Raw genomic sequence first — 72,089 nt, forward strand, 5'->3', positions numbered from 1 at the left:
TCAGGGACCAGCACAGTGGATATGATGTTCACTGTGATCAGGGTGCTGCACAGTGGATATGATGTTCACTGTGATCAGGGTGCAGCACAGTGGATATGATGTTCACTGTAATGAGGGTGTAGCACAGTGGATATGATATACATTGTGATCAGGGCGCAGCACAGTGGATATGAAGTTCACTGTGACCAAGGTGCAGCACATTGGATATCATATTCCCTGTGATCAGGTTGCAGCACAGTGGATATGATGTTCACTGTGACAAGGTCACAGCACAGGATATGATGTTCACTGTAACCAGGGTGCAGCACAGTGGATATGATGTTCACTGTGATCAGGGTGCAGCACAGTGGATATGATATTCACTGTGATCAGGGTGCAGCACAGTGGATATGATGTTCACTGTGATCAGGTCACAGCACAGTGGATATGGTTTTCACTGTAACCAGGGTGCAGCACAGTAGATATGATGTTCACTGTGATCAGGGTGCAGCATAGTGGATATGATGTTCACTGTGATCAGGGGGCGTCATAGTGGATATGATATTCACTGTGATCAGGGGGCAGCACAGTGGATATGATGTTCACTGTGACCAGGTCACAGCACAGTGGATATGATGTTCACTGTGACCAGGTTGCAGCACACTGGATATGATGTTCACTGTATTCAGGGTGCAGCACAGTGGATATGATGCTCACTGTGACCAGGTTGCAGCACAGTGGATATGATGTTCACTGTGATCTGGAGGCAGCACATTGGATATGTTGTTCACTGTGATCAAGGGGCAGCATTTTGGATATGATGTTCACTGTGATCAGGGTGCAGCACAGGGGAAATGTTGTTCACCGTGATCAGGTCACAGCACAGTGGATATGATGTTGATTTTGATCAGGGTGCAGCACAGTGGATATGATGCTCACTGTGATCAGGGGGCAGCACAGTGAATAGGATGTTCTCTGTGATCATGGTGCAGTTCAGTGGATATGATGTACATTGTGATCAGCGTGCAGCACAGTGGATATGATGTTCACTGTGACCAGGTCACAGCACAGGATATGATGTTCACTGTAACCAGGGTGCAGCACAATGGATATGATGTTCACTTTGATCAGGGTGCAGCACAGTGGATATGATGTTCACTGTTTTCAGGGCGCTGAACATTGGAAATGATGTGCACTGTGATCAGGGGGCAGCACAGTGGATATGATGTTCACTATGATTAGGGGGGAGCACAGTGAATATGATTTTCAGTCTGACCAAGGAGCAGCACAGTGGATATGACGTTCAGTGTGATCAGGGTGCAGCACAGAAGATAGGTTATTCTCTGTGAACCGGGTGCAGCACAGTGGATATGATGATCACTGAAATCTGGGTGCAACACAGTGGATATGATGTTCACTGTGACCAGGTAACAGCACAGGATATGATGTTCACTGTAACCAGGGTGCAGCACAATGGATATGATGTTCACTTTGATCAGGGTGCAGCACAGTGGATATGATGTTCACTGTTTTCAGGGCGCTGAACATTGGAAATGATGTTCATTGTGATCAGGTCACAGCACAATGAATATGATGTTCAATGTGAACAGATCACAGCAGAGTTGATATGATGTTCACTTTGATCAGGGAGCAGCAGAGTTGATATGATGCTCACTGTGACCAGGCCACAGCACAGTGCTTATGATGTTCACTGTGATCAGGGTGCAGCACAGGAGATATGATGTTCACTGTAATCAGGGTGCAGCACAGGAGATATGATGTTCAGTGTTATCAGGGCGTAGCACAGTGGATATGATGTTTACTGTGATCAGGGGGCATCAAAGTGGATATGATGTTCAGTATGATCAGGTCACAGCACAGTGGATATGATGTTCACTGTGATCAGGGTGCAGCACAGTGGATATGATGTTCACTGTGACCAGAGACTAGCACAGTGGATATGATGCTCACTGTGATCAGGGGGCAGCTCAGTGGATATGATGTTCACTGTGATCAGGATGCAGCACAGTGGATATGATGTTCACTGTGATCAGGGGGCGTCATAGTGGATATGATATTCACTGTGATCAGGGGGCAGCACAGTGGATATGATGTTCACTGTGACCAGGTCACAGCACAGTGGATATGATGTTCACTGTGACCAGGTTGCAGCACACTGGATATGATGTTCACTGTAATCAGGGTGCAGCACAGTGGATATGATGCTCACTGTGACCAGGTTGCAGCACAGTGGATATGATGTTCACTGTGATCTGGAGGCAGCACATTGGATATGTTGTTCACTGTGATCAAGGGGCAGCATAGTGGATATGATGTTCACTGTGATCAGGGTGCAGCACAGTGGATATGATGCTCACTGTGATCAGGGGGCAGCACAGTGAATAGGATGTTCTCTGTGATCATGGTGCAGTTCAGTGGATATGATGTACATTGTGATCAGCGTGCAGCACAGTGGATATGATGTTCACTGTGACCAGGTCACAGCACAGGATATGATGTTCACTTTGATCAGGGTGCAGCACAGTGGATATGATGTTCACTGTTTTCAGGGGGCAGCACAGTGGATATGATGTTCACTGTGATCAGGGTGCAGCACAGTGGATATGATGTTCACATTCATCAGTGGGCAGCACAGTGGATATGATGTTCATTGTGATCATGGGACAGCACAGTGGACATGATGTTCACTGTGATCAGGTTGCAGCACTTTGGATATGATGTTCATTGTGATCAGGGGGCAGCACAGTGGATATGATGTTCACTGTGACCAAGGTGCAGCAGAGTGGATATGACATTCACTGACATCAGAGTGCAGCACAGTGGATATGATGTTCACTGTCACCAGGGCGCAGCACAGTGCATATGATGTACATTGTGATCACGGGGCAGCACAGTGGATATGATGTTCTCTGTGATCAGGGTTCAGCACAGTGGATATGATGTTCAATGTGATCAGGGGGCAGCACAGTGGATATGATGTTCATTGTGATCATGGGGCAGCACAATGGACATGATGTTCACTGTGATCAGGGTGCAGCACAGTGGATATGATGTTCATTGTGATCAGTGTGCAGCACAGTGTATATGATTATCACTGTGACCAGGGCAGCACATTGGATATAATGTTCACTGTGACCAGGGAGGCAGCGCAGTGCATATGATGTTCACTGTGATCAGGGGGCAACACAGTAGATATGATGTTCACTGTGATCAGGGGGCAGCACGGTGCATGTGATGTTCACTGTCTTCAGGGGGCAGCACAGTGGATATGATATTCACTGTGATCAGGGTGCAGCACAGTGGATATGATGTTCACTGTGACCAGAGAGCAGCACAGTGGATATGATGTTCACTGTGATCAGGGGGCAGCTCAATGGATATGATATTCACTGTACTCAGGGTGCAGCACAGTAGATATGATGTACATTGTGATCAGGGTGCAGCACAGTGATTATGATGTTCACTGTGATCAGAGGGCAGCAGAGTGGATATGATGTTCACTGTGATCAGGGTGCAGCACAGTGAATATGATGTTCACTGTGATCAGAGGGCAGCACAGAGGATATGATGTTCACTGTGATCAGGGGGCAGAACAGTGGATATGATGTTCACTGTGATCAGAGGGCAGCACAGGTAAAATGACGTTCAGTGTGATCAGGATGCAGCACATTGGATATGATGTTCACTGTGATCAGAGGGCAGCATAGTGGATATGATGTTCATTGTGATCAGGGTGCAGCACAGTGGATATGATGTTCACTGTGATCAGGTCACAGCACAGTGGATATGATGTTCACTGTGACCAAGGTGCAGCACAGTGGATATGATGTTCACTGTGACCAGGGGCAGCACAGTGGATATGATGTTCACTGTGATCAGGGTGCAGCACAGTGGATATGGTGTTCACTGTGATCAGGTCACAGCACAGTGTGTATGATGTTCACTGTGAGACAAATCGAAGAAAACTGCCTTGCGCAGAACATGGCCCTTTACTTCATTTTCGTTGACTCCCAAACGCCTTTGACACAGTCAATAGGGAGGCCCTCTGGAGAATCTTGGAACAGCCTGGTTGCCCAAAGAATTTGTCATGATCATACATGTTCCACGATAGAATGATGGGCCAGCTCCTTTTAAATGGTGAATCATCAGCTCCCTTTCAGATCTTAAACAGAGTGAAGCAGGGCTGCATTCTACCATCCGTCCTCTTTAACCTGCTCTTCACCTGTATCATTAGCCGTGCTGTCAAGGATCCTGAAGAGTGGTTGTATCTCCAATATGGTCTTGACGGCTCAGTCTTTGACCCACGGTGACTTAGTGCAAAAACCAAAACTGATCCAAGAAGCCCTTTCTGCTGATGATTGTGCCTTAATGGCTCACAAAATGAGAGATTTGCAGATCATGGCTGACAGGTTTTCAGAGGCTTCAAAGCTGTTTGGATTGACCATCAGTCTTGGAAAGACGGAGTTTCTATACCAGCCCTTGCCAAATTCCAGCATTGTTCAACCAGACATCTCCAACGATGATTAAAAAAAAGCTGAACAATGTTGATAGCTTCAAATACCTTGGAACCATCTTCTCCAATGATGGTTCGCTTGATAATGAGATATCAGCTAGAATCAGCAAGGTGAGCGAGGCGCTCAGAAGGCTTCATGCCAGAGTAGTAAACCACCACAGCATTAGACTGTCCACAAGGATCAAGATGTACAACACTCTTGTCATTACTTCCCACCTCTATGGCTGAGAGTCCTGGACTTGATACTGCAAACACATAAGGCAGTTCGAACAATTTCACATGCATGCTCTGCGCTCCATCCTCGGCATTTGCCGGCAAGATCTGATCACAAACCTCGAAATCTTAGACTGAGCCCAGACAACAAATATTGAGGCAATGCTCCTGAGAGCCCAACTGTGCTGGGGAGGGTATGTAATTGGAATGGAAGACCATCGCATTCTGAGACAGCTGCTGCAGGAGGAGTTAGAGTCTGGCAAAATAAACCAAGGTTGACTGCGCAAGTGCTACAAAGACCTGCTTAAGGGGAATGTGAAGTGCTGCAGCAACAAGCCTAATGAGCTGGAAGAGTCAGCATCAGGAGGAAACCGCTGGAGAGCCCTGATCAGCGGAACTTCTGCCCCCTTTGAAAAGGATCGAAGTCAATGTTTTGTTGCTGTTTGTGAACAATGTCACAACATAGGTGTTCCAACGTCCCAACTCTTTGCAACTCTCTGCTTTCCGACTGGGACCACATAAGCATCCCCGTGTTCATAGCTGATGAGTCTGCACATCCATCGTTTCCCTAGAACTTGAAAGGCAACCATCATCACAACAGATTATACAGGGTGATACAAACACGTAAAACAGATGAAAGGGGATAAGGAAAATTCACCCACCAGCCCCCTCGCACAGTCATTTGAAAGGGGCAAGAAAAATAGAGAAAAAGACATCTTTGACCAAGTTAAGAAATAAACTGGGACATCCTCTTCCAACCCCTGAGGACAGCAATCAAGCCTCAAGAGAGACATTGGTGAAATAACCCTCAAATAACCGCCTAGCTTCTATTGATAACAGTGTTTACCATTTACAGAAATTTAACAATGCCCTTTTGGATGCTGGCAGCTAATGTGTAATGCTACAGTGAGTGTTGGACCACCAATTTTCTGCAAAAGAGAAGCACCTCCTATCGTACAAACAAGTTCTATGTTTTAGCATGATGGAAGGCAAGACAGAGTGATGAGCAAACACCAGACCATTGTCGCATACCTCACCATATTTATCTGCTGGTGGCTGAGGAGAACTCCTTCACCCTCCACCCGTTCAATGGGGAACTAATGCAGAGCGATGAGCATTGTTTCTAAGTGAGGCTCATTCTCAGCTAGTGTTGCAGCATTGGTTAATGCTCTCCTCACGCATTTATCACTTATTTGACTGATGCACTAGTCAACATGACCAGCACTTTTCTTTTCCATTGAGCAGCCTGAAACAGCTACCCAATGGAACTGCACAGGTCCAATTCCCAAACCACAGAGGGCCCATGAGTGCTGGTGCAAGGCCAATCTTGAGCCTATTCAGCAAAAGAGTTTAGCAAAGGTTTTCAATTTTCAGCTTAAATGTGTGCCCTGCTGTAAATTAGATGTCCATGAGATATAGTGAAAGAGCTCAAAGGTTATGTGAGGGCCTGGCAAATGTGGAACCTCCTCCCCCCAAAAAGCTGTCGAGGTTCGGTCAATTGAAAATTTCAAAACTGAGATTGATAGATTTTGTTTTGTTAAACAATATTCAGGGTTCAAAATGAATGCAGGTGGATGGAGTTAAGATGCAGAAAGTCATGATCTAATTGAATGTGGAACAGACTTGAGAGGCTGAATGGCCTCATCCTGATCCTGTGGGATAAACAAGTAGTAAACTTAGAACAGATTAACAGGCATTTTGTGGTGTGCAGTTTTGGGTCACTTACCTGGCAGATGGCACCTTTAGATAGTCCTATCTGACAGGAGATGGCAGTGTAATGTAATGTTACTGGGCTATTAATCCATCGGCACAGGGCAATGCTCTGGATACATGGGTTCAAGTCCCACTATGGCAGCTAGTGGAATTTAAATTCAGTTACTAAATCTGGAACATTAAAGCCAGCTTCAGTAATGGTGACCATGAAACTACCACCAATTGTCACTAAAAAACCATCTGATTCACCAATGTCCTTTAGGGAAGGAAATCTGCCATCCTGGCCTGGTCTGGTCTAAATGTGACACCAAATCCACAGAAGTGTGGTTGACTCCTAATCGCTCTCTGAAATGGCCCTAGGAAGCCACTCAGTTCAAGGGCAATTAGGATGGGCAATAAATTCTGGCCTTGCCAGCGGCACCCACATCTCATGAAAGAATAAAACGTAAGCCACTTTTTCCTTATCTGTTCCTGAGTCTTAGAGGTTTATAAAACCTTGTCAACACCTCCTACCGGTGATGGTGCATTGTCTGGAGAGCCGAACAGAGCTTACCCTACTCAATGCTACTTCGTAGAGTTGTACATCCATTTCACCAGTAATCAAGCCTATTGAGGTGTTGCATTAACCCATCACTTTCCCACAGCCTCCATCTTGTGTCTCTATATTGGGATTGCCTTGTTTTTGATCAAGTACTTTGCCCATATAGCTTTTAGAAAGGTTGATAAACATCTCAAAATTCATTTCAGTGCACATATGACAGAATGTTGTCCTCCAATCCTGAAAGATCAACAACCTCATCGTCAGAGGTGGGAGCTGCTGATGTAGACCGAGAGAGAGGGAAAAACCACAAGATGGAGGAGTCCTCTGAAGACTTTCTGACGAGGTGAAATTAAAATTGGCAATTACGGCCCCAGGAGGTTGGAGATGGTCAAAAATTTTTGATGGAGCACTGGCTCCAGGGAGGCTGCCTCCATCCTTGGGCCAGGGATTTGCCTTCAGTGTGGCGGGGGAGGGGGGAGAGGGGAGTCACTGCTTACTGAAAAATTCCAGCTGGCATCTGCACTGAGCTCATAATGGACCCTTTAAGACCCTTACTTGGATACCCATCGTTTGCAGCTGGATAGCCACACCTTTCCCCGCACTCCCCAACCATCCACTTCTAAAATGGCCCAGAGGCAGGAACATGCTGGCAATCCGGAATGCAAGCCAGTGCCGGGGAACTCCAGACCCAACTGTCTCCCGTCCTGCCTCCTCTGGAAATTGATCGTTCTGCCCATGATGTTTTTGCTTACTTTTCAGTGTTATATCTCAAAGAAAACGTTTCAACCACTATGCCCCGTCAACACTCCAATCACATGCTCTGCATCAGATCTATGTGCCCGGGGAACCTGTTCAAATAACTTAGATGACATAATCTGAGGTGAAACTTCACCTATCGCCTCTCTGCTTGTTGACACATAACAGCTCCCAGTCCAGCAATACCTGTAAGTTAAAATTTAACTTTATTTAAAATTCTTATGCTTGTGTTAGAATCACTCCATGGCCCCATTTCTCCCTAACCCTCCCAGCTTCTCCAGCCCTACAACCTTGAAGATCTCTACCCTCTTCCAATTTTGGCCTCTTGTTCATTTCCACCCACCATCAATGAACATGCCTTTAAGCTCTGGAACCCTTCCACCGCTTCACCTCCCTCTCCACCTTTAAGACGTTCCTTAAAAACCAGCTCATTGACTTAACTTTTGGTCATCCATCCTAATACCACTGGATGACAAACGTTGTCTTATAATGCTCCTGAAAAAATGACCTGGGGTTACAATCTAACTTCAGGAAATTGTGGTTACAATCACATCAGTCGCATCTTGAATGGCAGAGCAGGCTCGAGAGGCCAAGTGGCCTACTCCTGCTCCTAATTCGTACATTCGTACTAAAGTACTATATAAATAGATAGTTGTTGAAAATTGCATGGTATGTTGTTGTGGCCATGTTAAATAGCACATCTTGATTTAACAAGAGAAATGATATTGAAGTTCCGCCAGTTTATGTTGTAAATAACAATGTGGTAAGTGGAAATGTCTTAACATTCAATATAAATCTTTCAAACTACATATGAGCCCTTGATGAGATAACTCCCTGGTAATCACTCCCAAATTATCATTTGCTTCCTTTCCTTTTTAGGAGCTAACACCAGCTGCAAAATCTATTTGTCGCAGCATCTAAAATGATGCCAAGCTTGCATCTAAAGGAGTGCATTGGCCAATGTTCTATTAAACGGACGTGCTGACATTTCTTTAAAGAACTGGTCCTTTCTGGATCGAAATTAGTTTGAGTTGACTTGGCTGCTAGTGTTGAGATTTGTTAGTTACCAGTCCAGTTGCTTACACAGAAATGATTACCAGATCCATGCAATGATGTAGTTAGTTTTCGGATCAGGATAAAAGAATGGGTTAATGTAACAGCAGTCAATTGTTGCAAAGCGTTTACGTTTTCCAGCCTGTATACACGACAGTAATTAGCTCACTGGGGTGAAATTGATCTACGTCAGCATAGTACAAAACAGACGGGTAACGAAATGGCAGCTGATTTTTTTTTTCACCGCGCCAGCTTTTATTTTTTTTTGTTGACTTGGAAAATATTGCCAAGATTTTTAATTTCTAAATGAGTACGAGGGACAGGGAGACTAGGAAGCAAGTCTCCAAAAAAAAAGCCTGAACAATCGTTCTGTGAAATTCAGTGAGAAGAATATTGGGCAGGGTGAACAATCGGCTGCAAGCCCCTTTCACCCTGCTGGCTGAGATCAATTTCATCCCCGTTATCTTTGTCCTCTTAAATAATGATGTACTTAAGTAACAATGGAGTCTGGCTAAACTCTTTGAACAAACTCCAAAGGTACAATTCACATTCTGTACTTAATCCAACTATTGCATTTCCTGGCAAAATAGTTCCATTAGAATTTCCGTGCTAGAAACAATTAGCCATAAACAGATCAAAGTTAATCACAATACTGTTCAGTAAGAACACTAGCATTTATCTGGAAAGAAGGCTAATCACTTTAAGGAATAGACCAATTTGAGGATATTAAAATTTGGGGTGTCTTCCAAAAAGAGAAATCTTAAATCCTTTTAATAAAGTTTATCGCCTTAGTACCTAAATGCCAATGTTCAACTGCATTTTGTAATAGAATAAATCTGCAATTGTATTTGGAGCCATTTGTGCATGCAAGATTGAAGCTGAGTCAACAACAAGGACAACAGCTTGCATTTCATTAGGACCCAGGTGAAATAATCCCAAAGGATTTTTCAGAGGAAGGATGATGAAGGAATTTGAACAGAGTGACAGCAAAGGCACCATCAAACACAACAATAACTTGCATTTATATAGCACCTTTAACTTAGTAAAAACATCCCAAGATGCTTCAAGGAACATTATCAAAAAAAAGGACGTTGAGCCACATAAGGAGCTACTAGGGCAGATGATCAACAGCTTGGTTAAAGGGGTAGGTTTTAAGGAGCACCTTAAAGGAGTAAAGGGAGGTAGAGAGACAGAGAGGTTAAGGGAAGGAATTCCACAGTTAATGGCCTAAGCAGCTGAAAGTATAGCTGCCACTGCTGGAGTGATGGAGCCAGGAGCTACTAGCAGCAATATCAGCAAATGGAACTTAATGCTTTCTCTTGATATTCTGCGGTCCACTGCCTTAATGGACATATTAACCTATGTAATAACTACAGACTTTTGTGAGATTTTTGAAAGGAGGAAGAGAGGCTTGAGGGAAGGGGACTAGGGGCTGAAAGATCAACCTCTGATGGTGAAACGGAGAGGTGACGGATAAGATGCAGTTCAAAGTCAGAAGAAATTAAGGTCAGGATGAGGAAGTGCGGCTGAAACAGATTCCTGAGACAGAGCGGGCCAAAACCAAGGAAGGCTTTTAAAATGTGGAACCTTCTTGTGTCTCTAGGTGCCTGACATATACAGAGACCCATCGCCATGTGTAAGTTTCTCCAACCCAAATTACTGTAGAGTGCACCAAGATACAGTTTCTGTTTGCCTGATAGGGAAAGCACACTCCCTTCCCCAAAGGAAAAAAGGTCAATTTCCTAAATCTAAAGGCCTTAGACAAAGATTTACCAAGGATTGACTTAGGGACCCACAAGTGTGCACATGGGCACAGTTGGAGTTTAACTTTGCAACATTCCAGCATAGAGTATTGTTAGGAACATGTCTTTTTATTTCTGTTAGACTGTTGTAAAGAACATATCTTTTTATTTTCTATTGGGCTGTGGATTAAAATTACAATGGCTGCAGGTTGAAAGACATGTCCACTGGAACTGGATGAGATATACATAAAATGTTGCAGTCCTGGAACAGAGTGTGCCATGAAAGACAGGATGGTGCTGAAAAGGAGTCCTGGATCAAGGGAGCTGCCTGGCAACAATGATTTAATTGGCTCCTGACCAGGTGACCAGGTTTTTGTGTGAGGGAAGTGCAGCAGAATAGCTCTTAGCCTGAAAGGAAAAAGACCTAAAACCTCTCTTTCCTGCATGTGTAAGATTCCAGTAATCCTACAGAAATAGCTAGCTGCCATTTTTCCTCCTTACATCTCTATAACCTGCTCTCTCTCTGAAAACCCCTGTCAAGAGGCAAAGGGAAAAATCACTGTTAGAGACATTGAAAGGCAAGTGTTCAACTAGTGAACTAAATACTGAGAGTGCTGGAAAACCACCTCATGTCATGAACAAGAACCAAAAGGAACTTGGAAGACATCGATAAAGTCAACCCATCGAATCCTGTACTCCGGAATTGGTGCTATTGAACTGTTTTATCCCACCCTTAAAATCCATGTTTTTGTGTGTCTTATGTGTCTTGCACATGTGTTTATAGGGATTTAAGAAGGGATAGAGTTTAGGTTATAGAGATAGAAATGAGCAGCTTATATTTCTTTCTTTTGCCACTGGTTAATGACAGTTTGCCCAATAAACAGTTATTTACTTATTAAGTTTACAAACCTGGTGCTCGTATTCTGTTAACCTAAATTAAAGTTAGGTAGAATTGGGACAATCTGGTAGCTTGGAGAAACGTTTCACATTTATCATGGCGTTACAGCGCGCTATCCCCAGTGAGTGGTGACAGTACCCAAAAGCTTTCTAGTGTAGCCCAGTCAAGACCACCTGTCCCATTAAAGCATTGCCCTGCAGGATTACCTGGAGCACAACAGGAAGAATCCCTAATAATAGGTCTGCTCCTCCAGATTCCTTTAGTCAGCCAGATGGATGATCCATTAGGGGTCATGACCTTGAGCATTCAATGCTTGCCTAGCCCAGCTGTTGGATTATAAAGTTTACTGCAGAAGTTTAATTCTGATCCAACCGAAGGAGCGACATCAATCCCAAAGAGACCTGGCTTACTTCCCCCTCCATCCAGGACAATAATCTGATGTTGGTTATAAACCCGACAAGCACAGGATTCACTCGGCGGGGACTAATTACCAGGGCCCCCCATTTCCCATGTCTCACTAGCCCTTGAAATGACAATAAAATGCAGCATTCTCCTATATTTTTATTTGTCGTTCCTTTCTATTTTCCACACATATTTGGGTTTATTCATCCAGCAGATTTTCTGCATTCGGATAAGCATGGAAACAATTTCAGGGGAGTTGTTCTCACTGCTGTTGATAAAGTGGAAATCTGCTCCAAGATTATACAGGAGTCACCATGGAATTTCCATAGGTATCTCTTAATGACCTTACTGTAGCCCCACACTATGTATATCCCAATTACTCTATTAAGCATTCTTCCTCTGAGTTTCATGTCTATCCTAAGTTGAATTGACAGCTCCCTTGGTTCCAGCATTTTTGTGTCAGATCTGTATTCTATCTCTTTTTCCAATGTCGGTAATTTTCCTAACTTGACTCAATGGGTAGCACTATCATCTCTGAATCAGAGGGTAATAGGTTTAACCCCTAACTCCAGGACTTAAGTACATAATCTACACTGATACTTCAGTCCAGTTCTGAGGGAGTGCCAAATTGACAGAAGTCCTTGGTTCCTCTCAAAAGAACCATCATCACAAAAACACCACAGCTTAACTGATAATCTCATTGGTTGTTTGTGGGGCTTTGCTGTGCAAAAATTAGCCATCGTGTTTGTTATGTAGCACAACATTATGCCTCAGAAAGTACTTCTGAGTGGATGTGAATTGCTTTAGGACTTCTTGAGGGTGTGGTTTGGTGATATTTATTTTCCAGCAAAACATGGACTAGGGGTGTATATGGAGCAGGGGGTGGTGGGGGGGGGGGGGGGGGGGGGCGGGGCGGGGGTGGGGGGTTGGTGGGTGGATGGTTGCAGAGGGAGATTGCTGGTTGATAACAAGTGTGAGATCAGCCATGTGTCTGTGGGGCCTGCACAAAGACCAGGTCAGGAGGCCCAAACTATTGTCAGCTTCAGTCCTCGTTTTAACTTTTCCAGCATACTCCCTGTGACAATTGGTCACTCAGCTTCTCAGCTAGCTGGGTTTCTCAACTCAGAAATTCATCCAACTTCTCCGTAGTAAAGGCCGGGAGGTAGGTCCTGTCGTAGGGTGACATCCCCGGTTTGGCTGAGACAGCCCTAGATTTTCAGTAAATGTCTCCGAGTCCTGACAACTTCCTCGAAATTGTCCCGACGTCCGAGTTTACAGCTTTCCCCCTCTTTGGACAATCCTGTAAACTACGCCGAAGCAAAACACAGCGGGTGCTGGCAATGTGAAATAAAAACAAAAAAAAAATTGCTGGAAATACTCAGCAGGTCAGGCAGCATCCGCGGAGAGAGAAACAGAGTTAACGTGTCAGGCTGAGGTGATCTTTCATCAGGCAAAAGGTTCGTCCCTGAAACGTTAACACTGTTTCTCTCCACGGCTGCTGCCTGACCTGCTGAATATTTCCAGCATTTTTTGTTTTTATTTCCGCATACTATGCCCATGGGAACAAGGAAGTGGCAAAATACTAAAGCAACTGGAATGTAAACCAAGGCGAGAGAGTAGGACTGCGGTGGGGTGGGGTGGGGTTGGGTGGGGGGGAGTGGGTAGTGGGAAGAGTGGGAACAGCCTGGGATGATTGACAGCTGATTCCAGGGAGACACCCTTGGGTGTGCGCTTCAGGAGCTCTCATGAGTTCTGTTCATGGCACTCTCCTGAATGAGGTGTTGACAGCACCCCCTAGCAACCATGAGCTCGCTGACAGCCAAGGATGTGCGGCAGGTGGTGTGGCTCCAGGTACAAGTGCTCAACGAGGGGGTCCTGGAAGATAGAGCTCAACACTACACTACAGAGGGGCACAATCACACAGACTCTCATATCCCCTTAATGGGAAGCTCAATGTTATCAGAAGCTTGGGTTGCCAATGCCCCACGATTGACCTGGAGTCCCCAGAATTTGAAGATCAATCTCTAGGACACTCTCACGTGCAACCCTGGAGAAATATCATCGGGACATTAAAATGATTGTTTTTTTTCTCATTTTCTTTGAACATTTCTCTTTACCAGATATAAAAATATTGAAAAAATGACTTTGTCACTATGACAGAAAACTGTGACAGAGTGAGAGCTACCCACAACTCCACCAGCTAACCACAGACACATTGAACTGTTTAAAGAAGGCCTGTTTTTTTAAAAAAATATAAAGTAATAAAGTAAAGAACAAAGATGGACACCAGCAGTCACCTGATGTCTGGTATTGTAAATTACCACTTATCTGAAAAGTTCCTATATGGATTGCACTGCAGCACTGCTGTGAGGTGTTGCATGGAATTTCACACCTGGTGGGTGTAAAGGTCCACTTTAAACAGAGAGTCTTGAAAGGAAGGCATTAAAAATGCAAAGCGTTCGACTTTTAATCCACTATAATTCTGTGAAGACAATGGGAACTGCTACCCTGCCAGTTACACCCACCAGACACCATGGAGGATGAAATAATTCCATCTCCTGTTGATTTATATCTCAAAAATATGTCAAAAGGTTTCTGAGATGAAAGATCAAAAACTGGGATTACTACAACAATGGATGCAAGGCTAGTTGAATTCCTCGCTGGAATATACAGAAATTAGTTTAAAACTGGCTGTGCCAAGCAGAGAAGGGACATGCAGGAAGGAAAGAAACATGACAGTCACCTGAAAGCCTGCTGGAAGAGAGCAGGAGGGATCTCTATCTCTCTCTGTCTCTGAAGCCAGAGTGTCTTCTTCAGCGTGCAGACCTGAACAAAGTCAACTCCAGACTCCTACCGGAAACCACCTAACTTCAAACGGCTACAACATTCCGCAATCTATGCCTCACGGACAAGCAAGGGACTTAATCGTTTATTCTTTTAACTTTTGACTTTTGAAAAGCTGGTCACCCTATCCCGTTGGAAGGGAGCTGATCCAGAAGGCAGTGTGAGAATCAGCCTTGCCAACCCCAGTCTGACAGAAATTTTAAAATGAAGAAAAGCTTACCTTTAAGGACCATTGGTTTTGCCTCTCAACATTTGGAGAAAGTAGGACCAGCATTGATTATGCATGTTCTGTACATTTTACCATGAAAATTGTGATCAGAATCGTGCAACAACATGGGACCCCAATCTGCAAAGCCTCCCATCAGTTTTGGGCAAGAGTACTGGTTGCTGTTATATTTTCATAATGATATAAAGGCTCCAATCACACATAAGGGATTGGGTAAATCCTTTGTGACTTCATTTGTTAGGGCCAGGCACATGAGAACAGATACACATGGGTATAAAGCTTGAAGACATCACGGCTATCTGTGTGTGATCTACTTCAAAGCAAAAACAAAACTAAATCTTGATTGCAAGACGTACTTCCTTTCTAATGACGTCATGCTGCAATCCCTTAAAGGCATATTCTAATAGTTAAAGGCCTGCCTGAAAATGGAATCAAATGGATGCTCAGGATCCCAGTTTTCCAGGCAAGGAATTGGCGACCATTTGGTTGAAAATCCACCCCAGATTCTCCTGTAAAACTCAGAGCACTGATATCTGTAAGTAAAAGCAACAACAATGAATATAACACACTGTAACCTCTCCAGTCCAGAATGTTTGGGACCAACTCATTTCTGGATTTTGGAATTTTCTGGAATGTTAGAATGCCGGAAAACATCATAGATATAAATGTTTACCCAAAACATAAAACAGTGAGAAAACTTCATAAAACAGTTTTACTTATCCAAATGTTATATCTTCCATGGCCGGGATTTTCCAGCCGTGTCGTGGGCAGGACCCGCCGTGGGAGATTCGGTGGCCCAGCCAAAAGTCCTCTGACTTTCGGCGGGACCGGATGATCCCAGCAGCGGGTGGGACTGGGAAATCCTGGGCGGAATTTTGCCCTTGATGGGCGGGTGGGCAGCCGATCGCCGCCGCCGAAACGGGCCCCGCCGCCATTTTGAGTGGGCGGGCCAATTAAGGCCCACCCAACGGCCTGCCCGACGGGAAGCGCTATGTGCTTCCTGTGCAGGGGTGGAGGGATTCCCCAACTGTCAGAGTGCGCACATCTCCCTGAGAATAAGCGCTGCCTCAGGGAGATCACTGACGGTTTTTCAAACTTCAAAAATAGAATAATTAAAAAATTATTAACATGTCCCCCTCATGTGACAATCTCACACGAGATAGGACATGTTAATAAATATCACCAAAACGTTATTAAACTTTTTTAAAACTGACATGAACCCTCATCCCGCCAGTGGATGAGGTTTCATGTTTTTCCTGTTCTCCGCTGGGGCTCCTGGCATTGCCCAACAGCCTTAAGGTTGGACGGGCAGTGCCTTTAATTGGCTTAATGACCCTGTCAGTGGCCTCAATTGGCCGTTGACAGGTCGGCGGGCGGACAGCTGATCTCGCTGTGCTCCCCCCCCCGCCTTCCTGAAAATTTAAATAGGGTGGAATGACGTCGGGGGTTCCGCCCAATGCCATCCCACGTCAGCGAGCGGGCCCCACCCCCCGCTCGCTGACGGAAGAATTCTGCCCCCTGCTGCATGTTTCCTGTTCCAAAGCGCTGTATTAAAATGATGCCAATCAGTCAAATGGCGAGTTGCTTGGGCCTACTCAAAAAATTTCCGGACAGCTGGTGCTTCTGAACAAAAGGTTTCCAAACTGGAGGAGTAGTCGCGCGATAAGGATCGCGCTGTTACCTGGGGCAGCAGACGTTAATGTCAGGAAAATGTCAACGTGCCAGCGGCAACCTTAGCTAAATCTAAAACGGCACTGCACCGTTTTTCACCTGCCAAAATCATGTCCTGATAAAAACAAAAAAACTGCGGATGCTGGAAATCCAAAACAAAAACAGAATTACCTGGAAAAACTCAGCAGGTCTGGCAGCATCGGCGGAGAAGAAAAGAGTTGACGTTTCGAGTCCTCATGACCCTTCGACAGAACTTGAGTTCGAGTCCAGGAAAGAGCTGAAATATAAGCTGGTTTAAGGTGTGTGTGTGGGGGGCGGAGAGATAGAGAGACAGAGAGGTGGAGGGGGTTGGTGTGGTTGTAGCGACAAACAAGCAGTGATAGAAGCAGATCATCAAAAGATGTCAACAACAATAGTACAATAGAACACATAGGTGTTAAAGTTAAAGTTGGTGATATTATCTAAACGAATGTGCTAATTAAGAATGGATGGTAGGGCACTCAAGGTATAGCTCTAGTGGGTTTTTTTTTTTATTTTATATAATGGAAATAGGTGGGAAAAGGAAAATCTTTATAATTTATTGGGAAAAAAAAAGAAGGGGGAAACAGAAAGGGGGTGGGGATGGGGGAGGGGACTCACGACCTAAAGTTGTTGAATTCAATATTCAGTCCGGAAGGCTGTAAAGTCCCTAGTCGGAAGATGAGGTGTTGTTCCTCCAGTTTGCGTTGGGCTTCACTGGAACAATGCAGCAAGCCAAGGACAGACATGTGGGCAAGAGAGCAGGGTGGAGTGTTAAAATGGCAAGCGACAGGGAGGTTTGGGTCATTCTTGCGGACAGACCGCAGGTGTTCTGCAAAGCGGTCGCCCAGTTTACGTTTGGTCTCTCCAATGTAGAGGAGACCACATTGGGAGCAACGAATGCAGTAGACTAAGTTGGGGGAAATGCAAGTGAAATGCTGCTTCACTTGAAAGGAGTGTTTGGGTCCTTGGACGGTGAGGAGAGAGGAAGTGAAGGGGCAGGTGTTGCATCTTTTGCGTGGGCAAGGGGTTGTGCCATAGGAGGGGGTTGAGGAGTAGGGGGTGATGGAGGAGTGGACCAGGGTGTCCCGGAGGGAGCGATCCCTACGGAATGCCGATAAGGGGGGTGAAGGGAAGATGTGTTTGGTAGTGGCATCATGCTGGAGTTGGCGGAAATGGCGGAGGATGATCCTTTGAATGCGGAGGCTGGTGGGGTGATAAGTGAGGACAAGGGGGACCCTATCATGTTTCTGGGAGGGAGGAGAAGGAGTGAGGGCGGATGCGCGGGAGATGGGCCGGACACGGTTGAGGGCCCTGTCAACGACCGTGGGTGGAAAACCTCGGTTAAGGAAGAAGGAGGACATGTCAGAGGAACTGTTTTTGAATGTAGCATCATCGGAACAGATGCGACGGAGGCGAAGGAACTGAGAGAATGGGATGGAGTCCTTACAGGAAGTGGGGTGTGAGGAGCTGTAGTCGAGATAGCTGTGGGTGTCGGTGGGTTTGTAATGGATATTGGTGGACAGTCTATCACCAGAGATTGAGACAGAGAGGTCAAGGAAGGGAAGGGAAGTGTCAGAGATGGACCACGTGAAAATGATGGAGGGGTGGAGATTGGAAGCAAAATTAATAAATTTTTCCAAGTCCTGACGAGAGCATGAAGCAGCACCGAAATAATCATCGATGTACCGGAGAAAGAGTTGTGGAAGGGGGCCGGAGTAGGACTGCAACAAGGAATGTTCCACATACCCCATAAAGAGACAGGCATAGCTGGGGCCCATGCGGGTACCCATAGCCACACCTTTTATTTGGAGGAAGTGAGAGGAGTTGAAGGAGAAATTGTTCAGCGTGAGAACAAGTTCAGCCAGACGGAGGAGAGTAGTGGTGGATGGGGATTGTTCGGGCCTCTGTTCGAGGAAGAAGCTAAGGGCCCTCAGACCATCCTGGTGGGGGATGGAGGTGTAGAGGGATTGGACGTCCATGGTGAAGAGGAAGCGGTAGGGGCCAGGGAACTGGAAATTGTTGATGTGACGTAAGGTGTCAGAGGAATCACGGATGTAGGTGGGAAGGGACTGGACAAGGGGAGAGAGAAGGGAGTCAAGATAACGAGAAATGAGTTCTGTGGGGCAGGAGCAAGCTGAGACGATCGGTCTACCGGGGCAGTTCTGTTTGTGGATTTTGGGTAGGAGATAGAAGCGGGCCGTCCGAGGTTGGGCAACTATCAGGTTGGAAGCTGTGGGAGGGAGATCCCCAGAGGAGATGAGGTCAGTGACAGTCCTGGAAACAATGGCTTGATGTTCAGTGGTGGGGTCATGGTCCAGGGAGAGGTAGGAGGAAGTGTCTGCGAGTTGACGCTCAGCCTCCGCGTGGTAGAGGTCAGTGCGCCAGACAACAACAGCACCACCCTTGTCAGCGGGTTTGATGACAATGTCAGGGTTGGACCTGAGAGAATGGAGTGCAGTAAGTTCAGAGAGAGACAGGTTAGAATGGGTGAGAGGAGCAGAGAAATTGAGACGACTAATGTCGCGCCGACAGTTCTCAATGAAAAGATCGAGAGAAGGTAAGAATCCAGAGGGAGGGGTCCAGGTGGAGGGAGAATATTGAAGATGGGTAAAAGGATCCGTTGAACTGGGAGAGGACTCCTGCCCAAAGAAGTGAGCCCGGAGACGAAGACGGCGGAAGAAGAGTTCAGTATCATGCCGAGCCCGAAATTCATTGAGGTGAGGGCGTAAGGGTATGAAACTAAGTCCTTTGCTGAGCACTGAACGTTCAGCATCGGAGAGGGGAAGGTCAGGGGGTATAGTGAATACACGGCTGGGGTTGGGATTGGAAGATGGGATGGGGACGGAGGGACAGGCAGGGGTGGAGGGTCCTAGATGGGTGTTGGTGTCGATGAGTTGCTGGAGCTTGCGTTCCTTAGCACTTGAGAGAAAGAGAAAAAGTTTCTTGTTGAGGCGTCGGATGAGCCGAAGGATAAAATGAAACTGGGGGCACGCGCAGCTTTGAAAAAGGGTACGGCGGTGCTGCTGGAGGGAGAGGTCGAGTGTGTTCATATGGCGGCGCATGGCACTGAGAGTGGATTTCAGAATGTGACGGGAACAGCAGTCCCTACTCCGGCCCCCTTCCACAACTCTTTCTCCGGTACATCGATGATTATTTCGGTGCTGCTTCATGCTCTCGTCAGGACTTGGAAAAATTTATTAATTTTGCTTCCAATCTCCACCCCTCCATCATTTTCACGTGGTCCATCTCTGACACTTCCCTTCCCTTCCTTGACCTCTCTGTCTCAATCTCTGGTGATAGACTGTCCACCAATATCCATTACAAACCCACCGACACCCACAGCTATCTCGACTACAGCTCCTCACACCCCACTTCCTGTAAGGACTCCATCCCATTCTCTCAGTTCCTTCGCCTCCGTCGCATCTGTTCCGATGATGCTACATTCAAAAACAGTTCCTCTGACATGTCCTCCTTCTTCCTTAACCGAGGTTTTCCACCCACGGTCGTTGACAGGGCCCTCAACCGTGTCCGGCCCATCTCCCGCGCATCCGCCCTCACTCCTTCTCCTCCCTCCCAGAAACATGATAGGGTCCCCCTTGTCCTCACTTATCACCCCACCAACCTCCGCATTCAAAGGATCATCCTCCGCCATTTCCGCCAACTCCAGCATGATGCCACTACCAAACACATCTTCCCTTCACCCCCCTTATCGGCATTCCGTAGGGATCGCTCCCTCCGGGACACCCTGGTCCACTCCTCCATCACCCACTACTCCTCAACCCCCTCCTATGGCACAACCCCTTGCCCACGCAAAAGATGCAACACCTGCCCCTTCACTTCCTCTCTCCTCACCGTCCAAGGACCCAAACACTCCTTTCAAGTGAAGCAGCATTTCACTTGCATTTCCCCCAACTTAGTCTACTGCATTCGTTGCTCCCAATGTGGTCTCCTCTACATTGGAGAGACCAAACGTAAACTGGGCGACCGCTTTGCAGAACACCTGCGGTCTGTCCGCAAGAATGACCCAAACCTCCCTGTCGCTTGCCATTTTAACACTCCACCCTGCTCTCTTGCCCACATGTCTGTCCTTGGCTTGCTGCATTGTTCCAGTGAAGCCCAACGCAAACTGGAGGAACAACACCTCATCTTCCGACTAGGGACTTTACAGCCTTCCGGACTGAATATTGAATTCAACAACTTTAGGTCGTGAGTCCCCTCCCCCATCCCCACCCCCTTTCTGTTTCCCCCTTCTTTTTTTTTTTCCCAATAAATTATAAAGATTTTCCTTTTCCCACCTATTTCCATTATATAAAATAAAAAAAAAACCCACTAGAGCTATACCTTGAGTGCCCTACCATCCATTCTTAATTAGCACATTCGTTTAGATAATATCACCAACTTTAACTTTAACACCTATGTGTTCTATTGTACTATTGTTGTTGACATCTTTTGATGATCTGCTTCTATCACTGCTTGTTTGTCGCTACAACCACACCAACCCCCTCCACCTCTCTGTCTCTCTATCTCTCCGCCCCCCACACACACACCTTAAACCAGCTTATATTTCAGCTCTTTCCTGGACTCGAACTCAAGTTCTGTCGAAGGGTCATGAGGACTCGAAACGTCAACTCTTTTCTTCTCCGCCGATGCTGCCAGACCTGCTGAGTTTTTCCAGGTAAAATCATGTCCTGTCTGGTTATGGCTATAATTGAACCTTCCAGCGCATTTTTAAGTTGTAACAGGGACCTTGAGCTGAATAAAACCCCCATTGTGCCTTGTATTTTAATCCAGCTCTCTGCTCCCTAGTTCAATGTAAACTGTGCTGGAAAACTGATTAGAATAATGGTAGATAGTGCAAGGGCCTTTCTAAAAATATAAGCCCTTTTTGAGACGTTCATTAAATTTTATCCCTTCAAACCGTGACCCTAGTTATTTCTTTGTTACTGGGTGAACAGAGAGTCCCGGGCATGTGATCTGCCCCATTGTCCTCACTTCAACCCATCTGCTAAGTGCTGTGCCATTTTGTTTTGTTATTTATCAGCTACTTTCAGTAACACTGCTTGTAAACCCAGAGACAGGAGTCGCTCCATTATTTTGTACTGATTTAACTCTTTGAAAACTGAATCTCTTTCCAAATGATGGCTGGTTCCTGCATTTTAACGTTGGCAAAAGAAAAAAAATCGAGTTTACTGCAAGCCCTAATGAATATTATAAATAGATTAGACAAACCTGTAGAGTTTTAGAACATTTTTCAATTACAAATCTCAAGATAAACAGACAATGCTTCACCCTATGCTTTTATATTAGTATTGACTTCTTCCTTCTGTAATCAAACGTCTTAAACCAGTGCTGCTGTGGTGCATTGATCGCTTCGCATATTGTGAAACATTGTTTTCCTATCTTTTAATTGAGAGAACTAGGAGTCAATGGTTATTGGAATAAATGCTGAGCACAGTTGAATCCTCTCTGTGGGAACATTCTCATGGCAGGCAGATTGTCCCTTGCATCCAGTTTCCATTAAAAATATTATAAAGCTAGGATGCACAACTAATGGGCCTTGGTCCAAATTTGTCTCCACATGTCCAGAGGTTTCAAGTAGAATCTGATCCACACAGATTTTAGATAAAGGGAATATATTCCATTGGACCACTGCCAACATTTTGGGGAAACTGGTCAAGCACATGAGTGACGAAGGAATAGAAAGATATATTGATAGGGTGACATGAAAAGGAGTAGGGGAAGGCTCATATAAAGCATAAACACCAGCATAACCCAGTTCGGCCAAGTGGGCTGTTTGGTGCTATGGACTCTATAGGGGAGAAATTCTCCCACAGAACGGGGAATGGAGACAGGAAACTAGGAAAGTGGGTCACATTCTGGCCTGAACTGGCAACCATTGTTGTGGCTGCTGTTTACCAATTAAAGTTTTTGGAGAGCAGTTTCTCCGGTTCAAATTTCCCAAATTTCGGCAGCAGGCAGCCTGAACTCAGGACAGGTTAGGCTAGTGACGCATCTTAAAATCAATGAATTTTTAATATAGGGTAGGACCTGTCTGCCATACTCAGCCTCTTCAGTGCCATTTCAAACTGCGTCTTCCCACATGAGCTTACAGCCGACCCTCTCCCTGCCCCAACTGAGCTGGGCTGATTCCTGACAGCTGCTGAGTTCCAGCTGCTTTGCTGAAAATTGGAAAACTTAAGGGAATAGGCTCTGAATGAGCCCGCAATGATCTAAACTGCCTTTGTGAATAGGAGCTGGTGGATTCTGAGGCCCACTTTCTCCCCTGCTCTCAGGAAAATGGTGGAGGGCGGAGCTGGGATTTCTGTCTGCGGAGCTTGGCGTCCATTTTGTTCGCCGTCCAGCCTCTAGAAAATTCCGGCCGAGATCGTATGCTCGCGTGGGCCTGGAGAGAGAACACACAATGTCAACTGGTACGCATGGAGCCTTCTCAAATGGTGGGCATGGCAGAGGCAGGAGTGAGTATTGGACAAGACTGATAATATTATTTAATTTTGTAAGTTTTCTTTGGTTTAGTCCTTTATTAGTTGCCCCCTTTAATATGGGGGCACTTTTGTTTGATTTTTGATAACACTGGATCTAGTGTCTTCTTTATGGCTCTATTAGAAAAGGCATTTAAACAACAAACAAGGATTGTTTGATTGACCTGCACCAACATTTGCAGAAATCTCTTACCATATAATATTTAGTATTATGTGACAAATAGTGAAAGAACACATTCTTTAATGGCATTTTTTCCATTTTCTTCACCTAGGGCTAGGCATTAGGAAATATCCGGAATTGTTTCTTAAGAATGTGTTTCTTTTGCTCAGCCAAACCTTATGATCTGTTGTATTTAAGTTGCCCATCAAGGAGACGCAGGTGCAGCAATCTGCAAAGTGGGAACGACTGTCAACTTCACAACAGGCTCTTTCTTAAACATGTGGATCCCACCAAAAATCTAAGTATACAACTCCGCAGAAAACTGTCTGCAGTGTGAGTCATTATGAGAACAAATGCTCTTTTTTTAAAAAAAAGTCCAAATCACCAGGAACCCAGTAGTTGTTGTGCACTGTGAGACATTAGAAAAATCATTACATGCCCGTTTACTGATTGACACTGGAAGAAATCACTAACTCTCCCATACTGATTGGAATTGTAAAAAATCCATCCAATAATCAGTCATTTTTGTCAGCATGCTCCGACTAGTTGCCTATTTTGCTTAGTTGATTATTTTCTCTCCCTGCTTTTTGGTCTGAGCTTGATTACTGAAGGCTGATGAAGGCTGCAATAGCTAAGTGTGGGTTAGTTAGCAAAAATCTGCACAGTTGTAAATGGATCTGTGAACTGCCTGCAAAGAATGTCATTAGCCAGCTACTGAAGAGAGACTGAGAAATGAGAAGAAAAACTGACGAGTGAATGAAGGAGAAAAAACAAAACAAAACAAAACAGGCCTAGCCGAACAGCTTGAATATAACAAAAATTAAAAAAAGGAATATAAATGAAGAGAAATTGAAAATGTTAAGATGGAATGAAAATTAAAAACCAATGGGAAATGTAAAAATGACAACCATTAAAATATTCTTGAATTAAATAATCCGCCCCAGCACCTCCAATAGAATCTGGGGGGGATGGCAGGGGTAACCTAATAGAGGTATTTAAAATTACAAGGTGGGGTTGATAGGCTACATCTAATGAAAATGTTCCCACTCATGGTGGAGCCCAAAACTGACTTAAGAAATAGGAGCAGGAGTAGGCCATTCAGCCCTCAAGCCTGCCCTGCCATTCAATAAGACCATGGCTGATCTACCCCAGGCCTCAACCCTTCTTTCGTGCCAGCTCCTCATAGATTTTTGAAGTATCAGGGAGTTGAGGGCTATCTCCCCACTCTTTAAATACGTTCAGTGATCTCGCCTCCACAGCTCTCTGAGGTAGAGAATTCCAGACGTTCACTATCCTCTGAGAGAAGAAATTCCTTCGCATCTCAGTTTTAAATGAGTGTCCCCTTATTCTGTAACAATGTCCCTTAGTTTGAGATTCCCTCACTAGTGGAAACATCTTCTCAACATCTACCCTGTCAAGGCTCCTCAGGATCTTATACATTTCAATAAGATCACCTCTCATTCTTCTAAATAGTAATGAATAAAGGGCTAACCTGTTCAGCTGTTCTTGATAAGTCAACACCTTCATCCCAGGAATCAGCCTAGTGAATCTCTTTTGAACTGCCTCCAACGCCAGTCTATCCTTTATTAAATATGGGGACCAAAACTGTACACAGAACTCCAGGTGTGGCCTCACAAACACCCTGTACAGTTGTAACAAGACTTGCCTATTTTTAAACTCCAACCCCCGAGCAATACAGGCCAAAATTCCATTTGCCTTCTCAATTACTTGCTGCGCCTGCATGCTAACGTTTTGTGTTTCTTGCACAAGAACACCCAGATCCTTCTGTGCTGCACTTTTTTGGAGTCTCTCTCAATTTAAATAATAGTTTGCCTTTTGATTTTTCCTACCAAAGTGCATGACCTCACATTTTCCTACATTAAACTCTATCTGCCAAGTTTTTGCCCACTCACTCAACCTGTCTATATCCCCTTGCTGATTCCTTATGTCCTCACCAGAACATGCCCTCCCACCTATTTTTGTATCATCAGCAAATTTGGATACATTTCACTCCACCCCCTCCTCCAAGTTATTAATATAGATAGTAAATAATTGAGGCCCTAGGACTCATCCTTGTGGCACTCCACTAGTTATGTCTTTCCAACCCAAAAAAGACCCATTAATCCCGACTCTCTGTCTTCTGTGTGTTTTCCAATCCTCAATCCATGCTAATACATTACCCGCAATACTGTGATAATATCTTGTGCAATAACCTTTTATGTGACCCCTTATTGAATGCCTTCTGAAAATCCAAATACGCTACATTTACTGGCTCCCTTATATCAACTCTCCTTTTTATATCCTCAAAGTACTCTAGCAAATTTGTCAGACATGAGTTCCCTTTCACAAAACCATGTTGACTCTGATTGCGTGAAGCTTTTCTGTAAGTCCTGCTATTTCTTCCTTAATAATGGACTCTACCATTTCCCCAATGACAGACATTAGGCTGACTAGCCTATAGTTTCCTGCTTTTTGTCTCCCTCCCTTCTTGAACAGGGGTGTCACATTAGCAGTTTTCCAATCCGCTGGGACCTTCTCGGACTCCATTGAGTTCTGAAATATTTCCACCAAAGCATCCACTATCTCTGCAGCCACTTCATTTAAAACCCTTGGATGCAGGCATCTGGTCCTGGCAACTTGTCTGCCTTTAGTCCCATTAGTTACTCAAATACTTTGTCCCTTGTGATAGAGACTGTTACAAGATCTTTCCTTCCATTGGCTCCTTGCTTATCTGATATCTTTGGAATGTTTATGGTGTTCTCCACCATGAAGACCGATGCAAAATATTGATTTAAATTAACTGCCATTTCCCTGTTCCGCATTATCAATTCTCCAGTTACATCCTCCAAGGGTCCCACGCTCACTTTAGCTACTCTCTTTCTTTTTATATGCCCATAGAAGCACTTGCTGTTTGTTTTTATATTTCTTGCCAATTTATTTTCATAATCAATTTTCTCCCTCTTTATTAGCTCTTTAGTCATCCGCTGCTGGTTCCCAAAAGATTCCCAATCCTCTGGCCTACCATTAGTTTTCACCGCTTCCTATGCCTTAGGTTTTGATTGGATACTCTCCTTGACCACCTTTGTTAAGCATGGGTGGTTCGTCCTTCTCATCGAGTCCTTCTTTTTGACTGGGATAAATTTTTACTGAGCATTATGAAATATCTGCTTAAACGTCTGCCACTGCCCATCCACTGACCTCCCCCTTAGTCTATTTTCCCAGCCCACTTTAGACAACTCTTTCTTCTTACCTCTGTAAGTGCCCTTATTTAAGTTGAGGACACTGGTTTGAGATCAGAGTTGCTTGCCCTCAAACTGAATTTAAAATTCTACCATGCTGTGATCGCTAGCACCTAGAGGATCCTTACCTATGAGATCTCTTATTAACCCTACCTCATTACACATTATTAGATCTAAAATAGCCTGTTCCCAGGTAGGTTCTGCAATGTATTACTCTGAGAAACAATCCCTGATGGACTCTACAAATGCACCTTCCATGTTACCCCTGCCGATCTGATTTGTCCAGTCAATATGCAGGTTAAAATCACCCATGTATCAATCACCAATTGTAGTGCCCTTCTTACACACCTCCATTATTTCCCGATTTATACTTTGTCCTACAGTGAGGCAACTCTTCGGGGGCCTACAGATAACTCTGATCCCGTGACTTCTTCCCCTTGCTATGCCTTATTTCCACCCAAATGGATTCCACATCACAATCTATTGCACCTATATCACTACTCAACACTGCACTGATACCTTCCTTTATTAACAAAGCTACCCCACCTCCTTTTCCTTTTTGCCTATTTTTCTGGAACGTCGAATACCCTTGAGTATTGAGTTCCCAGTCTTGGTCACCCTGCAACCACGTCTCTGTAATAGCTATCAAGCCATATCCATTTATTTCTATTTGTGCCGTCAACTCATCTATCCTATTACAAATGCTGCATGCATTCAGATAAAGAGCCTTAATCTTTGACTTTTTACCTTTATTACTCATTCTGGTTCTAGTTTCTGCTGCACTCTTCCGCTTATATGTTCTGCCCCTCCCTGTCACACTTTTATTATTGTCCACCTCTTCAATACCCTGCACCTCTGCTTTCGCGCTTATTTTTTGATTTTCTAAACTTTGCTTCAATTGAACCCTCCCCCCCACTAGTGAGTTTAAAGCTCTATCTACCATCCTAGCTATAAAATTTGCCAGGACACTGGTCCCAGCATGGTTCAAATGAAGCCAGTCCTGATGGAACAGCTCTCTCCTTCCCCAATAATGGTGCCAGTGCCCCATGAATCGGAACCCATTTCTCCCACACTAATCTTTGAGCCACGCATTTAACTCTCTAATTTTATTTACCCTATGCCAATTTGCACATGGCTCAAGTAGTAACCAAGAGATAATTACCTTTGTGGTTCTGCTTTTTAATTTAGACCCGAGCTGCTCATAGTCCCTCAGCAGAATCTCTTTCCTAGTCCTACCCATGTTATTGGTACCTATATGGACCATGACAACTGGGTCCTTCCCCTCCCACTCCAAGTTTCCCTCCAGCCCAGAAGAGATGTCCTTGGCATATATATGTACACACAATGTGGTCACATATATATATATATATATATATATATATATAATATATATATATACATACACATATATATGTGTGGAATTGAAGTATTTGCATACAAACATGCAAATTAGGAGCAGGCATAGGCCATTCGGCCCCTCAAGCCCTCTCCACCATTCGATAAGATCATGGCTGATCTGATTGTGGCCCCAACTCCACTTTCCCATCTACCTCTGGTAAAAGATAGGATGAGATGAAATATGGTGGAAGGAGGCTCATGTGGAGCATAAATCTCGGCACAGAGCTATTGGGCCAAATGGCCTGTTTCTGTGTATTCTATGTAGCGTATCATCTGGACACTTGTATTTGCCAACATACTGAAAGGAAGCTTCCAGAAGAGGAAGGTATTTGTTAAAAATATCACTTTTATGTCATTTCTAAAATGTCACTTTCAATTTTTGACAGCGAGGTCTTCTCTCTTCAACTTTTGTTAATGTGCTCAGTTTTTTCAGTGCAGGCAATTATTTCTTAATATTTATACTCGAAACCAAGGTGAAAGCTATATTTTCTTGTACACCTATAAATTTTTCAGACATCTTAAAGCATACATTCTTAACTACTTAGTGAGTTTAATCCCAACCTGCAAATGTAATGTAAAATGTTAGCCAAATGCTTAACATTATGGTATTTTTAGAAACAGCCCTTTTTTTTCAGTGAATCTCTCAGTGGGCTGCTGGATAACAGAAATTATCATAACATTCTGAACATATCAGCTTTTGTCAGCTGTGTTCTGCGTAGACTAAATCCCTGCAGTTCTTATTATCTTTCAATGTCTTTCCTTTCATTCTGTGTGCTCTCCCTCCTGCTGAAATAATTACATTAAAATGTCCTGGAGCAGAATCACTGATGAAAAGTTGGCTCTCTGCAGCATTATTTTTGAATCTAATTTGTGTAATATATTATCTGAATCAACAGTTATTTTCCATGAAGTGTAGGACAAATGAAATATCTGCTTCAAGACAAACATTTTTTGCCTCTTGACAACCTCTGGATGGCCATTGATTTGAAACCTGATCCTTACTTATAGATAAATTCAAACCAAATAATTTCCGGTGACTGGAATTTGACACAGAATCAACTTCTTTTGCATAAATGCAGCAAACAAAAAAGGTTCCATTTGTTACTGGGTTCTCTGGGCAGGCCTGAACTAATTAAAATTGATTCTAGTGCTACTGATGACCTTTGCTGAGATGTAGTCGTATCTTCATTAAGTAAGCTTTATCAGAACCAATTTGAATCAGTTCTGCTTATGAGGAGATCTAGTCATTTAACTTGTGTTTTTTTTTAAATTACCAGGGAGGTTTAAAATAATTGACTTCATTAATTTAACAGTTTAACCCTTTGCCCTTTCCACTAGAACCTAGCGTATGGCTGCAGGTTTTGTAAAAATATTTAGGGAGCGAAGGCAATCGAGACACACACATGTCGAAGAGAGGTCAACTGGCAGAATCAGCTGATTTGCCTGTTCAAAAGAAGAGTGTGTGCTGCGCTGTGCCTTCAGCTCCTTGCAAAAGGAGAAGTTCACACATGTGCAAATGTTAAAAAAAAATGCACACGTGCGCACATTCACATATATGGACACTCCCACACACACACTCACAAGCGCGTGCACAAGCAAGCACATGCGTACACCCAGGTGCACACCCATGCACATAAAAACCCCCACACGGGCTTTTGCACACACAGATGCGTGCACAAACCCACACGTGTGCAGGCATTGATATGCATGTGCACATGCGCTGACACACGTGTGATCTTGCTGGCACACCCATGCAAATTATAAAGGAATGCCGTCAGTGCACTATCATGTAACAACGTGAAAAAAATATTTTGTGAATGTAAGTGTATTTTCATGCTGCTAAGTGTTACTTAACATGAGTAGAAATTGATGGAGAAATATCAGGGACTTGCACTATACACCAGCATTTCCTCTCCTCCCTTCCCAATCCCCATTACTGAACTGAAAAGCACACTAAGCACAGCCTGGCTCTGACATGCCAGCATTTTCTGTCCTGATCCATTTAGTCCCAGTACAGAAAACCAGGAGGCAATGTTAGCTACGGGACTGAGAGGCCAGACAGCTGTGCACCAGGGGTATCTTGCCTGCTGCTGGAGTTATCCGCAAGATCTGTTTTTTTAAGGTTAAATTTTGCATTTGTCCTCCACTTGCTGCAAGCACAAATGAGAGGCCAAGTACGCCCCCTTCTGTCTCATAAACATGATAGCAATATGCCAGCTTCAGTCTCTATGGTGCACAAGCTTGTCCAACTCTGCCTTCCCCGACTCAAGGAATGCTGAGAGAACGTACAGGGGCAGACAGCTGTCAAACACATCTCCTCCTGATTTTGTGAAAATGCCCAAAAACACCTGCTTTTAGTGATGTCAGTTTAGGGATAAATATTGGTCAGGACACTGGTGATATCTCACCTGCTATTCTTTCAAATAATATCTTGGGATATTTTCCATCCACCTGTGAGGGCAGATAGGCCCTTGGTTTAACATCTCATCCTTGGGCAGTGTAGTATCCCCTCAATAACGCAATGGAGTTATTGATTTTTCTATGCTCAAAATTTGGTATGAATTTAAACCTGACTCAGAGGCAAGAGTGCGACCCGCTGACCCACTGCTGTCTGCTTTCCACATTTTCTCTTTTTGCCCTGATGTTACAAGCCGGGTGGGGTAGTATCCTAGGTGAGATAGTTTGATGTTGTACCATCGCCAAGGAGGTCTTGTGCTGCAGTGGGTACCTCCCTGCCTCTGAGCTGGACCTGTCAGCCAAGGAAGGTGTATTCGTAACACGGCCAAACAGGTTGAGTGTCGACTTGTAAATCCCTCCAATGCGCGGCAATAGCAGGTGATAAGAATGGGTGTGATTCCCGGTCAGTCATGTGTTGGAAAAAATGTTGGAGCCTCTTCCACCACCGTCCATAACTCCAGACTACAACATGTTGCCACAGCACCTCAGGGTCCTGTAAACTGTATCACACCACGGCCACCATAGATATCCCTTGCACCCCTGGAACATAAAAGGTTAATTGAGGATTAAAAGATTTCGAAAGATATTGTTAAGGGTTATAGCGAGAAACTTTTTATCCACTGATGAAGGACTCTAGGACAAAAGGGACATAACCTTTAAATCTGAGTCGGGCCTTTCAGGAGAGAAGTTGACTCCTTCATGCAATGGATGGTAGAAGTGTAGAGCTGTCTCCTACAAAGAGAGGTAGATGCTAACAATAATTTCAAACCTGTCATCAATAGATTTTTGCTAGCCAAAGGCATTAAGGGATATGGACCCAAGGCAAGTAAATGGAGTTAGCGATACAATGCAGCCATGATCTCAATTGAATGGTGGAACAGGCTCCAGGGGTTCAATGACCTTCTCCTGTTCCAACAAAACAATGGAGAATTATTCTCGGAACATAGAAACATAGGAGCAGGAGTAGGCCATTCAGCCCGTTGAGCCTGCTCTGCCATTCAATTAGATCATGACTGATCATCTACCTCGACACCACTTTCCCCGTGCTATCCTCATATCCCTTGATGTCATTAGCATCCAGAAATCTATCAATTTCTGTCTTGAACATGCTGAATGACTGAGTCTTCACAGCCCTCTGAGTGAAGAAATTCCTCCTCATCTCAGTCCTAAATGGCCTGGCCCTGATCTGAGACAGTGCCCTTTGGTTCTGCACTCACCAGCCAGGGGAGACATCCTATCTACATCCACCCTGTCACACGCTGTGAGAATGTTGTAAGTTTCAGTGAGATCACCTCTCCTTCTTTGAAACCTAAAGAATACAAGCCCAGTTTTCTCAATAGAAACAAAATACTGCGGATGCTGGAAATCTGAAACAAAAACAGAAAATGCTGGAAACTCAGCCATTCTGACAGCATCTGTGGAGAGGGAAGCAGAGTTGACCTGTCTGTGGGTCACATACGCTGTCGGACTTGATGAGTTTTTCCAGCATTTTCTGTTTTTGCCCCAGTTTTCTCAATCTCTCCTCATGCAACAGCCTTGCCATCCCAGGGATCAGTCTGGTGAACTCTCAGGGTGAGAAAGCTTCAGCTGTATGTTGGCAACGGACAGTAATATGCCGAGATGAGAAACACAAGAATAATGCAAACCAGCGCAAATAATTGGGTGGCCCAGTAATTCCACACGATGGAAAACCGACTCCTCAGTGTGGAAAGAGAGTTGGCCAGCGAAGAGTTAGATTTGAAGTAATCAGCTGAGGAATGCCACATTTAGACAAGGGCAGGTTTCAGAATAATGCCGGCTACCGCCTGCCAAAGGGATTCTTGTGCTGGGGAAATCCCTTCGAGGTTCTCTCGATCGGACTCTGTATCTCCGGTTTACACCGCATATCTAGGTTTTCCACAAGAGGTTACAGTGATCAGGGAACCACTTCCCTTAGAACATCCCTGAGTCTGGAGTCTGCTGTACCTGAAACAACGGGACAAGTTCACATAGGAAGGTCGCATGATTCAAAGGGCCAAGCAATTTCTAATGGGATATAATATAAGAACCTAATGTATAATTTAGAAATTGGGCGCCTGAATTACGTCGGCAGAGCCTTGGACCGCTGTGCCCCACCCTCCAAGACTGCTGGACATGGACGCTGCACTGAGCGTTTGAGTCTCTGGGCGGAATGCCACCATAGAAGAGCCATTGGTACATCTTCATTAGGCTGAAGGTTAATAAATCCGGCCTGCTTTAATTTAGTATGAAAGTTCTCACTGCAATCCCAGAAGGTTAATTTGTACACTGTAATGTAATAAGATCGAAAGCCCTATTCATGAGCGGCATTGTGCTCAGGAGTACGTTTTTGCGACAGTGAAAATGAAGCTACAAACAAATATTTATCTAAATAGCGAAGAACATGCAGCCCATGTTTGTTAATACTGCACTGGCTGTTTAATTAGGGCTCAGGCATGATAGACCAGATATCCTAATTGGAACAGTGTAAGAGAACAGCAATGTGATCATTCAACACCAGGCAGATTTAGCTGCAGAGACCAGCTACTGATTAGCTTGATTTCAGACAAAACTTGCTGGTTACTAAGAAATGGAACGATTAACCAGGAAGTTCATGTTTTGTAATAAAAGCCCAGGAAATGGAGCAGGAGCTTCATGGGGTGGAATTTAACTGAGCCCGCCAGAGCGGACATGATAGTGGTGGGGGGCCGGGAGCATTGGGCAGGAGTAAACACATCAACTTCCTGGCATCTGTCCCCACCAAGAAACAGGGGAAACTGTCACCAACTAAGGTGGGGAGGGAAGGGCTCGAGGTGGGAACACCCCCCCCCACCCACCCAGAACCCCAACCCCCCTTTCTGAACCCCCTTCTCCATTTCCCACAACCCCCCTCCCCAACACCCCCTCCTCCATACAGCCCCCTTCCCCACAACCTCCCCTTTCCCCCACACACCCCATTTCCCCCTCAACCCCCCCCTTTCCCACAACACCCCCTTCCCACACATACCCTCGTTATCCTCCTTTCCCATCCCGTCTCTTTCTCACTCCCTCTCTTTCCTACATCCCCCTTTCTCTCCCCCCTTTCTCCCCCCTTTTCTCCCCCCCGACTTTATCCCCCGCCCTTTTCCCGACACCCAATTTCCACAGATGCTGCCAAACCTGCTGAGCTTTTCCAGCAAGTTCTGTTTTTATTTCAGGAAGGCGATGCTGCTGAAAGCCTCCACCTCGTCCACTCCCCTCCCCTCCCCTCCCCTCCCCCCACGGTCTCCCACAGCGCCATCCCTGTGACCCACATCCCGCCCTCACTCACCTTTGGCCTCTCTCCGTTGTTGAGCCTGGGCCTCTGGTGGGTGCATTACCAGCAGCTGCCACTGCTCCCAGGTCCTTGGGGTCCTTGATCCCAGGGAAGGCCTGACTGTAGCCAGTAAAGTGGCTGATGGGCCACAATTCTTTTGGGCCTCAACCTCGGAACTGATGGGGATTCCTCACTGGTTTGAGAACCGGTGGATGAGACCACCCCCCTTGGGCCTATTAAGTTCCGCTACCGTTCAACTTCTGCATCAACTAAACCGACCGAATGCAGGTTCTAAATGATAATTCCTCTATTTTTTTTTTGCCTTTTCCCTCCATTTGCTCGTCATTTTGTCTTTCTTATCCGAAGTTCACTCATATTAGATGCAGAGGGCTGGATTTTTCGGCAGTTTGTGGTCGGGGGGGTGGGGTGGGGTGGGGTGAGGTGCACGTGACCCCGCAACCCTAGTGTAAAATTCAGGGGCAAGCCCACCTCCGCTTGTCTAGCTCACTCGGCAGCCATTTAACTGTCAACACCTCCCCCGCCACTGGTAAAACTGCAGCGGGGGTTGAGGTCGGGCGGGGGAAGGTGCCAGGGACCACGTCTTCGACATGGCACCCAATTTTGCACCTGCCCCACGCGCCAGCCCTCCCCTGGGGGGACAGTAAAATCGAGCCCAGGAATGTGAAGGGGCAACCTGTTCCCATGAACCCCATCAACTGGCTGCTCAGGGGCAATTGTAAGTGTATGGAGTCCATCACCCAGTGACAGTGCCCCCCCCCCACCCCACCCCCCCCCCCGCCCCCAACTGCCTTCTGCCTGAGGCAGTGCTTCACCTTCACCCCTGTTGCTGTCACGGAGGATCCTGCCCAGAGCTCACTTTGTGGAGGAGTTCATGTCCTGGGACGACATGGGGGAGGATTTTTCGGGTGACAGAGTCAGTGGGGAACTCATCCCCTGCCGATTCCGGCTGCCCCGCAGCCACTTAACGTTCGACAGGGTGTTAATCGGCTAAGGGCAAGACTTCTGCCTCCATCTGGGGAGGAAGTCCCGCCTTATAGATCTGCTGGCCAATCAGATAACCTGTAGTTCCAGCGGCGCCAGTTTCAAACGGTAGCCACTGCTGGGGATTCAGCCGGTCCCTGAAGAAGAGGAGGTCGTGGAGGCTGGACTAAAGGTAAGTCCGGGACATCAGCGGGGCCTGGCTGGTTCCCCACCCCCTCCTTGCCCGACAACAGCTCGCCCGGTAACGGTTGCCGGGATACCCACCTTGGGTAAAATAACGGCGGGAGCGGGATGTGGTACTTAAGCGGCCAGTAAGGTTCCCAACAGGACAAGGACGGACTGCACCTACACCAACCCCCCCCACCCCCCCACCCCCCGCCCCCAACCCGCCCGCCCGTAAATTGGGAGACAAGTCAGGGATGGGCATGTAGGCAGCGGCTAGGCCACACAATACCCCCTTGCCTTCAAACCTGCCAGCAGGGGACCATAAACTTCCACCCTTGGTATAAGTTCCCTGTTAATTCTCAATGGACAAGCGTACTGACTGCTGGCTGGAGCAGATATTACGCATTTTACTCAATATGCCTGTGTCAGTCAGCTACAGTGTTAGCACTGACCCATGGAAGCCAAGCAAACAATTCATTCATTGGGCAGATGTCCAAACTCACAAGGGATTTTTGAAATACTGGTGACAGGATTGCACTGATTTTATTCATTGCTGTTCTGCTGTAACCTTTAGAACATGTACTATTTGGTTATATTTTGTTACAAAAGTCAAACAGAACTTTAATTGCCTTCCCTCTTCAATTATCCTTCTCTCTTGCTGCATTAGTTTACATTTCCTGATAATAACTACTTATTAAAATGAAGGGCTCAATTGAGTACAATTTAGTAACATTTTTACAGGTGTGATTTGAACTATTTAGTACCTGTGGGTGACTTAACCAGCATTAATTGCATAAACCACTTAAGTCTCATCAAACTGATGACTGCTGTCATTCAAGAGCATGTACCTGATGCTTTTGCAGGTTTTTATAAAATGGCAGACAACATAGCAGCACCCTAAAAAGGTTCACAGTATTGATGATCCTACACCTGTTTTGATCATAATATGAGAAGTAATTTCAGGAAAGCCTAAGCAGGTCTTATGGCTTGCTGCTGTCAAGGCCTCCACATTTTTCCCTTTCAAGAAGTCTAACAAAATGATAAGGCTTTTCTGTGAATTGTAGTTGAAAGGTTACTTGTTTGGCCAAGGAAGAACATGACACCCAGAGAATCGTCTCACTAGAATTAAAGGATAGTGGAGCAACAGGAACGATGGGCTGAGTGGCCTCCTCTGTGCTCTGTGATGCCATGCATGTTACTATGAAAACACAGATTACCTTCTTTATTCATCTTGTCTAATGCAAGAAAGGGTGAACTTCAGAACAATTATAGATACACGTTTTGCATATCTTTAATCTAATGCTTCTGATTACTTTTGTTTTCAATACTTTCTTTTGGCTTTGATTACAAAGCCGTTTTTTCCATCTGAACAATGATTTATTTTTAATGTAATACATGTTTCAAAAGAGGTCTCTTAATCACTGTTAATTAATATTTTGAATTAGGGCCAAATGATTAGACACAGTTTCCTCAAGCACATCGTGCATAGGCAAAGCAGGTCTCCTTGGAAATTGGTACCAATCTGAAAGGCTGAGCGTTGAAGACATTCACCTCTGAACAGCAGGTTTTGTCATTGGGCTGGTGGGCTTTGGGAGATCAGTGTTCATCTGCATCCTACTATATCCACTTCCAGCTGAGGACATGTATATGTGATTAATAAAGGTTGCTTAACCTTGTCCAGAAGTTTCTTTCCCTTGGGTGTTCTCATCATCCAGCCTGCTGCATGCAATGCTGTAAACCAGACGGAGCCATTACATTATTGAAAGAAACACACTGACAAATAAGTGTTATTTTGACATCATTTGCAGGTCAATAAGAGGAGATTGAAGTTCCTGAAATTCAATTCTCCTTGAAGTGCCACATTCTAAATCAACAAAGTTTAGTGAATAGCATCTACATACTAATGTACGGGTCAAGCCTCTATTTGATGATTTGGAATATGATAGCTCAAAAACGTGCCAACGGTAATGCAGTTTGTAAGTAACCTTCTGCTACAGAATCATTCAAACAGCTTAGCTAAAAACATTCAGTAACTGCCATTCTATGGAGCTGTGATTAAGAATCTGAATCAAACTCAAGGCTCAGATAAATTTCATCAAAAGCAGCATGACCCTTACAGAATACAAACATTGGCTACATTTTAATACCTAAATAAAACATGAAACAGACCGTTAAAAATATTATTCAGTAAAATTAGATTTCTAAACTAACCTGATGTTTACTTTTCATTGCCCATGGCTTCAGTAACCAGAGATGGAATATTTTAGTTACAATGGGTAGACCTTGGAGCAAATCCATCCTTAATTCTGCACTCAGGCCAAACAGATTAGTGGATTGGATAAAGATGGTCCATTCTATGCCAGAGTCCTCTCTCCATAGCACCGCAGGCATGTGGCTCATCTGTCAGCCCTACAAAAGATAATGACCAATAATGAACCATAAGAGCGGTTGGTGCTTGATCCAGGTGTCCGTATTTATATTGGGCATTCGGAATCTGCTGCAGTTGTACCTCAACACCCTGAATCAATCCAAAATATCGGTAGAGAATCTGAACGATAAAGGTTTACACTCTCCCCCTACATGTGAAAATTGACTACTTCCTCAGAGATTTGTAGTCTCCAAATGACTAATAGGACCACTCATTAGTTTTGGCAGTACTAACCAAGGAACCATTTCAAGCTTACTTGTTCTTTTTGTGCATAGCAAAGAGCGTACCTTTCACATATGTCACTAAAATGGATTGAAGTAACTCTGAAATAGCTTGGCTGAAAATGGCAGAAATGAGTAAATGTTGAACACTAGATGATGCCACTGCTTTTACATGTTGCCCATCAGGTAGTGAAGGAAGGTCCGTCAGTACACTCTGGGCCACAGGAAAACCCCCCAGTGAATTTGTGCCTTTTTGTACTTGTGTCTTTTACTCACTAATACCTTGCAGAATGAAATGTCAATTTATCACCAGTAAATATTCTGATGGCCATTTCTTTACCCAATCATATTACCCAAGTTAATCATGACATTGCATAATTCACATTATCCATATTTGATAACAGATGTCATCAGTGCAAGATTTAATATAGTAATCATATAAAGGATGCCATTAAAATAAAATTTCACTAATTAGATTTAATATCAGTATTTGCTAACTGTGTGAAATGGAGCAGTGCTATAGAGCTGTAAATTCAATTACCACATAGCACCATTTAAAATGGAAAAATAGCCCCATAACCACTTTTTCAAGGAATAAGTAAAGATCCATCTGTGGTTTAATGATGAGCACCACATTAACCACTCAAAAATGATTAATTTACTTCTAAGCATTCAACACCTGGGCTTGTTAACTCCCTTTCTTTTCTATGAACATTGCTCCTCGCCTTCCCCAGGAAATGTCTGCGCATTTCTAATACATTAGACTTGGCTCAGTGGTAGCACTCTCATCTCCATGTCAGAAGTTTGGGGATTCATGTCATCCACCAGGGACTTGAGCACAAACTCTAGGGTGATGGTGCGGTACTGAAGGAGTCTCACACTGTCAGACTTTAGGCTGAGACATTGAAGTGAGGCCTCATCTCCCCTCTCAGGTGGACACAAAAGATCCCATGATGTTATTTAGGAGAAGGACAAGGGAGTCCTGTGTTAAAGGCACTAAATAAATTCAAGTTGCTGTTGCTGTTCTCCCCAGTGTCCTCACCAATACCAACATCACTAAAGCAGATTATCTGCTCATCGTCACATTGCTGTTTGTGGGGCCTTGCTGTGCACAAATTGGTTGCTGCCTTCCCAACAGTGACTACACTTCAAAGATAGCTGATTGTAAAGCACTTTGGGGTGTTTTGAGACCATGAGGTTATTTGTGAATGAACCAAATGGGCACATACTGTGGAGCACAAAGTTTTAGCTGAACTAGTTGACAGGGAGACAAAGGTAAAACAGAACACGAACAACGCCTATGTATTGTAATTATCTGCTTAAGTATGCCTATGGTGGGAGTAAGTATTGGCTTGCATTAGAGTGGGTGTTAAATAATCTTAGAATTAGATTTAGATAAACATAAGATTCAAAATGTGAAGAGGTATGGCAGAGTTAGTCACTTCTATATATATCATATAGTAAATGTTGAGAGATGAGCTCAGTACAAAAAGGAAAGAATGAAGGATTTAGCAGCCATGAGGCCTGGTATACAGAAGAATCACGGCCCCTAATCCACATGGTTTTGTGCCGATACACAAGGCATTGCAATTGTATGTGACAAACTGGATGGACCAAGGAGTCTTTACCTTGAGTCATTGCTCATGTGAAACCAATCACATAACATCTTATGAGTTTACTGCAGACAGAGAAAAGTAGGTGTGTTTCAAGAAAGGCATAAAAACATAACAAAACCCTTTGTTAGGTGAACTCAGCATTAGGAACAGTTGAGATGGGCAGTACTCTGCACGCCGATGAACTCCCTATTGGTGAGTATATATAGATGTTTAGTTTGCTTGCATTACCCATTTGTGCTGTCCAATAAAATCTGCCAAGTTGATCTGACTCCTGGGTCTCAAGCGTTTCTCATTGCATAAGGGTATGAGTCTTATATTCTCAATGAACTAGAACTTGTAAGCCTAGAGTTCTGTATTCATTCTGAAGGTTCCAAGTTTTTCCCTTGGCTGAGGACTTTTTAAAGGTGGGAAGGGAGCTCGAGTATTAGACTGCACAATAAACATAGTCTGTTTGCCTCAACAAAGTGGCTGTTCCATTTGGGCCAACTGACATTTTTGCACTAATGTGTCCATTTCTTCATGTCACCCAGGCAGTCAACAATTAACCTCACAGTCTCATTGGCATTCAATTGAAATCAGGATGTAAAATTAATAAAAGCAAATCTTAACTCAGTCTTTATTGCCTGCACATGCTTTCTCTTCAAAGTCAATGGCATGGAGCTTGAAATTATGTTAACACTATGGCCTGAACACCCAAAGGCCTTTTCCCCACACTCTCAGCTGATTTATGGCATGACTGCATTAGCAAGACTGTAAATTAGGCCAAAAACTAGCATGTGTTGCATTTTCAATGTGCCATTATTTGGATTCAAACCTTATATTAGTTTGATTCGCTGGTAGCACCTTTACCTCTGAGTCAGAAAGTTGTGGGGTTAAGTTTCACAATAGGGCTTTGAGTCCAGTACTACATTAGTGTTCAAGCTGTTGTCTTTGATCTCATAGAACCATTATGGCACAGAGGGAGGCCATTCAGCACATCGGATTTATGACGGCTCTCCATAGAGCAGTTAATTTGGATGAGACATTAAACTGAGGCCTGATCTGCCTTGGAACAATGCTATTCCTGTTAAGCAGAATTCTTCTATCCAGCCAATTTAATCATTGTTATTTTGAGTTGGATTTACTGAAGGGCCCAGTGAGATTTGATTAATTTATGATTTAAAGTTAATGTATTTTGAGAACAGATAGTGTCAGGTGAATCAGAAACATCTCTGCCATTCAGGGAGCCAGGTACAGAAAGAGCCATTCTATACCATACCGTAAATCAATCAAACTGGCTGCAGATAACTAATGGCTGTTTTTTGTGTACAAATGTGCCTGCAGGTGGATGTTAAAAGAGGAGGAGAGAGAAGAGGCAGTTTATGTTTAATCTGTATTCCTGCTTTCGTGTGTAGCAGGTGATAAATAGTTCCTTCCTGGGAAACAGTTTTACCAATATATTTGATGTCCTGTCATCACCTACCTGCTCTTGTCTAGCAAGTAGCTGTTTCTTTCCATGATTCTTCAAAGAGTAAACTCCTATTTCTTATTCATTTTAAGCATTGAAACTGAGTCTCTTTTTCTTAAAGGTTATATTACCATCATTTTAATAGGAACACAAGTTTCTGGATGTAATCACAGGTCCAGATCAGAAGTATCAGGATTGCTGGCCGCACAATCTGCCACAAGCGTTCGCTATAATATCTTCTTTTGATTTCAGACCATGCAATCCATCTTTGAATTTGACAGCTGCACCCTGTAAAAGGGATTGTATCATCAGGAATCTCGTCTTTGTAAGCCCGGTGTTAAAAGTCGTATAATTGCTGGGGAGTTGGAACATAGAGAATGGGGGCTGAACTAAGGTTCTGCTTTAATCCTTGCATTTACTTTTGTTTTTCACATTTGTGTCGGGAGCTAAATTAACTTGCGGAGGTAAAAACAGAAGCAAAAAGGGCGGCGGAACAATGAGCTGGCAATAGGGAAATAATAAGCCGTGGAATGTTGGTTTCCAAGGAAAACAGATGGAATGTTGTTGTTCCTGCACCTCTATCCTGGCGCTTGCACTCTTTATAAACAGGAAAACACACAGAAAGAAAACAGAAAGAGCAGAGAAGAGATGTGTGAGATTTGCATGGAAAATCTGTTGATAGCATTGGAAGTAGTGGATACCCTGATATCATATCAGCTTTAACAGGCCTCATTTACTCGCAGAATTCTTTGCGAGCACCAACTGTCAGCATTCCCTGTGCTAATGTGTTTATGTTGTCTGTTAAATTCTCCCAGGTATTGCATTTTTGTCAGCTCAGACATGCTGTAACAGCCAACATGGGAGTAATGTGGCAGAGTTGTTGGGGCAACTGAGAATGCCTGAAAACTCACTGATGTGGATAGCAACTCCTGCTTCCTTGATGCGCTCAGTTAATTGTGTGGCTGAGCTCCACACGCATACTGCATCTCTCTACTGTGCACTGTGACCCACAACAATGTACTGAAAGCGAATATTTATAGTCACTTAGTGGGTGATGCCAGTTGAAAGTGGCGTCTTGTTTTGAGAGCCATCACCCAGCACATTGTTGACTTTGACAAATGCTGGTGTTGAAAGAACAGAGTTATGCCACATCATTCCACACCAAATCACTGACAAACACCAAATGTGAGAATACTAGATAAGAAAGACCTGCTGAATCTCTAGGGAAGAAGTCACTCGACACTTGGAACACCCTGTGTAAGCTGAGGTTGGAGATTCGTCAGCAAGGTTAGGAAAGCAAAAATACAACAACTTTTATTGTGCAAGATATAACAAGCTGGTAATGATTCTGGAATGAATTTCTTAACCTTTAATCACTTGGAAAGACACAGCTAAAAGCTACTCTGCAAACCTATTGTCACGTCTTTGAGTTTAAAGGACTGTGTTTGTACATTGAAAATGCAAATCTCCTCCAGCATTTTCAGATAAGACCACTTCTAGTGGTGCGGAGAGTTCACCAGTTCTGATGAAAGGTCATTGACCTGAAATACTAACTGTTTCTCTCTCTCCACAGATACTGCCAGACCAGAGTATTTTCAGCATTTCCTGTTATCGTTTCAAATTTCCAGTACCCACATTGTTTTGCATTTGTAGCACTTCGTGGAAATGAGGGAAAAAAATTGGAAAAGAAAATATATTGGACAAGATTTTTTCCCAGTCAATGCCTGCCAGCTCTCCTCTGCTCCAGTACCCGCTGACCCCACCTCCTCAACACGGTTGTTTACAGTGTTATAAACATATTGCTGAGGTTAATTTTGTGACATCCTGTAAATAGTTACATAGTTTAGGTTTGAAACTTAGGTCATGTGCTCTGTATGCTAAGGCAGTAGTTCTCAAAATGGGGTTTGTGGGCATTCATGGGGCCGGCAGAAATCTTCCAAGGGGTCCGTGACACAGGGCCAGCCCACAGGTGAATGACAAGAGTGACCATCGAGGGCACTGCAATCAAAACTAAGCAAGTGAAGGCAAAGGCATGATCTACTCTTCCTGTGCTCCTTCTCTTTCCCTGCTCCTGCTTTTTCCATGTCCCTGTTCTGTCTGTGTCCCTGTTCTCTCCGTGTTGCTGTTCTCTCCATGTTCGCGTTCTCCCCGTGTCCTGTTCTCTCCGTGTTCCTGTTCTCCCCATGTCCCCGTTCTCCCCATGTCCCCGTTCTCCCCATGTCCCTGTTCTCTCCGTGTTCCTGTTCTCTCCGTGTTCCTGTTCTCCATGTGTCCCCGTTCTCCCCGTGTTCCTGTTCTCCCCATTTCCCTGTTCTCCCCGTGTTCCTGTTCTCTCCGTGTTGCTGTTCTCTCCGTGTTCCTGTTCTCCCCGTGTTCCTGTTCTCTCCATGTTTTTGTTCTCCCCGTGTCCCCATTCTCCCTGTGTTCCTGTTCTCTCCGTGTTCCTGTTCTCTCCATGTTCCTGTTCTCCCCGTGTCCCCGTACTCCCCGTGTCCTGTTCTCTCCGTGTTGCTGTTCTCTCCATGTTCCTGTTCTCTCCATGTTCTTGTTCTCCCCATGTCCCCATTCTCCCCGTGTCCTGTTCTCTCCGTGTCCCCGTTCTCCCCGTGTCCTGTTCTCTCCGTGTTGCTGTTCTCCCCGTGTCCCTGTTCTCCCCGTGTCCTGTTCTCTCCGTGTTCTCGTTCTCTCCATGTTCCTGAGCTCTCTGTGTTCCTGTTTTTTTTGTAAAAATATACTTTATTCATAAAATAGCTGAAAAGATATTACAAAACATTTCAAAATCACCATCATATTCAAGTTTTTCACATAGATCATGTCACAGCCTGCGGCTCTTCTGTACAATCAAGAAACATTACAGATGTTTCATAATGGTCATAACAGACAGACAGACAGTGCAATGGTATTTAAGTTGTCTACATGGATCATGTTGCACTCTGAGGTGCTTCAACACAATTGTGATACATGTAATATTCACTGCGTACATTCAACGGTCTGTCATACAGCCCGAGGATCTATACAACTCCCAGCCCCTCAGTGCACTGTGGCTGAAAGGCCTTAGACCATGACCTTTCCCCATTGGGCCTTTGCAGCGGCTGCCCCAAGCTTTAGTGTGTCCCCTCAGCACATAATCCTGGACCTTGGAATGTGCCAGTCTGCAACACTCGGTCGGGGACAACTCTTTGCTCTGGAAGACCAACAAGTTTTGAGCAGATCAAAGAGCGTCTTTCACGAAGTTGATGATCCTCCAGCTGCAGTTGATGTTTGTCTTGGTGTGTGTCCCTGGGAACAGCCCGTAGAGCACAGAGTCCTGTGTCACAGAACTGCTCGAGATGAACCGTGACAGAAACCACTGCATCTCTCTCCAGACCTTCTTTGCAAAGGCACAATCCACAAGGAGACGAACAACGGTCTCTTCCCCACCACAGCCACCTCGAGGGCAATGTACAGAGGGGGTGAGTCTCCTGGCGTGTAGCTGTTCTCTCCCTACTCCTGTTCTCTCGTTGTTCCTGGTCTCTCCAGGTTCCTGCTTTCTCTCTGCTCCTGCTCTCTCTTGCTCCCCTTTTCTTTCCCTGTTCCTGGGCCCCTGGTCTCTCCATATCCCTGGTCTCTCCGTATCCCTGGTCTCTCCGTACCCCTGGTCTCTCTGTGCCCCTGGTCTCTCTGTGCCCCTGCCAAGCATTAGGCAGACTCTGTAGTGAGAAACAGGCACACCCGTTTCACTTAATCTCTGTAAGTAATTACTGCCTATTTTCTCAAAAGCACTAACAAAACACTTCACTTTCATATTAGGAGTAGAATACAAACATTACAATTTAGATGGGTGGGGTCATGAATGATAATGCATTCCAAAAAGAATCCTGCAGCCAAAAAAGTTTGAGAACCACTATGTTTAAGGACAGCATGAAAGCCACAAAGCAAATTCATACCATATAGCGTTCTATGCAAACTGATTATTTCAATGTCAATAAATGCTGTATTATCCATTGCTGGTGTAATGTCTCTCTTCTTTCCTGATGAAACAACCCACTGAGAAAATGCTAGAAGACATCTCTAGATAGAAGTCCCATTGATCTGATTGTAATGGCCTCTGTTAGGAGATAGCGGACAGGTGCTGTGAAAGAAATAAAAAGGCAATATTCCCTCCAAGTGTGCAGGTCAGGGAAGAAGCTGAGGTGAAGCCTGCCATATAATCCTTTATGTACTCAGTAAAACTCACACAGTGCTAATGGATCTCCAGCATCATTGCACAAGGTAATTCACAGAATATGGTCAGTCTCTTACCTGTCTGTTCTCTTCATGATCCAGCTGCTTCCCTTTCTCTTCTCTGCTTTTTTCAATCTAATTCTTTTCCTTTCTCTCTCTCTCTCTCTCTCTGTGTTTCTTACTCTGTACTTTTTTAAAATTATTTCATGGAATATGAACATTGCTGGCAAGGCCAGCATTTATTGCCCATTCCTAAGTGCCCACGAGAAGGTGGTGGGGAAACCACCTTCTTGAACCATGGCAGTCTGTGTGTAGGTACTCCCACCGTGCTGTTAGAGAGGGAGTCTAGGATTTTGACCCAGTGACACGGAAGGAACGGCGAGTGGTTTAGTTCCGAGTCAGGATGAAGTATGACTTGGAGGGGAACTTGCAGGTGCCGGTGTTCCCATGCTGCTTCTAGGTAGTAGAGATCCTTTTTTTGGAAGGTGCTGTCGAAGGAGGCTTGGTGAGTGTCTGCAGTGTGTCTTGTAGATTCACACTGCTGCCACCATGCCCCAGTGGTGCAGGGACTGAATGCTTAACATGGTGGATGGGATGCCAATTCAAGCGGGTGCTTTGTCCTGGATGGTGTCGAGTTTCTTCTCTTCCCATTGGGAAGTGATAGGTGATATGTTGGGGAAAGAAGTTTGTAGAGGGAGATGAGTGGTGTGGTTATGAGCAGTTTTGAAGCCCAGCTTTATTCTGCACTATGACAAAATCCTGCGTATTCTTCAAAGTGTTTTTTAGTGCAAAGAGGCAGTGCCTTCAAGCACCAGACATTTTTACCAATTGCATGACACAAGAATAATTTTACATGTAGGTTCTTTTCTGGAAAATGATTTGATGAAGCCATGTATAAAATGTAGCAGAGTTGAAGGTAGGGTTTTGTAGAGCTATAAATAATAATGGGAACAGCACACTTCACTGAACTTACCTTTTAGTCACAAAAAGGCAGCGGTAGCGTACGATCAATAAGAAGTAAGCATCATCTTCGATGCAATTGAAACTTGCTTGCACAAGTCAATGCCACCAATATTGTTTTTCTGTACCGAAGCTGCCATTTCTTATATTGATCACTGCAATCATAATTATTTATCTCAACATGACTCTCCATTGCTGCAGGCACACACTTATTTTCTTTTCAGTGCGTTGATATAACAAGATCATTGAAGCATCAACTCCTTGGCCGATGAGGTCAAGAGTTTCAAACAAAAGGAGCAAAGGACAGTGAAGATGATTGTAATGAATAGAGCATACTCTCGAATGCCCCATAGCAGCAAAGGTCCCTCATTATCTCTCTCACCAGTCCTGTTGTTCACCTTAATGTTCTTAAGCAGAATTCATGGTCTGGAAATTGGACACAAATGTTTCTCAGACTATTAACAGGGCCTTAGGTTCTAATATGGCCGGCAGGAAACTCTCACTCATAACCTTCCCTGCCCTACCTGCCTGTCTGGGCACAGCAGCCGCCACAGGCCACCCTCTAGAGGGGCTCCCTGTCCCAGGCCCCCACTCCACCCGCCACACTGATGACCTGGCTGCAAAAGGCATCTTTCCCCGTTTAAATTTTGAAAAGTTGGAGAGAGGGCGCCTCCATTTTGAATCGCCCTCTCTTTTCATTTATCTTCCATTGCAACCTGCTGCACTTTTCCAGCTGGAAGGCCTGTGACTGGCCCTCCAGTTTCGAGAGCATGAGACTACCCTCTGGTCATTAACCGATCAGCCTGGGGGAAATCACAATGACTGTTTCCTACACAGTGCCAGCTTCTGACCAACATTTCAGCCTGACACTGGGGTTCAGAAGCCCACAGGGAAAATGCAGCCCATGAAATCATTGAATCTCACAGCACAGAATGAGGCCATTCAGCCCATCATGCTTCTTTGAAAGAGCTATGCAATTAGTCCCTCAACCTTGCAAATGTGTCCATTACAAGTATATACCTAATTCCGTTTTGAAAGTTACAGTTGAACCTGCTTCTACCACCCTTTCTAGCAGTGAGCTCCAGAAATTCTCTGCATAACAAAATGTCTCCCCATCTCCTCTTGTGTTTTTTTTTTGCCTATTCTTAAATCTGTGTCCTCAGATTACCAACCCTCCTGGAAGGTTTCTCCTTATCTACCCAATCAGAAACCTTCATAATTTTGAAACTATTCAGGAACACTGACAGTTCGCACCTCACATGAATTTACTCGTCTTCAGTCATTGAATTTATTAGCCTTTGCATTGCATTAATCGGGCACACAAAACACACGTGCACATCATGGAGAGAAAACGTACTGTAAGGTGGAGGCTGCCTCTGCAAGTAAAGCTGACTGGGTGAGCCATGAGTCATGAAGTTGTGAGTTGACTATGGCCAACCTCAGGTGTGGACACATTTATCATGTCTGACTGTTGGCAATGAGAAATTCTATTTATAGCCTACAGTGTACTGTCAGTGAAAAATTAATTTAATGACCTTTTTTATAGCCGCCAGAAAATCAGTTGAGGTAATAAAAACAGAATGCACTTTAAGGGAATGATAGATAGTCAGTATCTGAAAGAAAAAGGTGGGTTAACAATTTTTTGTGGAAAAGGCTTCTTCAGAAACTGAAATATTAACCTGTCATTCGTTTTCAGATGCAAAATGAATCTGTTGCTTTGACCAAGCCCTGGCACCAAGGATTGTGATTTATGCCAACAGAGACCGGATGGCTCAAGAAGGCTGAAAAGAGAGTAACTCTAATTTTCAATGTTGGAAAAGATAACTGTGCGATCCCACACTCCTAGGAGAGATATCCCAAGGTGCTTCACATCCAATAATTCCAACTTGGAATTGCAAACATTTACTGTTTGGTAGGCAACTGGTGCACAATAAGATCCCACGTTATGATTATATTTCTCTCTTCCAATGGCATTAATGGAGTGAGGATGCTGAGCGGGTTTTCTGAAGGACTATCTACTCTTCATCAAGTAGGGCAGCTCCAAGTCACAAACAAAATTGACTGCAGTATACAAAGAGCTGATGGGGCCCATTTTCTCGACCTTTACCCCTGGGGGCACAATCAGTTCTTGGGTGGAATGGGCAAAGCATATCCATCTCCTTTAACTTGCCCTGGGGTCTCTGGGACACCACTGGAATGGTAGAGTTTGTCCTATACTTGCAATTCCAAATCCTGAGGTGGTAACAATAGACAGTATTACATTACCACCAGTCCATCAAGGCCAACAACAGAAACAACTCCTCTTTCACTCAATAGCCGAGACTTTGCTTTGCTCCAGTCGCCACCAGAAGTGTGATGGTGTCGTGCTTCTGCCATCCAGTTGAACCAACACTGAGCCCAGTCAATTTTCTAAGGCCAGCTTCATTTGTATAGTTGAGGCAGACATAGAAACTCATTGGTCTTCCAGTGCAAAGAGCTGTCCACAGCCGGGTGTTGCAAGCTAGCACGTTCCAAGATTTAGCAATACATGCTGATGGACACACTAAAGCTTGGGGCACCTGCAGTAATGACTCAATGGGGAAAGGCCACAGTCTAAGGCCATAATACACCGAGGGGACTGTACACACAAGAGAATCTTTGACCTGAAATGTATGTTGTAAATATAACCTGTAAGCATAGTGAGGCAGCTCAGAGTGCCACATACTGTATTGAAAGAAATTGAACTGTAGTGCACTTTATGTAAGGTCAAATTTGAACTGCTGTGTAATGTACTTTTATAAACTTTATGAATAAAGTATATATTTTTTTAAAAAGTCAAAGCAAATTTCTAAGAACATTTCTGTCTCTGATTGGAAGCTTGCCAGAGGGTGGGAAGGGGACAGATTGGCCATGAGGAGCTGCACAAGAATATCTGAAGCAGCTTAAAGAGCCAATTATCTTCAGGAGCCCTTTGCTTGCCAACCAGATTCAGAAGCATTGTCCGATGTCCAGGAGGTCAGCGGCAGAGGTCCCTCATTGTTGGAAGGGTCAGTAGGATTGCTGCAGTGAGAACGAGGTGGTCTCTGTTTGGGACAGAGGGGAGAAGACCATCCAAAGGACATCTGCAGTCACAGTAGAGGAAGTGGTCATATCCACAGTCTTCCTCAAGGTGAGGCAAAGTGAGAGGAAGCAGCTACGTCCTTGAAGATTGCACTGTAGTAAATAAATCAGCAGCCACCTACCCATCCTGCACCGCCGCACCCCCACCCCAACACCCTCCCCCCACTCTGCTTCAGGAGCTTACCTTTAAAGTCCAGGTGCCCTTTCTTCACCTGTTACTGTACCTTCCCTCACAGCCACACATGCACCCCACTAAGAACTTTGCGGGCTGTGCTTGTTCCAAACTGCAGAAACTCGGCTTCGATTGCACCTCATGGCCTTTTGGCCACTGGTGGTAGTCACTCCATCTCTGACCTCGCAGCCACTATCAGGAGGAAACATTTCTTATTCTTCCTGTGAAGTGGGCGTCTCTGGCAAGGCCATCATTTGTTGCCCATTTTAATTGCTTTTGAGAAGGTGGTGGTAAGCTGCCTTCTTGAACCGTTGCAGTCCATGTGGTGTAGGTACACCCACAGCGCCATTAGCAAGGGATTTTCAGCCCAGCGATATTGAACAAACAGAGATATAGTTTCAAGTCAGGATAGTGAGTGACTTGGAGGGGGACTGGAATGTGGAGGTGTTCCCATTGCTCTGCTGCCCTTATCCTTCTAGGTGATAGAGGTCGGGGATTTGAAAGGTGCTGTCGAAGAAGCCTTGGTGAGTTGCAGTGGTGGATCTTGTATTTAGTACAGGTTTATGCCACTGAGTGTCAGTGGTGGAAGGAGTGAATGGGGTGCTGCTAAAGTGGGCTCTTTTGTCACGGATGGTGTCGAGCTTCTTGAGTGTTGCTGGAGCCCCTCACTTCCAGGCAATTGGAGAGTATTCCATCACACTCCTGACTTGTGCCTTGAAGATGGTGGACAGAATTTGGGGGGGTCAGAATTCCCAATGTCTGACCTGCTCTTGTTGCCACAGTATTTATACGGTTGCTCCAGTTCAGTTTCTGGTCAATGGTAACCCTGGGATTGTTGATGGTGGGGGATCCAGTGATTCTAGGGAACAGTTGCCAGCCACAGGTTGATTATGATATGTTGCTTCACTTCCTCTTCCTGTTTTGGGACCACACACTAACCTGTCAGTAAATTACGTCCTAAAACCCTAATCGACCTCGCCCTACTAAAAGTCATATGTGAAGCCTGCACCCCACCAAACCATTCTAACCACTACTTCACCTTCTGTAGATGCCACACCACAAGTAGAAAAATGGGAGCAAAGGTAGATTTGCCAGGCTCCTTTGCTTCCGTTCATGCCAGCACTGCACTTACATATAGCCTCATTTACCCTCAAACAGCAGTTCAGATAGAATCCACTCGGGAGGCTTTAGAGAGTGAAGCCCACAGCATGCTGCATAGAAACAATGGATGGAAGATAAGGCAGATGTTGACCAGATGGTCAGGAGACTCCATCTTTTAACGGACGAACCTTGGGGTCCAGACCTCACAGTCCTGCTTCTAAAAGAAGCACGCTTGCAAAGCGTCAGATATATAAAGAGATAGATGAGTCAATTGAAAGAGTTACCTACCCACATTTACAACACCAAATTAGGTGAATTAACAGCACTGGAGTCCATCCTGGAGCATCTGGCAACTTTAGGCCAGTCTTCTGGAGAGTCTTTAACTAAAATATCCTAATAACAATTACAGCTTCTTCCATCGATGCACAGGTGATTGCATTAAAGGTCTTGGGAGAGAGAACTCTCCTCTACCTTTAACAGGCTTGTTACATGTTAATGGCACAGAAACAGGCCATTCAGCCCAGAAGGTCCATGTCAGTCTTTATGCTTTATGCTCCACACAAGCCTCCTCAAACCTTTTTCATTTAACCCTATCAACATATCCTTTTATCCCTTGCCCGCAAACCCACCCCCCCCCCACCCCCCACCCCAACCTCATTTGCTTATCTAGTTTCCCCTTAAATGCATCTCTGCTACTCTCCTCAACTATCCCCTGTGGTAGCAATTTCCGCATTCTAACTACTCTCTAGATAAAGAAGTTTCTCCTGAGCTCCCTATTGTATTCACTAGTGACTATTTTATATTTATAGTCCCCAATTCCAGTGTTGCCTACAAGTGGAAACATTTTTTCTATGTCTACTCTAACCCTTCCATAATCTTAAAGGTCTCCATCAGGTCATCCCTGAGTATTCTTTTTCTAAAGAAAAGAGCCCCAGCCTTTTCAATGTTTCCTGTTACATATATCCACTGTTCTGCAATCACTCCATCAGTCCTGGTAACATTCTGTTTGACAACTAGTTGTGGCAAACTATTTTCCAGAGCTTCATGGATGTAATTAATAGTGTTTAGTCTACAATCCCACCACTGCAGAACCAGTCTCCAACTCGTGATCCTGGCAGGAATTTGCTCTTATGAAGCTGCTGTCTCTCCATTAATCAGCACTTGTGTGCCCTCTCACCATCCCACAGATATGATAGAACATTTAGGGTGGAGGGGGAGGGTGTGATGGGGTCAGATTACTTTTGCAGCAGTTTTAGAGTTGTAACCCAAAGCAGGCCCATCCCAGGATTTAGCTGCATTGAGACAAGGACCACCTTGACTCCAAGAAGCTCCTAGAGAAACACAACAGCCAGTCACCTCATACATTCCTGCCATCCAGACAGTATCTAGGAGGAAGATGATGTTAGCTTCAAAAAGAAGCAAATCACACAGTGCATTAAGGCAAAGCATGGAGGGAAGAAACTGTATTTGTGCCGTTGTATTTTTAGATCTTTTACCCTAGACCCTAGATTCTTACCCCCTAGATTAGTTTGTGCTTGTGTCTTAGAACATTCTCATGGATGGGTTCCAACTCATCTAAAATATTCATACAATTCACAAATGAAACTAAGATTAGGATGGGTCTGTCAATCATCCAATGGGATTATTGCCTTGGTTTTTGCTAATTGTCTATTAATCCTACCCATCAATGAAAGCTGAAGCTTGAATATTGCTGAAAAGACAGACATGTGGCTGGAGCTATCCTTCTTGCACTCATTAGGACAGACCCAAGAATGCCAAATTTCTGTCCATCCCAACAATATATACCACAGGAGAAATGGTGCTGATTGGTTGGCAATGTCGACTCTGATTGGCCAAGGCATTGCCATGGAAAAAGAAATCGGAAGCATAAAGCTGACAGTCAGATAGCAGGTGTAACGAAATGCATCAGTAATCCTTCCCTCTTATTCTATATCCTGTCCTTTGTTCTCAACGTTTAATCGCAGATCTATTCTGGTCCACTCACAAGAATCCGAGGAATTTGCAAAGTGATACCACCCTGAAATGAGCTTTTTGAAGGAACAATAATGGGAATGAGTGATGGAAAAACTTGCTTGGGATATGGTCAGGTGGGCAGAAAAGAAACTTCTTTGATGATGTGGTGATGAGATATGCACCCAAACCGTTTGTTTACATGTCCGTGATAATGTATGCATGCTGTATGAATGCCACTTGTCATTATGTACAATCAAACTTGGTAAAACTCCAAACCTCAATAGAATTTTAAATAGGAATAAAACTAAGTGCATAATTAGACACCTGCTAAAAGTATTGATGCTTAAAAAAGCAGCCTATTTTCTTGAATTGTCATAAAACTAAATGCTATCAAGAGGCAGATCTGTAGGTGTACTGGTGCCCCTTGGTTGTTCTTGTTACCATGCTTTAAGCTGTAAGACTGCTGGTTAGAGATAGTCTGTGAACTGATACTTAGTGCAGTTGTGTCTAATGTGACATCATGAGATTACACTCCAGTGAGGAATATTGCCCACAGCCTACCATTTCCATTCAAGAGAATGATGGGGAAGAACGTCATGATGGAACATCAGAGGAAATTTATGTCAAATATATACATTCCCACAATGCCAGTAACTAGCAGTTTGAAGGAATAAAACACAGTAACAAGGATAATCAACGGAGATCAGTAAACATGCAGATCCTCTCTTGATAACGTTTGAAGAAAATAGATTTCCTATTTAAAGGTCAATACTTCCAGGGCAGGCTAGCATAGCAATGATGTTACTGGACTAGCAATGATCCAGAGATATGAGTTCAAATCCCACAATGGCAGCTGGGGGATTTCAACAATTAAATACAATCTGAAATTTAAAAATGGGACTGGATATTTGAGTGTCGGATTCAAGGTACTGAACCCTGTTCCTCATCTGCGTTGCTCTGGTGACACTACTTTTGAATTCAAATGGCCCAATTAGTGGAGCCAAGCGCCACCAGGTGGTGGGAGCTGCCTGCCTGGTGCCTGCAGCAAAGGTAGGCAGCAGTAATGTTGGGGGCTGCTGCTGCCTTGCTGAGGAGAGCAGGCAGTTCCTCAGAGGGTCAGGAGATCAAACACGGTGGAAAGCAGCTCTCGACCTCAAATGAAGCTGCATGTGCTCATCCTGGTGCTAGCTGTCCCCTCAAATTTGATTTTAAAACAAATACAAACTAACTTACTTGGGACCGCAGTGAATCTGACAGCTGTGCATTAAGGTGCACAAGACTGGTCGGACTCATCGGAAAGAGCATTGAAAATTGTGTCCCCAAACAGACAGACCCCTGAACAAGTTCCTTAAGGAGCTCAGGGCACCATTGATTGGCAGCAAGCACGTTTCCTGTTGTCTCACCCCCAGCGGCCCTTTGAAGATTCAAAACGGTCCCAGAAGCATCAGGATCCCGAGACAACCTCCGGGATTGTGCCTGACTTGCCCAGCATGCCCCTGCACTGTACCCCTCAGGCCAACACGCCTTGCAGCTCCGCTCATTCTTCTCCTTGCAGTCACTTCACGTCCCCATCTGAGCAGCCTACGTTCATTCTCACCCTAGTGCCCTATCTCACTCATGCCTCACAGTGACCCTCCACAGCACGCAAGCCATTATGAGCACTTGGACCTCCCTGCTTTCTCACCTTGAAGGAGAAGAGAGCCCACAACTTGAGGAAAGGCAGCCATGCAGGGTAGGAGGAGGCAGGGATGTTGGGCATCCAATTGACAGGCGCCTTGTCAGCCTCTGCTCTCTGAAATGGCCTAGCAAGCCACTCAGCGACATTCAAGATCATGAGATTCTTCGGCAAAATGCGGAGGCCAATATCGACAGCAATGGCCTTAAGGAATTTTCTAGCCCAGCCCCCACAGTGGGATTGGCCAGCCATGGAAATCCCCATTCAGATCAGCGGGACCAGAAGGTCCCACCCATGTGAAGGGCTGGAAAATTCAGGCCAAAGATTTGAAAGTTTTGTCCGAAGTCACCTACGTAAGATCCTCTTAATTGTCGGCGGGCCTCTGGCTGCTGCCTCTCGCGCACACCCGCCTAGCGAAATATCGCGAGAGTGCGCTATGACATCAGGACGCTGGCCCAACGCCATCGCGCACTGTTTTACTCTCGTTCAGGTCGGGCGCACACCCACCCGGTGAGAGAAAGATTCTGCCCGTCGATTATAAAAATGCTATCCACAGGTCTCTGTTTTTGTTTTGTTTAATAACAGAAACTTCATCCCGCCCTTGGGTGAGGCTTGCTGAAAAATGTAAAGGCCGCTTGGCCAATTCGCTCGTCCACCAACCATAAGGTTGGACGGGCCACGTAAAATGACAGACATTGGGTACTTCTTAAAAATTCATTCGCTGGATATTAGCACCGTTGGCATTTATTGCCCATCCCTAGTTGTCCTCGAGGCAACTGTGGTAAGTCACCTTCCTGAATGCAATTGATTGTCTTACTAGGGCTAAAATGTCTCATGATTACATTGTTGTGGGTCTGGAGTCATATGTAGGCCAGACTGGGTAAGGACAGCAGATTTCCTTCCCTAAAGGACATTAGTGAACCAGATGGGTTTTATTGACGTCAATGATAGTTGTCATGGTCACCAACACTGAGACCAGATTTCAATTCCAGATTTTGTTTTTTATTCATTGAATTTAAATTCCACTAGCTGCCATGATGCAATTTTAACCCATGTCCCCAGACCATTAGCCTGGCCTTCTGATATTAGCACTACACCACTGTCTCCAACCCCCCCTCCCATTTTGTTTTTGTGTCCTCTATTACTCCTTCCTTCGAGTGCCGTGCCCTAAGAAGGCATTGGCAACCAATGACTGGTCCATGATTCTGCGTGGCAAAGTGCTGCAGTGGTTTGCCATTGCCTTCTGCAGCATGGCTGACCAGGAAATTCTCCTGTTCTTACCACCTGCCTTCCGGTATATCTGAAATCTACATAGACTCTGGATCTATACTGGATGGAGTTTAGCAGGATGAGGGGGGGGGGGATCTGATTGAAACTTACAGAATACTGAAAGGCCTGGATAGAGTGGACGTGGGGAAGATGTTTCCATTAGTAGGAGAGACTAGGACCCGAGGGCACAGCCTCAGAGTAAAGGGAAGACCTTTTAGAACAGAGATGAGGAGAAACTTCTTTAGCCAGAGAGTGGTGAATCTATGGAATTCATTGCCACAGAAGGCTGTGGAGGCCAGGTCATTGAGTGTGTTTAAGACTGAGATAGCTAGGTTCTTGATTGGTAAGGGGATCAAAGGTTATGGGGAGAAGGCGGGAGAATGGGGTTGAGAAACTTATCAGCCATGATTGAATGGCGGAGCAGACTCGATGGGCCAAATGGCCTAATTTCTGCTCCTATGTCTTATGGTCTTATATCAGAAGGATTTACAGACTGATAATCAACCTGCTCGGCCAAGATATGAACACACCTTCCATGGCCATCAAGTCCTGAAGTGGGACTTGAACCCAAGCTTCTAGCCCAGAGCTAGGGATGCTCCTACTGTACCACAAGACCTCAACCTTCTCTATAACTGTGCTGCTGAATTTCAAAGTATCTTCTGTCAAATAAAAAGATATGAAGCTAATTTCACAACACAACGATGCCCATTTGCTCTTAGTTTTGTGATAATGGTTTCCGTTTAATTTCCATAGAGTACACAATGTTTGCACCATTAATACTTCATCAGTATGCAGTTGGTGATCCATTTCTATTCCATGCTCATGAACATAGAGGAGCTCCTGGAAAATGACTTCTATTTGGATCTATTCTTGTGCACTTAATAGGATCCCAAAGAACTATTGTAAAGCAATATAAAGTGCTGCTTTATGTACTGACTCACGCTGGGATGAACAGACAAAGGTCAGGTATTCACTTTCCACGAATAGGATTTTTTTTTCAAAAAAAGGTGTTAGTCAATTCATTTTTATGATGAGGCAACACACACAAGCCAATTCAAAACAAATATATGGTGGCAACTGTTTTGGCCCAGGTTCAATTTATCTCTTCCAGGCCAAAGCCTGAGTAAATGTTTGCCTTTTAATAACATGTTATCTGCAGCACAATAAACAAGTTAATTGGAGTAATCAGAGTTGATTTAAATATTTAATTCTTTTAAAGCCAATGCCTTAATTTCGGTAATGTCTTTTGGGTTTTATGGGACAGTTGGTGTTGCAGCGCTGCCTAATGTCTTAAGCTTCAATGGAAAAGATAATGTGATGAGCCAATGCAAATAGAGAGCCATAAGATGATTACTTTATTGGGGGTATCTACAGGGAGTTCAGGGAACAAATCTGCTATTTCTAAAATCGAGAACATTTACAGAACACTGGCGATTTTCCTGATTTCCCTTCCCATCAGGAAGTCTCCCTTTTGGATCCTTCTATCAGAAAATCAGGGGTGCATTGCCCAATGTTTTCCTTCTGTTTATTTTAATGGGTGGAAAAGTACTCACAGATGAACATAGGAACAGATATCAATCTAACTTTCTAATTAATAGGTCTGAGATGCCGCCTTCAGCCTTGCAAAATTAGAGGACATAAGTATTTTGTTCCCAGAAGAAACTCAGCAGGGCTGGCAGCATCTGTGGAGAGAGAAACAGAGATAACATTTGGAGCCCATATGACTCTTCTTCAGAGCTGGCACCTATACTAGCCAGATGGTTTGCACCTGAACAGACCTGGGACTGAGTTCCTTGCGGGGCATTTTGCAAGTGCTGTTGGGAGGGCTTTAAACTAACTTGGCAGGGGTGTGGGAACCAAGAGAAAATATTAGAGAGGAATACCAGGGTGCACAAAATACAGGGAGGGACAGATAGCACTAGTATAGAGAATAGTAAGTTAATAGGTGATGTTGGGGTAAGGGGGAAAGTAACAAAATCTAAATCAGGGTTACTATGCATGTATGTGAATGCACGATTGGGGAGGTACAGGCACAGGTTGCCATATGATGTTGTGGTGATAACAGAGACCTGGCTCAAGGAAGGGCAGAACTGGGTGTTAAATATTCCCAGGTACAAGGTGTTCAGAAAAGATAAGAAAGGAAGGAAAGGAGGAGGGGCGGCGGTATTGGTTAAGGAGAGCATTGCAGTGCTGGAGAAGGAGGATGTCCCAGAGGGCACAAGGACAGAATCAATCTGGCTAGAGCTAAGGAACAAAAAGGGTGCAATTACATTGCTCGGTGTAGTTTATAGGCCACCAAATAGTGAGAAAGATGTAGAAGAACAAATCTGCAGGAAAATTACAGTGAGATGCAAGCATTAGAGAGTAGTTATAATGGGCGACTTTAATTACCCGAATGTAGACTGGGAACAGCGGCAGTGAAAAGGGCAGTGAGAGGCAAAAGTTCCTGGATTTTGTTTAGGAAAATTTTCCACAGCAGTATGTGTCCAATTCAGCAAGAAAGGATGGACTGTTGGATCTGGTTCTTGGAAATGAGGTGGGCCAATTAGATCAAATGTCAGTGGGTGAACATTTAGGAGACAGTGATCACTGTATTGTACGTTTTAGGATGATGATAGAAAATGACGATAGGCAATCCAGAGAAAGAATAATTAACTGGACAAGAGCCGACTTCAATGGGGCAAGAACGGATCTGGACCAGATAGACTGGAATGAAAGATTGGCAGGAGAAACTGCAGCTGAACAATGGGCTACCTTCAAAAAGAATTGGTTCAGGTATAGTCAAAGTATATTCCATCGAAAGGGAAAGGTAGGGCAAATAAATCCAGAGCTCACTGGATGAAAAAGGAGATAGAAATTAAGATAAAGAAGAAAAAGTGTGCCAGGTGTCAGGTAGAAAATACAATTGCGAACCAAGGGGAATACAGAAGGTTCAGAGGGGAGGTGAAAAAGCATAAAAGGGATGGGAAGAGGGAGTATGAGAAAAGACTGGCAGCCAACATAAAGGGGAATCCCAAAGTCTTCTATGGGCATATAAATGGTAAAAGGGTGGTAAAAGGAGGATTAGGGCTGATTAGGGACCTAAAAGGGAATTTACACATGGACGAAAGGGCCATGGCTGAGGTATTAAATGAATACTTAGCATCCGTCTTTACCAAGGAGGTAGATGCTACCCAGGCCATGGTGACAGATGAGGAAACTGTGTCAGTAGAAGGGTTCAAAATTGATAAGGAGGATGTGGTGAATAGACTGTCGGTACTTAAAGTTGACAAGGCACCGGGACCGGCTGAGATGCATCAAAGGATATTGAAGGAAGTGAGAGTAGAAATTGCAGGGCCACTGCTCATAATCTTTCAGTCTTCCCTAGACTCAAGGGCAGTGCCAGAGAACTGGAGAATTGTAAACATTACGCCCTTGTTCAAAAAAGTTTGTAAGGATAAGCCCAGCAATTACACATCAATCAGTTTAATTTCAGTGGTGGGCCAGATTCTAGAAACAATTATTCCATATAGAATTAGTAGTCACATGGAAAAATATGGGCTGATAAGGATGAGCCAGCATGGATTTCTAAAGGGGAAATTGTGTTTAACTAGCTTGCTGGAGTTTTTTGAAGTGGTAATAGTAAAAGTTGATGAGGGTAATGCTGTTGATGTGGCATACATGGACTTTCAAATACAATGCCACACAACAGACTTGTGAGAAAAGTTATTGCTCATGGAATAAAAGAGACAGTAGCAACATGGATAGAAAATTGGCTGAAAAATGGGAAGCAAAGAGTAATGGTCAATAGATATTTTTCAGGCTGGTGGAAGGTTTGTAGTGGAGTTCCCCACAGGTCAGTATTGGGACCCTTGTTTTCCTGATATATATTAATGATCTAGATCTTGGTGTGCAGGGGACAGTTTCGAAGTTTGCGGATGATGTGAACCTTGGGAGTGTTGTAAACTGCGAGGAGGACAGTGTAGAACTTCAAAAGGACATAGACAAGTAGGTGGAGTGGGCAGATAAGTGGCTGATGAAGTTCAATGCGGAGAAATGTGAGGTGATGCATTTGGTAGGAAGAATACGGACAGACAATATAAAGTAAGGAGTGAAATTTTGAAGTGGGTGCAGGAGTAAAAAGACCTGGATGTATATGTGCATAGATCATTGAAGGTGACAGGGCAGGTGGAGAGAGCAGTTAATAAAGCATATAGTATCCTGGGCTTTATCAGTAGGGGCATAGAGTACAAAAGCAAGGGGGTTATGCTGAACTTATATAAGACACTCGTTAAACCTCAGCTGGAATATCGTGTACAGTTCTGGGTGCCACTATATAGGAAGGATGTGAACACATTGGAGAAAGTGCAAGAGTCATTTACAAGAATGGTTCCAGGGATGAGAAGATTCAGTATGAAGGTAGCTTGGAGAGGTTGGGACTGTTCTCCTTGGAGAGAAGAAGGTTAACAGGAGATTTGATAAAGATGTTCAAAATCATGAGGGGACTAGACAGAGTAGATAGGGAGAACCTGTTGCCACTCATAAGGGGATCAAGAACAAGACGGCACAGATTTAAAGTCATTTGCAAAAGAAACAAATGTGACCTGAGAAAAAACTTTTTCACCCAAGTGGTTCAGGTCTGGAATGCGCTGTCTGGAAGTGTGGTGGAGGCAGGTTCAATTGAGGCATTCAAGAGGGCATTAGATGATTATAAGACCATAAGACCATAAGACATAGGAGCAGAAGTAGGTCATTCGGCCCATTGAGTCTGCTCCACCATTCAATGAGATCATGGCTGATCTAATAATCCTCAACTCCACTTTCCTGCCTTTTCCCCATAACTTTTGATTCCCTTACTGATTAAAAATCTGTCTGTCTCAGCCTTGAATATACTTAACAACCCAGCCTCTACAGCCCTATGGTAAAGAATTCCACAGATTGACAACCCTCTGAGAGAAGAAATTCCTTTTCATCTCTGTTATAAATGGGTGCCCCCTTACTCTGAGATTATGCCCTCTGGTCCTAGACTCTCCCAAAAGAGGAAACAACCTCTCAGCATCTACCCTGTCAAGCCCCCTAAGAATCTTATATGTTTCAATAAGGTCACCTCTCATTCTTCTGAACTCCAATGAGTACAGGCCCAATTTACTCAACCTCTCATCATTAGAAAATCACTCCATACCCGGAATCAACCTAGTGAACCTTCCCTGGACTGCCTCCAATGCCAGTATATCTTTTCTTAGATAAGGGGATCAAAACTGTTCACAGTATTCTAGGTGTGGTCTAACTAGTGCTTTGTATGGTTTTAGCAAGACTTTCCTATTTATATACTCCATTCCCTTTGAAATAAAAGCCAACATTCCATTTGCCTTCCCTATTACCTGTTGAACTTGTATGTTAGCTTTTTGTGATTCATGCATGAGGACCCCCAAATCCCTCTGTGATGAAGTTTCCCTCAGTCTTTCTCCAGTTAAATAATATTTAGCTCCTCTATTCTTCCTGCCAAAGTGCATAATCTCACATTGTCTTACATTATATTCTATCTGCCACATTTTTGCCCACTCACTTAACCTGTCGATATGCCTCTGTAGACTCTTTGTGTCACCCCCACCACTTGACTTCCCACCTATTTGAAAAGAAGTATTTTCAGATTTTCAGTTCATGGCTACACACCCACCAAACTGTCAAAAGCCTATTAATGCCATTAAAAAAGTAATTAAACTGATTAATGGACCGGCCTGTCCAACCTTAAGGCAGGCGAAGAGGCAAGGCGGTCTTCAGATAAAACACGAAACCTCATCCACGGGCGGGAAGACGTTTCATGAGGGTATTAAAATTTGTACGAAATGTTGAAATAAAAGAAATTGACATGTCCCAGTTCATATGACAGTGTCACATGAGGGGACCTGTCAATAATTTTTTTTCTCATCGTTATTCAATGTTTGAAGCCTGAGCCAATCTCCCTGAGGCAGCTCTTTGCCTCAGGGAGATCTGTGCGCTCTTAAAGAGCACACTCCCAGCTCAGCGAATTCCGCCCCCCCCCCCCCAAACGACGCCCCACCCGCACAGGGAGTGCATAGCGCTTCCTGGTGGATGTCACGCTGGGTGGGCCTTAATTGGCCTGCCCATGTAAATTGGCAGCGTGCCTCTGACCAGGGGTGCCAATCAGGAACCCGCCGCTCGCGCCCACTCCCGCACAACCCCAGTTCCCCCCCGACGGGGGGAAGATCCTGCCCTCTGTTTCTCTCTCCACAGGTGCTGCCAGGCTTGCTGAGTTTTTCCAGCATTTTCTGTTTTTATTTCATATTTCCAACATCCGCAGTGTTGTGCTTTTATTTTGTTCCCATGTGCATCTGCAACTTCCCAAATTGCACAGCTACTGGGTGAGGCTTTCCGTCAATGGTGTGAATTCATAAAATTACAGCGTGTAGGGGTAGGAATTGGTCCTCACCTGCCTGTTGTACCACATAGAAAACAGGGGCAAAAATTAACATGTTGCTCCCCAAGGACACCTGAACATCATTAACACCACATTGACCATGGACAGTTCTCAGCTATTTGGACCGACAATAAGTGTAAGGCTCCGTGCATTGCCAATGAAGGGCCAAGTGCCTGTTTTAGGTCCCCTTGGGGCTGGCCTGAACAGGCCAGATGTTGAAAACATAATTTTTTTAAAGTTATATGGGACAGGAGCATCCTTGTACTTGTGTGCCCTAATTTTTCAAGGCTTAAGATGGTACCTCAAAGGTATCGATTGGAAGCTTATATAACATATCTGATCCCATGTTCATTCATATTTTAACATGGAAGTCCGTATGGATGCCTTTGAGACCACAATGAGATGGGTGAAGAGCACTTTGTTCCTTCTCATCTTGCTTCGGTGAGTGCAAAGTCCTAATGCTGTGATGTATTTCTAACATGCACTCATATATATTAAATATATGTGGCGATGGTGTAGACACAGAGAAAGGTGGGGGTGAGGGGCGGGGTGATTTGAGGCCATGGAGGGGTTTGTAAACGAGGATGAGAATTTTAAAATTAAGGCGTTGCTTACCCAGGAGCCAGCATTGGGGCAATATGTGAATGGATCATGGTTTGTAACTTGTAAGGGGTGCAAAAAATTTGCAAGTGACATTAAAGTTAACAACAGAAGACTTTAAATATATATAAAGAGAGAGACAGCCTGTTTGGCATCATTAAAGATGGATGTAGGTGACTATAATAGATAATAGTGAGGAAGTTATGTTAGTTTGCATAGACCCTTGGTCAAAGCCTCTGCATTCAGTTTTGGACATTGAACCTCAGGAAAGATAAATTGACTTTGGTTGGGGTACACTGCAGATTCTACGGAACACTACTAGTACTTAAATTATGGTAACAGGTTGCAGATGTTTGTTTGTGTTCCTTCACATTAAGAAGGTTCATCCTGAGTTTATTAAGTTGTTAAAGGGATTTAATAGGATAGATACAACAAATCTACTTTCTCTGCTGGGAGAATCCAGAACAAGAATGCCTGATCTTAACATCAATAAGGTTATTTAAGGGTGATGTCAGGAAACAGTTTTTAGGTGACACAAAAAAATCATTTCAATGAGGCAAAGGAAAGGCATTGAAAGAGCAAAAGGAAAGATTAAAAGATCAAAGAGACGGAGGGAAAAGCGCCCGAGAATTTTTTAAATTTACTCGTTCACCGGGTATGGGTGTCACTGGCTGGGCCAGCATTTATCGCTCATTCCTAATTGCCCTTGAGAAGGTAGTGGTGGTGACAGTGTGGGATTCAGTGAGCTGCCTTCTTGAACCACTGCAGTCCATATGGATTTGGTACACCCAGACTGCTATGAGGGAGGGAGGTCCAGGATTTTGATCCAGCAACAGTGAAGGAAAAATGATATAGTTCCATGTCAGGATGGTGTGTGGCTTGGAGGGGAATTTGCAGGAGGTGGTGTTCCCATGCACCATGCATCCCTTGTCCTTCGAGACGATAGAGTCACAGGTTTAGAAGATGCTGTCAAATGAGCCTTGGTGAGTTGCAGCAGTGCATCTTGTAGATGATGCACACTGCTGCCACTGTGCATCGGTGCTGAAGGGATTGAATTTTGAAGGTGGGGGTGGAGAAGGGGCCAATCAGACAGGCTGCTTTGTCCTAGATGGTGTCAAGCTTCTTGAGTGTTGTTGGAGCAGCACTCATCCAGGCAAGTGGAGAGTTTTCCATCACATTCCTGAATTCTGCCTTTTAGATGGTGGAAGGCTTTGGGAAATCAGGAGGTGAGTTACCCTTGTAGCCAAAGTATTTATATGGCTGGTCCAGTTCAATTTCTGGTCAATGGTAATCAGCAGGATGTTGATAGTGTGGGATTCAGCAATGGTAATGTCATTGAGTGTCAAGGGAGATGGATTGACTCTCTCTTGTTGGAGATCGTTATTGCCTGGTACTTGTGTGGCATGAATATCACTTGCCACTTCTCAATCCTAGCCTGACTGTTGTCCAGGACTGCTTCAGTAACTGAGGAGTCGGAAATGATGCTGAAGATTCTGAAATCATTAGCGAACAACCCCACTTTTGACCTTATGATCGAGGGGAGGGCATTGATGAAGCAGTTGAAGGCAGTTGAGCCTAGGGCACTACCCTGAGGAACTCCTGCAGCAGTGTCTGGGTGCAGAGGTGATTGACCTCCAACAACCACAACCATCTTCCTTTGTGCTAGGTACAATTCGAACCAACTGAGAATATTCCCCCTGATTTCCATTGACTCCAGTTTTGCTAGGGCTCCTTGATGCCACACTCTGTCAAATATTGCCTTGATGTCAACGGCAGTCACTTTCACCTCATGTTGGGAGTTCAGTTTTTTTGTCCATGTTTGAACCAAGGCTGCAATGAGGTCAGGAGCTGAGTGGCCCTGGCAGAACACAAACTAAGTGTTAGTGAGGAGGTTATTGCTGAGTAAGTGCTGCTTGATAGCACTGTCAATGATACCTTCCATCACTTTGCTGGTGATCAAGAGTAGGCTGATGGGGTGGTAACTCACCAGGTTGAATTTATCCTGTTTTTTGTGTACAGGACATATATGGGCAATTTTCCACATTACCAGATAGATGCCAGTGTTGTAGCTGTACTGGAACAGCTTGGCTAGGGGCGCAGCTAGTTCTAGAGCACAAGTCTTAGTCCTATTGCTGGAAAGTTATCAGGGCCCATAGCCAGTGCCTTCAGCCATTGCTTGGTATCACGTGGAGTGAATCGAATTTGCAGAAGACTGGCATCTGTCATGCTGGGAACCTCTGGAGGAGGTCAAGATGGATTTTTTTTATTCTTTCACAGGACAAGGGGCTTCACTGACTAGGTCAGCATTTTTATTACTCATCAATAATTGATCATAAGAAGATGCTGTTGAGACGCCTTCTTGAACCGCTGCAGTCCATGTGGTGTAGGTTTGGCACTGTGCTATTAGGGAGGAAATTCCAGCATTTTGACCCAGAGACAGTGAAAGAACAGAATTATATTTCCAAGTCAGGATGGTGTTTGATTTGGAGGGGAACTTCCAGGTGGTGGTATTCCCATGTATCTGGCACCTTTGTCCTTCTGGACGGTAGAGACTGGGGGCTTGGAAGGTGCTGTTAAAGGAGACTTGGTGCAGTGCATCTTGTAGATAGCACACACTGCTGCCATTGTGCATTGGTGGTGTAGGGAATAGATGTTGAAGGTGGTGGATGGGGTGCCAATCAAGAGTCTTTGTTCTGGATGGATTCGAGCTCCTTGACTGCACTCATCCAGTCAAGTGGAGGATGTTCCATCACATTCCTGACTTGTGCCTAATAGACATTGGACAGGCTTTGGGGAGTCAGGAGGTGGGTTATCTGAAGCAGAATTCCCAGCCTCTGACCTGCTCTTATAGTCACAGCATATATATATATATATATATATATATATGGCTGGTCTAGTTCAGTTTCTGGTCAATGGTAACCCCCGGGATACTGATAGTGGGGGATTCAGTGATGGTAATGCCATTGAATATCATGTGGAGATGGCTAGATTCTCCCTTGTTGTAGATGGTCATTGCCTGGCACTTGTGTGGCATGAATGTTACTTACCAATTATCAGCTCAAGTCTGGATATTGTTCAGGTCTTGCTGCATTTGGACATGGACTGCTTCAGTATCTGAGGAGTTGGGAATGGTGCTGAACATTGTGCAATCATCAGCGAACATCCCCACTTCTGACCTTAACATGGAAGGAAGGTCATTGTTGAAGCAGCTGAAGATGGATGGGCCGAGGACACTATCCTAAGGAACTCTGCAGTGATGTCTGGGAACTGAGATGTTTGATCTTCAACAACCACAACCATCTTCCTTCGTGCTGGGAATGATTCCAACCAGTGAAGAGTTTCCCCCCGATTCCCATTGACTCCAGTTTTGCTAGGGCTCGTCGATGCCTCACTCAGTCAAATGCTGCCTTGATGTCAAGAGCAGTCACTCTCACCTCACCATCTGAGTTCAGCTCTTTTGTCCATGTTTGGACTAAGGCTGTAATGTGGTCAGGAGCTGAGTGGCCCTGGCAGTACCCAAACTGAGAGTCAGTGAGCTGGTTATAGCTGTATAAGTGTTGCTTGATAGCATTGTCAATGACGCCTTCCATCACTTAGTTGAAGATCAAGTGTAGACTGATGGGGTGGTAATTGGTCAAGTTGGATTTATCCTTTTTTTATACAAGACGTACCTGGGCAATTTTCCATATTGCCGGGTAGATGACAGTGTTGTAGCTGTACTATAGCAGCTTGGCTAAGGGCCACCTAGTTCTGGAGCACAAGTCTTCAGTACTATTGCTGGGATGTTGTCTGGGCCCATAGTCTTTGCAGGATCCAGTGCCTTCAGCCATTTCTTGATATCACATGAAGACCGGCGTCTGTGATGCTGGGGCCTCCGGAAGAGACCGAGATGGATCATCCACTCGGCACTTCTGACTAAAGATTGTTTCAAATGCTTCAGCCTTATCTTTTGCACTGGTGTGCTGTAGTTTCCTCTTCCAGTTAGTTGTTTAATTGTTCATGACTATTCATGGCTCGATGTGCCAGGACTGCAGAGCTTCGATCTGATCCACTGGTTGTGGGGTGTGTTATGACACAGCAGTGGGTAAAGGCTGAGTTGTTTAAATCCCAGAGGGAAACTTGAACAACTGTCATAACCTATATTTTCAATTGGAATGTTTGAGATGCAGCTCTGAATTCAGGAATAAAACCACCAAGCCTCAAGAGGTTAATATAAAACTAAATTAAACATTTATTAATCTAACAGTTAATTAAACACATACGTATGTCTACAAATTACTACCAAAATAACTTTTAAACAAATCCCCAAATTAATCACTCCCAGGTAAATCTTCACCAAGGCAACAATAACCCATAGATTTTAAACAGACACCAGGCAAAGCACATTTGACCTTGCAAATTCATAATGAGGTCCCTTGCAATTTGCAGACACAGTTGATGGCTTACAAGCTGATTAGATCTTAGATGCTTCTGACCTGCACACACAAAACTCCTTTCTGATTATACCTAGCTTTCCCTTTGAATGTAAATTTTCTATTGTATTACTAGGTTGTTTTTAAATTTTACCTCTCCTAACAGTAATCCTTTCATTCCACCAATTCTATGAGTAATATAAACACATTGCCTGGCATCTCCCAGCTAGGTGCAAGATTTCACACCTTCTTTGAATGCAAATGCAAATTGCACTTTACCTTTTAACTAATCTATGTTTATCTAACTAACATCTCAAAACTATATAACAAGGCACCCAGACTGGCTGGCTTTAATCCAATTAAGCCACACATTGACACAGACATAAGACACACACAGAGACACAGACCCAACTACAAGTCCGAGTTAAAATAATTTCCAATAACATTTTAGACATAAATATCTCTTCGTGACAGATTGCTTATCTTTGCCTGTTGCATACTGCTTTCGCTGTTTGACATCCAAGTAGCCCTGTGTTTTGGCTTCACCAGGTTGACACCTCATTTTTAGATAGGCCTGGTGCTGTTCCTGGCATGTCCTCCTGCACTCTTCATTGAGCCAGCATTGATCCTCCAGTTTGATGGTAATGGTAGAGTCGGGGATATGCCAGGCCGTGAGGTTACAGATTGTGCTTGAGTACGATTCTGCTGCAGCTGATGGCCCACAGCACCTCAAGGATGCCCTGTCTTGAGTTGTTAGATCTGTTCGAAATCTATCCCATTTAGCACAGTGGTAGTGCCACACAGCACAATGGAGGATATCCTCAATGTGAAGGCGAGACTTCATCTCCACAAAGACTGTGCAGTGGTCACTCCTACCAATACTATCATGGACGAATGCATCTGCGTCTGGTAGATTGGTGAGGGTGAGGTCAAATAGGTTTTTTTCTCTTGTTGGTTCCCTCACCACCTGTGGCAGACCCAATCTAGCAGCTATGTCCTTTAGGACTTCGCCAACTCGGTCAGTAGTGGTGCTACCAAGCCACTTTTGGTGATGAACAGTGAAGTCCCCCACCCAGAGTACATTCTGTGCCCTTTCTATCCTCATTGCTTCTTCCCAAGTGGTGTTCAACATGGAGGAGCACTGATTCATCAGCTGAGGGAAAGCGGTACATGGTAATCAGCAGGAGGTTTCCTTGCCCATGTTTGACCTGATGAGACTTCCTAGGATTCAGAGTCAATGTGTTGGGCTCCCAGGGCAACTCCCTCATGACTGTATCCCACCTTTGGAGGGACAGGACATACTCAGGGATGGTGATGGTGGCGTCTGGGACATTGTCTGTAAGATATGATACCATGAGCAACAACTATGTCAGGCTGTTGCTTGACTAATGTGTGAGATATTAGTAAGGAGGACTTTGTGGTGTCAACACAGCTGGGTTTTCTGCTGTTGTTTCCAGTGCCAAGGTCAATGTTGGATGATTCGTCCAGTTTCATTCCTTTTTGTAGACTTTGTAGTAGGTTTGCTACAACTGAGTGGGTTGCTAGGCCATTTCAGGGGGCATTTAAGAGTCAACCACATTTCTGTGGGTCTAGCATCACACGTAGGCCAGACCAAGTAAGGATGACAGGTTTCCTTTCCTAAAGGGCATTAGCAAGCCAGGTGGGTTTTTATGACAACCGGACAACGGTTTCTTGGTCTCTATTACTGAGACTAGCACTTTTTTTAAATTCCAGATTTATTAACTGAATTTAAATTCCACCAGCTGCCATGGTGGGATTCAAAACTGTGTCCCCAAGGCCTCTGGATTACCAGTCCAGTGACATTACCACTATGCCACCTCCTCCCATCGCTCAGCACTTCTGGCTGAAGATTGTTGCAAATGCTTCAGCCTTACCTTTTGCACTGATGTGCTGGTCTCCCCCATCATTGATGATGGGGATATTTGTGGAGCTTCCTCCTCCTATTAGTTGTTTAATTGTCCACCACCATTCACGACTGGAAGTGCCAGGGCTGTAAAGCGTAGATCTGATCCGTCGGTTGTGATATCGCTTAGCTCTGTCTATCGCATGCTGCTTCCACTTTTTGGCATACAAGTGTCCCTGTGCTGTAGCTTTACCAGGTTGACACCTTGTTTTTAGATCTACCTGATGCTGCTCCTGGCATGCGCTCCTGCACTCTTCATTGAAGCATGGTTGATCCCCCATCTTGATGGTAAGGTCGGGGATATGTCGGGTCATGAGGTTACAGATTGTGTTGGAGTACAATTCTGCTGCTGCTGATGGCCCACAGTGCCTCAAGGGTGCCCAGTTTTGAGTTGCTAGGTCTGTTCAAAATCTATCCCATTTAGCATGGTGATAGTACCACACAACACCGTGGAAGGTATCCTCAATGTGAAGGTGAGGAACATTGTCTTCACAGGGACCACGCGGTGGTCACTCCTACCATTACTGTAATGGACAAATGCATTTACGGCAGGTAGATTGGTGAGGGTGAAGTCAAATAAGTTCTTCCCTCTTGTTGGTTCCCTCACCACTTGCCGCAGACACAGCCTAGCAGCTACGTCCTTTAGGCCTTAGCCAGCTCGATCAGTAGTGGTGATATCAAGCCAGTCTTAGTGATGGAAATTGAAGTCACCGGCCCAGAGTACATTCTGTGCACTTGCTACCTTTGATGCTTCTTCCAACTGGTGTTCAACATGGGGGAGCACTGATTCATCAGCTGATGGGTGGGCGGTAGATAATAATCAGTAGGAGATTTCCTTTTCCATGTTTGACCTGATGAGACTTCATGGGGCCCAGATTCAATGTTGAGGACTCCCGGGGCAACTCCCTGCCAGCAGTTTACCACTGTGCCACCAAGCAAATTGAAGAAAGTAAGTAAAAATCTATGAATTCTTGTTTACAGGAACAGCCTTTGATGTTGAACATGAGAGAAATATCTGAGTAAATAGGAAAAAATGTAACAATTCCCTTGCCTGCTGTTTTATTTAGAGATTCCTATCATAAAGGTGGTATTTTAAATTTAATGAAGCCTTCACATCTTCTGATCTTCACAGCCTTGTAATCTTGCCATCCCTAAGTTGCTAAGCTTATGTTACTGTATAAACCACTAGAGTAATGTGTACAGTTCTGGTCATCTAATGACAGGAAGATTACTGTTGGCCGTGAGAATTAGAAGGGGTCAGAAGTAAAGATGATTCCAATTATCAGAAGCTTAATCTGTGAAGAAATGAAAATTGGACTTGGCTTCTTTGGAAAACATGAGACCATGATGCAGCTTCACTGAAATTTTCAAAACTCTTGAAGCAGATTTACTTGATACTGGCAGATTCTGTGAAGGGTTCAGATATCTAACCATAATGGCTTGCGTTTAAATAAGGCCCCTGACATGGAAAAGCAGCAAAAAATCATTTTTCACAGGCATATTCGAACAAAAGCTGAAGCCAAACCAGCAAAGGAGATGTTAAAAGTGACAACTGGGTCGCTTTAAAGAAAAATGGAGAGGCAGTGGGGGCGGATTTAGGAAGGGAATTTTAGGTGGCTGAAGGCACAGTAGCTATGGCAAGCTAACAGGAGGCAGGATAGGGAGTGGGGTATGCAGTAGTCTGGGAAGGAGCCAGTTAAAAAGTAGGAATAAGGAAGGTGCTCGTGGAATATGATATCAGGGATAATCATTTTAGTGGGAAGTATAAATGTGTTCAACAGGCAAAAAGGTGTGTTTCCGGAGAGCCAAAAGATTGCAGTATATGTGGAGAGATAGTTTGGTCTATCAAGAATGATAAGCTTGTTATATTTTACAGTCTTTTTCTTTTCCTCCTCTTAATGTTTATGTTCCCATATGTCAATGTAACATCAGCTTCATTGTGAAGCACTTTGAGATGACCTGATAAAGTACTGGACACAGGCAAGTTTTCTCTCTATTTTTCTTTCTTTCTATCAACTCAACTCCAGCTCCAATTCTTTTCGATATTGAGACAACAATAGCATTGTTTACTGTTACAGCCATTACTCATTCATGTCCTGCCAGGATGGAGTCCACAATCCTAGTCACACCCATATGGCCGCCTGGCATTATTAAAAAAAATAAACTTTATAATTACTCTCTGATCTGTAATTGAAGGAGCTCGGAGGCTACTTCCTTTCAAATTCCCTTTATTTTAGGAAACATTTTGAAAAATGATGGGATAGTGCAGATTCAAATCAGTTTCTACACAATGTTCATTTTGCAAAAATTCACATTGAAGCACATATTTCCATATCAAGATATTTCTAGTGTTCTTGGAGCCACAACTCAATGATTCCATTTAGTAGTTATTTAGTACAGTACACTTCTGTTAATATATGTCCTGTTAATGGGGCTATTGACTTCAGCTTAAAAAAACATTTGTTAACCTACAGATTCATACCCCATTGATTTCACAATGGTTTCTTAACATTGGGTTCCAAACAATTTCAGTGTAATACAAGAGCTATTTTCCAATATTTGGTTCCTAATAAATTTAATAAGCAGGCGACTCTTTCATTATCTCGTACCTGGAACCAATTACTTTTCATCATTCCATCTACACAGGAAGAGGAACTTACAAAATAAATAATTACCATTTACTGAGAGCAGTTATTAATGGCTTTGGAGAGATTACTTAAATAGTCTACATTACCACTAGATGTTGACATCAGTCTGCTTACTAATGCTGATGAAAATACATGGGAAAATGGAAGAGGGCTGTTTTAATAAAGAGAAATAGATTAAATAATAAAAAATATATTTCTTTAAAAAGCTTGACTAGTTTCCTCAAAAAGAATGTTCTAATCATTAAATAGAATATTTGTTCTTGCATGTTGATATACAAAAATAATTAAAAATGTAGAATTGGATTTGCAAATAGTCCAACCGCTTATAACCATGGAAACAATAGGTTTCTGAGAATTTCTGCAAAGCAAGTTATAGCTTCCATCAGATAAGTAAAAATTACTTCCTCAGGAATCCCTTTTCATATAGCTAAAATAATTGGAAAGGAATCAGTGAGAAAAACTTCATATTGAAAGATTGTTCTGTGTATTGGGTATTTTGTCTGGAGTTTCTCTTTAATAGGAATGTTTGGACTTGGGGAGAGACCCTTTTTCATAGATTGGAAGTTTTTTTTACATGTAATTCTGCGAAACAAGTTATTACGCGTTGTCTAATGCATTGTTCACAAAAAAAATTATACAGCAACATTCACTGATTTCCTGCCTTGCCGCACTACAGGGATTTTACAGGAATCAGTCCTAATAACATATTCCATCAAACCCAGGCCCATATGAAGGCAGCATAGAGAGCTTTCTAAAGAGAAAAGGGATGGCAGAAAACTGAGCTGCAGGTAAAATTTAAAGTGATGTTGCTACTTAGAACAGGAAGAAAATTTTGTTTCAGACTTGCAGATACTGTTTGTAAAAATATTTTTTCGCCTTGCCAAAGGCTAGACCAGCCGCATGTCTGACCATTCCAACACTTCCTTTGTTTTACGAAGGATGGAATTTACAGAATTAATCCTTCTGTCATACCTATTGAGGAAAATTTAATTCCATGGCGTTGCTAAAAATCCAGTTCATTACTTCATGTATCGCAGGAAGGAAAGGATACAGTAAAAGCCATCCAGCAATTTAATTTTGCATTTTAATCAGGAAGATAGTTTGGAAGCTCATATT

The sequence above is a fragment of the Carcharodon carcharias genome, chromosome 19 (genome assembly GCF_017639515.1).
Source record: "Carcharodon carcharias isolate sCarCar2 chromosome 19, sCarCar2.pri, whole genome shotgun sequence".
NCBI lineage: Eukaryota > Metazoa > Chordata > Chondrichthyes > Lamniformes > Lamnidae > Carcharodon > Carcharodon carcharias.